The 72089-nt window shown below is 33.7% G+C and overlaps 4 protein-coding genes across 6 annotated transcripts in view; 3 read left to right on the forward strand and 1 right to left on the reverse strand.

Annotated features, from left to right (window-relative positions):
* The first annotated feature begins 11030 nt into the window (after window positions 1-11030).
* Window positions 11031-18786, forward strand: LOC136226437 (uncharacterized). The gene is made up of 6 exons (XM_066014917.1): window positions 11031-12152; window positions 13602-13657; window positions 13751-13981; window positions 15341-15632; window positions 16820-17016; window positions 17895-18786. Exons 1-6 carry the CDS (start codon window positions 11172-11174, stop codon window positions 18046-18048), a joined length of 1911 nt encoding a protein of 636 aa, XP_065870989.1. The 5' UTR covers window positions 11031-11171; the 3' UTR covers window positions 18049-18786.
* A 982-nt stretch (window positions 18787-19768) lies between these two features.
* On the reverse strand, window positions 19769-26057 carry LOC136226721 (uncharacterized). The gene is made up of 5 exons (XM_066015362.1): window positions 25660-26057; window positions 24257-24379; window positions 23642-23741; window positions 22222-22337; window positions 19769-20176 (listed from the first exon to the last, which is right to left on the reverse strand). The coding sequence occupies exons 1-5, from the start codon at window positions 25981-25983 to the stop codon at window positions 19922-19924; spliced, it is 918 nt and encodes a 305-aa protein (XP_065871434.1). The 5' UTR covers window positions 25984-26057; the 3' UTR covers window positions 19769-19921.
* Window positions 26058-30901: 4844 nt separating this feature from the next.
* On the forward strand, window positions 30902-41011 carry LOC136227428 (inactive leucine-rich repeat receptor-like serine/threonine-protein kinase At1g60630). Its single transcript, XM_066016090.1, has 2 exons — window positions 30902-33191; window positions 40167-41011. Exons 1-2 carry the CDS (start codon window positions 31838-31840, stop codon window positions 40832-40834), a joined length of 2022 nt encoding a protein of 673 aa, XP_065872162.1. The 5' UTR covers window positions 30902-31837; the 3' UTR covers window positions 40835-41011.
* Window positions 41012-65691: 24680 nt separating this feature from the next.
* LOC136225873 (uncharacterized) overlaps window positions 65692-72089 on the forward strand; it is a 10305-nt gene continuing 3907 nt past the window's right edge. The window contains exons 1-9 of one of the 3 annotated variants that reach the window (XM_066014011.1): window positions 65692-65959; window positions 66111-66230; window positions 66391-66510; window positions 66674-66793; window positions 66955-67126; window positions 67335-67801; window positions 68519-68618; window positions 68844-68900; window positions 70187-70304. In XM_066014011.1, coding sequence (XP_065870083.1) covers window positions 67455-67801; window positions 68519-68618; window positions 68844-68900; window positions 70187-70304 — 622 coding nt within the window. In that variant the 5' untranslated portion in view covers window positions 65692-65959; window positions 66111-66230; window positions 66391-66510; ... (1 more) ...; window positions 66955-67126; window positions 67335-67454. The remainder of the gene's footprint in view (window positions 65960-66110; window positions 66231-66390; window positions 66511-66673; window positions 66794-66954; window positions 67127-67334; window positions 67802-68518; window positions 68619-68843; window positions 68901-70186; window positions 70305-72089) is intronic. The other 2 variants (XM_066014012.1, XM_066014013.1) reach the window with 2 other exon arrangements.

Here is a 72089-nt window from a genome sequence, read left to right on the forward strand (position 1 = left end):
TCTCGAAATCTCTTTTGAGATTCAAGAATTGCATCCTCCTTGTTCTTTCATTGTCTTGATAAAGTTCTTTCAACCTATCCCAAGCCATGGGCTGTTTCACAAATCGTGATTCTTGTGAAAATTGATTCTGAGATGGCAACATGAATTATTGATAAAACTCTTGAGAGCCTTTGTTGATTCATCTTCATGAGCTCTAATTTGATTTAGGGTTGGATTGTTTCCAAGAGGTGGTATTTTCTTTCAGATTCAACCCACTGTCATAAACCCAAACCTCTTAGATGAGCTTTCATTTTAACAGCCCAAATTTGGTAATTTTCACCATTAAAAATTGGAGAAAGAATTGATGAATGGTTGGAAGCCATTGTTGAGTTTTCTTTCAAATACTCACAGATCCCTTAAAGATCAATGAAGCTCTGATACCAATTGTTTGGATTTTTATGAAAAGTATAAAAGAAATTAATAACAAAAAATTGTGTTAAGGATTTTATTGAATCTGTCACTATTATGCATACTTGAAAAGGTACAGATTGATAACCTTTTTAAAGACTTATAATGCAACAAAAAATGAGATTTTAAATGAAACAATAAAATCTCCACTACTTATCCTACTAACAAAATAAAGAGCCAGTAAAACTAGACTGAGTAAGAAAACAACTTTAAATCAGAAAATCAAAATCTCAACAGTACTAACATATAATCTAGCCAACAAACTTTACATGGGTGAGATTGTGGAGAGTGATTGCATTAGTAGCAACTCTTTGTCTTTTCCTGATCATTTGTAACTGCTTCAAATGCCTCTGATCTCAATAAAAAAATGATACATTTTTAATCTTAATCTATTCATTATCATACATTTGATCCGAGCTATTTTATTTGAGGATTTAGTAAAAAAATTGTTTCAGACTTATTTCGTCGGGATAATCCCAACACCGTGTTGGCGCTGTTTTCCAACTTTTTGAATTCGAATTTCTATGTAATTTTAATTACCATTTCTACCACTGTGGCTTGTAATTTTCTTTTTAAAGACCCTAAATGTCCATTTTATAGGCATTCATTTTTTTAGCAATTTATGTTACATTTACCCTCTCAAAGAAAGCTCGGCCTTCCAATCCTCGATTCTCACTGTCATTGAAGAAGCTTCGTTATACCATTGATCATCGAGCTTGAGAGTCCTTTTCTAAGTCAAATGGGACAATTTGACTCCGGATTAGTTAGTCTAAAAAGGGTTGATTCTTCTTCACTTTTACATATTTCTAATTTAGTTGTGATCTTTCTATGAATTTGGCTTGGTTGTAACCATTGAACTAATTTTCATAGCTTATATTTATGAAATTTGAGGTTTCTTTTTACAATGAGTTTGCTTACTATTATTCTTATGTTGATTGAAATTTGGCTATTACAATTCTGAAAGCCTTTAGTTATTGACAATATAGGTGCAGTTCCACCAGACTTGACACTCCGAAAATCATAAATATTGACAATACCACGAGTTACGGGTCCTAGTTTCTGAACCATATTGAGTTAGTCTTGCCTGTAATTAGGGAATCTGATGTTAAGCACTTCACAGGATTGATAGGTTACTTTTGACCATCCTTGCATGTTTAGTTGTTTCTTACTTAATCGGTTGAATTGATATGTTTCATAAAGTAAGCTTATCATCGCCATCTCCTCCCATAAGGAATAATTTGGAAATTTTGTCTCACCCATTAGAACTAGGAGTAGTTTATACGTAACATCAAAATCCAAAAGTAATCATCGCTTAGATAACAACCTAAAACCGAGTAATTTGATATTAATAGTATAAATCTCGTGGATTCGACACATGGACTTACATCCAAATTATTACTTGATAATGATGGGGTACACTTATCCTTTAGTGAATCTTTAACGTTAGCTTTAAGCGCATCAAAAGGAAGGAACAGATTAAATAAAGACTCGTTCACAACAAAAGTGGAAAAAATAGGGATTTTGAGAAGGTTGTGAATATCAACACCTCAAACCTGTCACTCTACAAATTCATAGTATGGTGTATGAGCTGAATTTGAAATTCAAACAATTGTTGTGCCAAGATAGGGTCATTAATAAAAGTTGTAAAAGGCATTTTTATCTTTATTAAGGGGGGCTTCTAATAATAATAGAATAATATGTCTTTTGTGATGGCCTTGAGTTAAGGCCTATAAGGTGGCTCCTTGGAGAGCCGGTCGAATAACATGGTGAGAATTGAAGCTCACTCTTAGCCTAGGGAATAACAATTAAGAAAGGGATCTGATAGAAACTCAAAATAGTCATGTCTAGGGGTGCAAACGAGCTTTGGTAGTTCGCAAACTATTCGAGCTCGGCTCGGTGAAAGCTCGATCAAAGCTCGGCTCGATAGGGCTCGACTCGAGTTCGAGATTGGCTCGAGCACTAACGAGCTAAGTCCGAGCTTCCTCAGGTTCGGCTCGATAGCTCGCGAGAAGGCTCGATTATTTTTAATTACTATATATATTTCATTTTATATATATATATATATTTCATTGGTTATTATTAGTTTTCATCACAATTCACAACTCAAATAAGATTTAATCCATACAAAAAATGATACAAAAAAAAAAACTTAGACATTTGAGTCTTTAACGAGACAATTAGGTTTTGATAAGGAATATAATACATTACAAAGTTTAATATATATGTCATTGTTTGAAATTTTTCTCCGAGCTTGTGTTTTCTGATTAAAAGTATCATATACTGTTCTGGAATCTCGATAATAACATGATTGTTTTTCTTTATAAATATTTTAAACTCATATGGAGTATGTTATAAGGCTTTTCTATTTTTTATACTACTTATTCTATGCATATATAAAGAATTTGGTTAAAGCTCGTTGAAGCTCGATAAAAGCTCGGCTCGGTCAAAGCTCGGTCAGATTCGGTCAAAGCTCGTCAAAGCTCGATTCGAGAGGGCTCGACTCGAGATATTAACGAGCCAATACCGAACTTACCTAGGGTTCGGCTCGGTTCGGCTCGGTTGCACCCGTAGTCATGTCTCCTAACGTGAACGAAAGAATGAAGAACTTTCACGCATAATGACTTATTATTAGAAGTCAGAGATGTTCCACTAGGAGTTTGACACGTATGTTAACAGAAAACATATACAAGAAGCAAAACCACCTATATAACATAAGGTTTATGAAAATATTATAGTTATGCTAAAAAGTCTAGCCTCTACTCTTATTTTATTCTTTTTAAATTTGAGTATAATGCTACTTGAGCATCAGAGTAGTCACGCCAGTGAGCCGACAACTCTCTTATTTTGCAGTTTCTAACGAGCTTTGAGGCCAGGGGGAATCCAGTATGGGGGCACTTGGGGCAGTTGCCCCCACTGACATTTGTATTTTTTTTAAATCCATGTATTAATTTTGAAGTTTCAGAGCTTTGTCCCCCTTCATCAATGGAGGTTTAGGGTTTACTGGTTCTATAATTGAGGATAAAGAATAGTTTTAAATTTAATATTTTCTTTTTATTGTTTTTAATTCTGTTTTAAAATAAAACGACGTCGTTTTATTTAATTAGAACTACGTTGTTTTGTTTACAACAAAAATAAAAAAATAAAAAGTAAATATTTAAATGTAAAACTAAATAGGTCCTAAAACAAACCATCGGTCTCTCTTACTCTCTTTAATCTCTTTACTTCTTCGTCAATTCGTCTTTCTTCTTAAACCTAATTTGAAATCCTTAATCCTAACTAAGATCAAATCAAAATCGGCAGCCAATCTCTCCGTAGTCGGATTGTTGATCATTGGTCCGGCACTCCATCTTCGATCTTTGTCTCTCTGCTTTGGTATTTTTTTTACTCCTATTTGAATTTTGATTTTATATTTCTGCTACTATTTTACTTGAACTTGAGCTTTGATCTCTGGTTTTTATTAATTATTATTTTTTGGATAAAAATTATTTTAATTGTATTGTTTGCTTCCATGAGGGAGAAATCCTGGATTCGCCCTGATTGAGACTGTCCATTTTGATTCCTAATAAATTTAAAAATATATATAATGTCATTTTCCATATATTAAAAAAAAATCAACTTTAGAAAAATAAATTACAGTGAAAAAGAAATTGTTATGCCAAGTCAAATTGAATTGACACGAGACAAATGGCAATGACGGCAAATTACATGTGCACCCTACAATCGAAGGAGCCGTTTACAACGTATGGGTAGGGTTAGTGTAGTAATTGCACTTGTAATGCAAAATCGCTCCGTTAAATACGCCTAGACGGGACCCGTGATATTTCAATGTGGCCGGCTGTGAACATCACAAGGACGAGGCAGGCTCACCTCTAACCAATACCAATTTAATATTTTTTTTATATTATTATAAAAGGAGGGTTCTATTTTTTTTATGACGAAAAAAAAAAAAAAACAACTGAACTGAAAAATCCTTTAAAAATAACAATAATTAAAATAAAAATCTGATAAAAATAATAATGGTCATAATAATGATAATAATAACAATAATAAAAAAAATAATTATAATTATAATAAGTAATGATAAATTACTGAACTGAATGCTACTGAACTGAACTGTACTGATTGATACTAAAATTAAGTAAGGGTAAATTACACTCATGGCCACTGAACTTTACCCATTTAACATTATGGCCACCGAACTTCAATTCTTAACAGTATAGCTACTGAATTTTACACTTTTTAACACTGGTGGCCACTCAACATCTCAAAACGACCATTGACGGCCTAAAAATAAAAAATCCGAAGCGTTAATGATATTCTAAGGAACTTTAATTCTTGAAAATTTTCGTTTTGAGGTCATTTATGTATTGTTTTGTTAGGAGAGAGAGTGTGTGCATTTTTACAGAGAGAAAACTCCAAAAAATATGATTTTGGAAAATAAAAAAATGTGGTTTCATGGTAAATGTCATTCTGAACAACTTTAATTCTTGAATATTTTCATTTTGAGGCCATTAACGGTCATTTTGAGGAGTTAGTTAAAATTGAGTGGTAATCGATGTTAAAAAGTGTAAAGTTTAGAGGTCATACCGTTAAGAAATGAAGTTTAGTGACCATAAAATTAAAATGGGTAAAGTTCAATGGCCATGAGTGTAATTTACCCAATTAAGTAATAAAGAATAGAAAGTCCTGATGTTTTTTTTTCTAAATACAGATTTATCCATAATATATAAAATAAATTCAATTTTAACATTTTTAAAGTATATATTATCAAAAATTAGAAAAAATAGATTTTAATTTATCAAAAATAATAGATTTTTAAACATCAATTATGTTTAAAATATTTAATTTATTAATATTTATAAAAAAAACTTATTAAAATACTAACAATTAATCAAACTATCTAAAATATTTACCTTGTTATTAATATAGCTACAAATCCAACTAAAAATGTAAGACTGCTTCAGTTTATCGACAACCTTGTTTGGAATATCTGATGTGACAGTGAAATAACAGTCAATCCAGTTTTTTCAAATTTTCAATAACGTATGACTAAAATTTATCTTGCTTGTAAATATTAAGGTTAAATTTGCAACATTGCATATATTAGAGCTAAATCGTATTTTTCAAAATGTTAGGATCAAATTTGATATTTATCTCCGATATAAAATCTTAACCATTTTTTCAGCAATTCTAAATTCATTTCCAAATTAATATTTTTTTTTGATAAAAATGCGTACATCATTTTATAAATAAGAAAACAACAAGTACAATAAGAAAGTACAATAAGAAAAGTAAGGAATAAAACCTTACATAAGTCCTGGCTATGCCTAGTACAGAATCCACAAAGGTAAGAAAATGACTACAAAGAGCAAAATAAACCATTAAAGGTACAAATAAAATAAACAACAGATTGAACATATACTTCTTGAAACTCCAAATTTGTAGAGAAGCAGATGTAATCAAATTTTCAACATTTAAACCCTTATGAATCTTTGGATCTGGATCCTTTCTTTTGCAACCACGTAAATGTAGTGATCTACGAATAAGATCTACCATTTCTGCCCTTGCTAAATCAGAAAATGTTATAAATGAAAAGATAATAAATAACAAATGCAATTCAAAAGGAATAAGAGATTCGGTGAAATATATACAATCCAACTACAATTTATTGAACAAAGAAAAATAAAAATAAAACAACAGAATGATGTAAGGAGGAAAAAGGAAGACAGTCTTTCTTCTCCCTCCTCAAATAGAAGACTACAATCCGGAAAAGAAGAAAATCCAATTAACAGGAAGATGAATTGATGAAATTAGTGAAGAATTGATGAAAATTGAAGAGAAAATGAAGCAGTTTGAAATTTTGTTGGAGAGAGCATGACGGTTTCTAAGGACGGGAGAGTTACCACGACCATTTCCAAATTAATATTGAATCTGGATATTCAGAGTTAAATATAAATACAGTTATTCAATGATTGATTATATTTTAGTATGTTCATAAAATTTTAATAATTTTGTAAAATTATATGGGTAATTTTTTCAGCAATTTTCAAATTGATATAATTATTAGGATCATGACTACATTAAAATTTAAATTTTTAATTTGTTACTCTCTTCATTCTCTTATATAAGTCTAGCAAATTAGTTTTTTTTTTTCCAAATATAAGTCATTCTAATTTTCCACAAACTTTTAGTTTAGTTTTTTTGGTCCAAACATTAATTTTTTTTTTTTTTTTGTTTTAATTCATGTGTTTTTGAATATTTTAAGGCTTATTCCCCAACCATGACATGTGAAAGAAGTTATTTTTAATTAACTAATGTAAATTCATTAATTTGACACTATATTAATTATATTTCTTAATTTGTGTGAAATATACCGTAATGACTTAGCCCCTGTTTTTTGTCACTTAATTTTAGTAACAGTAATTTCAGTTCAGTAATTTTAAGTTCGGTTCAGTAATTTATCATCATTTATTATAATTAGGCTTAATACATCATTTGCCCCCTGAACTTGTCCAAAAAGCTTGATTGATCTCTTGAACTTTCAAAGTGTCTCAATAGTCCCTCGACTTGCATAAAAATTCAGTTAGCTCCCTCAACTCGCGCAAAATGTAATCAATTGATCACTCAATTGTAAAAAAAAGTAACTTAAATGCGGAAGATGTATTGCACACGTCTTAAAAAAAGTAAAATGACCAAGATCGAGGGTATGCGGTTCTAATATTAGAGAAGATAAGTTTCATAATTGAACAAGTAATAACTTCATTTTTAATCTATTTTTGAATTATGTAATAACATTTTAAGATGCGTGGAATACATCTTCCGCATTTAACTTACTTTTTTGCGACCGAGTGATTAATTGATTACATTTCACGCAAGTTCAGGGGGCTAACTGAACATTTTAAGGTCAAATACATGAATATCATAATTAGGTACAAAATTACAATTAAGTCATATCATCAAATTTAATTCTTAATATGTCATTATTTATATATATTATGATTTTACATCATAATTTAAAATTTCTAGACCCCAATTCATAAATTATAAACCCTAGAAAATATATTCTAGACTTCTAATTTATAAATTCTAATCCTTAAAATATATTAAAAGTACTGATTTTACTAATTTGATACAATCCAAAATTATGACTTGACATAGTTGTAAATAGTTTTTAAAATATGAATTTCTGTGTAATTTTCCCAACATTTTATATAAGTTGATGGGGCTATTGGGACACTTTGAAAATTCAGGGGGTCAATCAAGTTTTTTTGACAAGTTCAGGGGACAAATGTTGTATTTAGCCTTATTTATTATTATTAGTATTATTATTAGAACCATTATTATTTTTATAATATTTTTATTTTAATTACTTCTATTTTCAAAGTCTAATAATATAATTTCAGTTCAGTAGCATTCAGTTCAGTTCAGTTTGGTTCGGTTAATTTCAGTGAAAAAGAATAACCCCTTATACAAGGGAATGAAGGGAACGTAATTTTAAATAATTCATGTCTAATTACAACTATATATTGCCAATAAATTTTTAAAATTTTCGAGATTTACTAATTCAGTAGAAGGTTCTTTATAACTAATGTTGATTTGAGAAGTGCAAGGCTTTCTGGACATTCTTAATGCTGATTTGAAAAGTGCAAGGCCTAATTGACTCCGGTTTTTTCTGCTTTGTTTTGTCTTCTGTTGTTTTGTTTTCCCCGGAGTGATTAACCCTTCCTTATCTACCAAAAAAAACAAGGTTCTTGATAACTAATGTTGATTTGACATTAAATACATCGCTTTAGTTATAGATGTGATTTTATTGGAAAAGAAAATTATACCTAATTTTTTTAATCATTAAATTTAATTAACTGGTTCGAAATATAATTAAAGTAAAATATTGAACAATATTTGAATTACTATATTTTACATTTAACTCAAATTGATTTTTCTTCAAAAAAACTCAAATTGATTTAAAAAAAAAAAAAAACTCAAATTGTGATAAATTAATTGGACATGCCTAAGTTGAATTAATTCATTTCCATAAATGTAGATGTGAGATCATGAGTTTAATGCTCTCCTTTGATATTTATTAAATAAAAAAATCCAAGAGGCAACTTTGTTTTGAATATTTTTTAAAAGCAAATTTGATTTTAAGCCTATAAATTTATATAAATTTATCAACAAGTAAGAAGAATTTTACTTTTAATAAATGAAAATTTCTCTGAAAAAAAAAAACGGCCGCTCTCCTTGCTTTCTTCTCCCTTTTATGAATCTACATTAAGGAGGAAGAAGGAAGTCCCTTCTTCCTCCTCTCAACGGGTTAGGTTTATTATAAATTTTTTTATTGTATTTTTTTTCGGTCAGTGTTTATATATTTTATTGGATCTCTTTATCCGTTTGAATTGTATCTGTTCTCCATTATTCTACTGTTTATACCTTTTTCGGATTTAGCAAGAGCGGAAACGATTTATTTTATACGTGGATCAATATATCTATGTGGATGCAACAAACGAAAGGACTCAGATCCGAATGTTCGAAAGAGCCTAAATAATGAAGATTCGATTGCAGTTGCTTTTCTGCGGATTTGGATTTCAATGAAGTATATGTTTTTTTTTTGTTTTTTTGTTGGTTTTGTACCTTTTGTGGCTTTTTATGCTCTTTGTAGTCATTTTCGTCCCATTGTGGATTTTATAAGGTTTTTTACCTTTCTCGTTTCTTGTTGTACTTGTTATTTTCGTATCTAATGAAGAAATGCATTTCCATCAAAAAAAAAGAACAATTTTATTTTTATATTACTAAAAATTTAAAAATATTAAATTAATTATTATTTAACGGTCATATTATATGTTTCAAATATCAATTAGAATTAGGATAAACTACACCAATGGTACCTGAACTTTACATAGTTTACACTTTGGTACTTAAATTACATTTTGTCCTAAAAATATATCTGAACTAACAATGACCGGACAATTTAGTATATTTTACTGGTTAATGACTGGTCAACGCAAGTTTCATGAGTTAATTACATCAATGGTACCTGAACTTTACCATAATTCATACTTCGTTACCTGAATTTTATTTTATCCTAAAAACATAACACAAGTAAAGGTGACTAAAAAATTTAGTTCATTTGATCGGTTAGTGACCGGGTAACGTGAACTAAACATTGAGACTCATCATACACTTAATTAACATAAAATTACAATATTGTCACATATAAATGACAGTATTGTAATTTTATGTTAATTGAGTGCATGATGAGTCTCAATTTTTAATTTAAAATGACTGATCACTGATCGGCCAAATGTACTAAAATATTGAGTCATCTTTATTTGAGGTGTATTTAAAATGAAATCTAGGTACCAAAGTATGAATTAGGGTAAAATTCAGGTATCATCAGTGTAATTTACTCATCAAAATCGCATTGATCGGACATTGATCGGTAAAATATACTAAATTGTCCGGTCATCGTTACTTCAGATATATTTTTGAGACAAAATGTAATCTAGGTACCAAAGTGTGAATTGGATTAAAGTTCAAGTACCATTGGTGTAATTTACTCATTAGAATTAACATATTTAGTATGTTATTAGCATAATTTTAAACTAAATTGTTAAAATGTTAATAACTAAAGAAATGTCTTTCTTTAAAAAAAAAAGAAAAGTGTTTACACCAACTTTTCGAAACAGCTTTTAGTATTTCATTTCAAATGGCGTAAAATATTTTATCTGGTTAAGTTTATAAAATATTAGCTTTTAAGTTTTTTAATAAAAACAGTAGCATTTTAGAGTATTTTACGAAACGCTTATTTCTGAATATTTTTTTATGAAAAGCGCTTGTATTTATTTAATTTCATAAAATTGTTATTTTTATTTTCACAAAACATGTTTTTTTAACGTTGTCCTATCTATATACTGAAAGAACAAGATTTTGCTCTGTTTAATAAATTATTATTTTTAGTTATTTAAGTTATTTTTATTAATTAATATAATATCTATTTTATTTTATTATTATTTTAAAAAACATGTCTATATTAAATATTTTACATACTAACAACAACATCTTATTCTTAAAAAAATAACAACATTTTATCTTAATTTTACCAATCATTAATAATTAATAAGCTAATAATAAACAACTAACTTTAACAATAAACGGTTAATTATATCAGCAATCATTAACAACAACAGTTATGCGCTAACAAGTAAACGAAACCGACCTTAAGTCTACCATGTGCATTTCAAATCTTCGATCTTGATTGAAAATATTAGAAATCAATTTATGTATTTCTAGGATCGAGAAATTCTACTATAATCCCGATCCATTTGTCAATAAAAACACTACAACTGTGCATTTTCTTTCCTTGCATTAATCATCTTCCAATGAGGTAATATATTTCTCTCTTTCCATTGGTTGGATCCATAGTACACGGTAGAATTTCTCAATTCTACGGTTACATAACATTATCTCTAAAAAAAAATCTCAAATTCTGATTAAATAAAAGAAAAAGAAAATTTCGTATTGAATTTAAAATCTGAAGTGGCAATATTTAAATTACAACAAAAGAAATCAGATACGCAAAAGAGAGTTTCTGTCTCTGTATATTTGACTTCTTCTTCTTAATTCATTTTCCAAATTTTATAAATATATCTTCTTCAATTGTTCTCTCCAATCCAAACTCATTTTCTATCCCAAAATCCTAGTTTCTCTCCGCTGCTTTTTTGTCACTGATGGAAATATCTAACGGAGACCACAAAGCCACAGAGTTCGGAAATCCGCCGGAGGAGGATGCAGTTTCCGATGATGCTGAGTCGGAGCACATTCCGTCAAGTTTCAATTCCAATGGAAAACAGGATGACGCCGATTGCAAACCTAAGATTTGCAACTATATTCAAATGATCCAACCTCTGTCTCAACTTCCAAAACCAGAGGCGCCACCAGGGATTGCACCTTCGCCGCCGAAGCAGAACGGCGATGATTTTGTCCGATCGAAGTCGTTATCGGAGACTTTAACAGTTGATATGCCGTCTATAGGTAGATTTTTTAAACAGAGAAGCAGTAGTTTATCAGCTTCCATTACGAATCGATTATCGTCTCTGAAAATCAACAAGGATCAGCCTGCTATTGTGTTCGACAATGATGAGACTAAGATGAATTCCTTGCCCAAGCAGGTAACAGAGTTTAAAATTTCAGGGCTCAAAGTCACAGTGAGGGTAAAAAACGACGATCAACCTAAAGGACGGATAAGCTTCTTCTCGAGGTCGAATTGCAGAGATTGTACGGCTGTTCGGTCATTTTTCAGAGAGAAGGGATTGAAATTCGTAGAGATTAATATCGATGTGTTTCCACAGCGAGAAAAAGAGCTGATAGATAGAACAGGAAGTTCACAGGTGCCGCAGATATTTTTTAACGATAAGCTATTTGGGGGTTTAGTAGCGTTAAATTCGTTGAGAAACAGTGGAGGATTTGAGGATAGGTTGAAGGAGATGCTAGGAAGTAAATGCTCCGGTGAAGCGCCGGCAGCTCCGGTGTACGGATTTGATGATCCGGAGGAGGATAAAACGGACGACATGGTGGAAATAGTAAGAGTATTGAGACTAAAACTGCCAATTCAGGACCGTCTGATGAAGATGAAGATGGTGAAAAACTGCTTTGCTGGATCTCAGATGGTGGAGGTGCTGATTCACCACTTGGATTGCGGAAGAAAGAAGGTATACGTGGCTCCCTCTGTTAAGTCTTTTTCAATTTTGACTTGCTTTTTTTTATTATTATTATCCTGTGCTTGTTATTCTAATGTCTCAGGTATACTCCTGCTCTTACAACCGTTTGATTACTTGCTTATAAGTTATAACGGTTGACCTTTTCATTCTTTAATTCTATGATTAGCGGGTATTTTGCTTGATAAAAACTCGATCATTTTCGGCTTGATTTCTAAATAATATGAAAAACCTCTATTATAATGTTTATGAAAAACTTCTATTATAATGTTCGCTTATATTTTTAATTATAGTAATCCTATTATTCTAAAAAGAGAAAATGTAAACTCTTGTGAACTATTTACTAACAAAGATAATAAATAAAATTAACAAGCTAATTAACGAGCTGCTCTCAATAGTTACTGAGCTCGAACAGGATTTTGAGCTCGAAGAGAGCTTGAAACTCGGTTCGAGCTCATTAATTTTCTGCGGAAACAAAGCGTAGTCAAGTCAAAGCTTGACTCAGCTTGGTTACAGCTCTAGACTGATCCAGTACAAGTCCAAATGTAAATTATTAAACAGAATTAGGGGAAGTTGGGATTAGGGATTAAATAACTGCATAAAAAATGTGTGAAGATTTGGTTAGAAATGGAGAGAAAACATTAATGATGAAGAACACCAGCAAGGCATGATAACCACCTAGTTTGTTAATTATTACTCTTACTTATTGCATGCTTCTGAATTTAGGAAACAAAATGAACAGTTTAGAATAGTCATTTTAAGGCTTTTGCTTGATAAAACCTTTTGAGTTTGTGTAGAAAATGAACGTGCCTTCATGATTGATCAAAAAGTTGAAAAAAGAACAAACCTTTTGAATTGAAGAATATTAAATCATTTCTTTTCAAATGCTTAAAGGAATAGAAACCAAACGAATGTGAACATGGCATTTTAGGTACACATATTTCTTATCTGCTCGGACACTTCCCTTTACTAGTGTTTTCGCGTTTTGTGCTTATTTCGTGTCCGTTTTCATTTAGAAGGCTATTTTATATCCTTTTGACTTAAAAGGATATAAAATAATTTCTTTTCAAATGTTTAATGAAATCAAACAATGTGATCATGGCATTTTAGGTACAAGTACAATAATTAACATATTTTAGTACTTATTTGCACAGACACTTCTTTTTTTATAGTAGCATTCCCGCATTTCGTGTCCGTAACGTGTGCATTTCATGTCTGTGTCGGTTTTCATTTGAAAGCTGTTTTATGAAAGTTTTGTTTTAGAAATAATGTATTCCGTGTCCGTTTTTCGTGTCCATCTCTGCTTCCGTGTCCCTGTCCATACAACAGTATAAATTTGATAATGAATGACTTATTCATATCACAGTTCTTATTCATATTTCTTTGTTTAATTGTACACATATGTTAAGTCGATAACGGATTTGTTTTGCATAATGCAATTAGGCTGTTGAGATTGGTAAGCAACTGGCGAGGAAGCACTTCATTCATCATGTCTTTGGGTATGTAAAATTTGTTTGCTGATGAAAATACATAGACAAATCGTAAACAAATATTGTTTTTCCTGATAGATAAGATCATTTGATTTTGTGCAGGGAAAATGATTTTGAAGATGGAAACCACTTTTATCGTTTCCTCGAGCACCAACCGTTCATTCCTAAATGCTACAACTTTCGGGGATCTACAAACGACAGTGAACCAAAGTCCGTAATCAAGATTGGCCAAAGGCTCCATAAGATCATGTCTGCAATACTTGAATGTTATGCCTCTGATGACAGAAGCCATGTTGATTACATTGCCATCAGCAAAAGTGAAGAATTTCGAAGGTGTTGTTTCTGCTCGTTTATTTTTATGCTAATACTAAAAAAATTCTAAGCTGAGCTTGAATATGAGATGCCGCAACTAGTCTAGCTCCTTACTGTCAATGTTCTGTTTTCTCATGGAAACTTGAAATTTAGGGTAACATTATAATGATAGTAAGATAAGGAAAGAGAAGAAAAGATGAATATATGAGATATTTTATATTGAAGGAAAAAAGGAAATAATAAGGACACAAGATGCTAACTAGCACCTCCTCTCTCACTAGAAGCCAAAATAAAATAATCAATCCTCCCTTTCTCACCTGTTAGTTATATGTATTTATACAAGAGGTAAAAAAGCTAAACTAGAAAAGCTAATAAAAGCAAATACAATTACTCTTATTTGACCATTGACTATTGACTAAGACTATTGACCATTGACTACTTGTATCTATTCATAGAGTAACACCTAACTTATACCACCTCACCATTCTTGGATGCTCTCTAACTTCTAGAATAAACTTGAGAAATCTTAGACTTTGATCCCACTGTAGCACTTCTTTATCATACTAAAGTATGTCTTTGTCATAGTTGTTAAAGGCGTAAGGCACTGAAAGGTCCTAGAGCCTAGGCTCAAGGCACGCCTATTATTAGTTAAAGCTCAATATTTGATTATCAATATCAGTAATACTCTATTACTAGTTAAAGCATAAATAAAAAAAACACACCTATGACAATGGAAACAAGACAAAGCCACATAAAAACATAATACTAAATCTCAAAAACATCAAGTTAAGTTCATACTTTCATAGAGATATTAACATATACTTAACATCTTAGACTAAGTACCTAACTAATGCTACAATTCAAGGCTGCACTTTGCTGATTCTTCTGTGTGTCGCAGTTTCTTCTTTCTGTGTCGCAGTTTCTGTTTAAGTGGAGACTACTCTGCTCTTAATCCCTCTCTAGTCTTTTTATATTTATGTCTCTTGATATTCTTATTTAGATCAGGAGTTAAGATTAAAGTTGATTTAACCATTTGTTTACACAAAACAGTAAAAAAAAAAAAAAAAAAAAAAAGTGAAAACAAGACTCAGCCTTTGAAGCCCAGGCGAGGCGCACAAGGCAAGAGCCTTTCTTAAACTGCGCCTCGCCTTGTGCAATCAAGGCTCACTACCTTGAGCCTTGCGATCGCGCCTTTAACAACTATGGTCGTTGTTACATTCAAAATATCAAACAAGTTCCTGTTTTGCAATACTATAAGCATTAGTCAAGTCTTCTCATACTGAGAAACATTGTTGTGTTTGTTAACTCTTATTTAATTGTTTAAGTTCGGTTAATAACCTTCTCTAACTTCATCTTTTATATATCTGTGAATTAATTCAGATATGTAAATCTGGTGGAAGATCTTCATAGAGTGGATCTGCTAGAACTCTCAACAAATGAGAAATTGGCATTCTTTGTGAACTTGCACAATGCCATGGTCATTCATGCTATAATTAGAGTAGGATGTCCAGAAGGGATAATTGACAGAAGATCATTCTATTCCGACTTCCAATACATCGTCGGAGGGTATCCTTACTCGTTGAACACAATTAAGAACGGAATTCTCAGAAGTAATCGGAGATCTCCCTACTCGTTGGTCAAGCCCTTTGGTGTTGGAGACAAACGTTTGGAGGTATGTAAAATTCTAATTAAATCAAACTGAATATGTTGCACAGAAATGGAAACTGATACTAGGAAACATTATTTCGGAAAAAATATAGTTAGGAAACGGTATTGGAAACGAAAACGGACGCGAAACATGGAAGTGCTGGTGAAGAAGAGTTTCTCTGCAACATAGAATTGAACAATATTATGTCCTTTCCCTGATTCATAGTCTGAATTCAAAGTGCAGATTAGTTTTCCATCCCTCAAATGATGCTATTTTGAAGTTCATATTATAGGAAGCTATGGCTGTAAATGAGCCAAGCCGCTCGACATTTAGCTCGATAAAAGTTAGACCGTGGTCAGCTTGATTTGTACATGAGCCGAGCTTGAATATAACGAAAGCTTGCAATCAGGCTCGGTTATATGTTCATGAACAAGCTCGATTATAATATTCATGAATAGACTCATAAGCAAGCTTGGTTCAACTATTTTTCTAATAGTAGTATTTCTATAAAGGGGAAAATGTAAAACTACGTAGTTTTGTGTGAAACTTTTGTATTGCAGGTTTCAAAACTACGCAGTTTTGGTTAAAAAAAATTCAAATGAACATAATTAATGAAAATAACTAATGAGTTGTTCGCAAGCAAAGTTCGTGAATAAAATTAACGAGCTGCTCACGACTCGTGAACAAATAAATGAACAGCTCACGAGCAACTCACGAACCAGAATCGTCTATTTTCTGTCGAGCCAAACATGAGCAGACCAAAGCTCTGCTAGGTAATCAAGCTCTATAAGGAGCTGATATAATTAATATATATAAAAAAAAAAAAAAGGGCGGCCCGGTCGCATTACGCGTCCCCGCTGAGCGAGGGTCCGGGGAGGGGTCCCACCACAAGGGTGTATTGGGGGCAAGCCTTCCCTTGCCAATTTAATTGGCAAGAGGCCGCTCCTAAGACTCGAACCCGTGACCTCAGGTCACACGGCAACAACGTTTTACCGTTGCGCCAAGGCTCGCCCTCTAAAAGGGCGGCCCGGTCGCATTACGCGTCCCCGCTGAGCGAGGGTCCGGGGAGGGGTCCCACCACAAAGGTGTATTGGGGGCAAGCCTTCCCTTGCCAATTTAATTGGCAAGAGGCCGCTCCTTAGACTCGAACCCGTGACCTCAGGTCACATCTGAACAACTTACAAATGCATGATTGTTAAATTTTTTTGCAGATAGTTCTTCCAAAAGTGAACCCAATAATTCATTTCGGAACTTGCAATGGGACAAGATCAAGTCCTACAGTGAGGTTTTTCACAGCCCAAGGAGTTGAAGCTGAATTGAAATATGCAGCAAAGGAATTTTTCAAAAGAAGTGGAATGGAGGTGGACTTGGAAAAGAGAAGTGTTTATCTATCACGGATCATCAAATGGTTAGTGCTTGGTCTTTGAGATGAATAGTCAAAGTACGAGACTAGGGCTATAAATGAGCCGAGCCGTTCATGAGCGGTTCAGCATTCGATAAAAGATCGATCGTGTTTGGCTCGTTTTATAAACGAGCTGAACTTGAGTATGAAACGAGCTGAGTTTGAGTACGATGAAACTTGACTCGAAAGTTCACGAGCAGACCCGGTTCTAGATTCGCGAACAAACTTGATTGTTTAAACGGCTCGACGTTCAGCTCGATAAAAGCTCGATCGTGTTCGGCTCGATTTATAAACAAACCAAGTTTGAGCATGAAATGAGCCGAGCTTGAGTACGACGAAACATGACTCGAAACTTCAGGAACTGGTTTGGTTATAGATTCGTAAATAAGTTCATGAATAGTCTTGTGAGCAAGACTCGGTTTGATTATTTTTAATAATAGTATTTCTATAAACGGGAAATGTAAAACTATGTAGTTTTGTGTTGAAACTTTAGTTTTATAAGTTTCAAAACTACGTAGTTTTGTGTTATAGAAATATCAAATGAGATTCAAACCCTATCTTCAACTTAAATTCGCCATTTTAAACAGAATCAATGAGTTGTTCGTGATCCTTGCTTATAAACATAGTCAATGAGTTATTTGCAAGCAAAGTTCATGATCATAATTAACGTTTTGTTTGGGTACAAAGCTCATGAACAAATAAATGAGTTGAACAGCTCATGATGAGATAATTTTCTTAATTAATCAAGTTCAAATAGAATGTTGAGCTCGAGCTCAAACTCATCCATTTTCTGTGGAGCCGAGCACGAATATACCAAAGATATACTTGATGCAAAACTTCAACATGGCAAATATTTGTTTCATGATTTTTATGTTCTTCCACAGGTTTGATGCAGATTTTGGGAATGAAAAGGAGATTCTTAGGTGGATTATCAATTACTTGGATGCAACCAAAGCAGGTCTTCTCACACATCTTTTGGGAGATGGAGGTCCTGTGAATATTGTGTACCAAAACTATGATTGGTCTGTCAATTCTTGACTTGCATTTTGTTATTTATAGAGGGCTTAATACATCGAGAGCTTCCTGAACCTAGCCTAAAAAGCAGATTGATTCTCTAAACTTACAGAATGTCTCATTAGTCTTACGACTTGTTTAAAGTGACTAGTAATGTTCACATAGATTCTGATAACCAAATGAATTTGTTCAGTTACCGTAATCTAGACTCATTAGATCTAAACCATGAGGTAATCTTAATTTCGAACCTAAGATTCTAATAAATCTAGATTTAACGGTGAACAACTTTATTTGGTCAGGCAAGGTCTACATGAACACCACTGTTAAAGTGGATGATTAACTTTGTATGTCCATGTTGCAGAACAATAGTGGATTTTGACAAATCGAAAAATAACCATGCAAGTTCATGGGGCGATTTTATCAGTCTAAGCAATTTCTGGATGCCAAAATGTCATTTTAAACAAATATAGATGGTCAATAAGTTACTTTAAGCAAGTTCGGAAGGCGGAAATAATCTCTAAATTTAGAGAGCCATCTGCTTTTTGGGCTAATTGAAAGGGGTCCTATGTATTAAGCCTTCATGGTAGAAAAATTGCATCCGCCAAGGACATGTTGTACATAATGTCAACATTTCACCATTGGAAGCCCTTACTTGGCCGAGATCGGAGTGTTACTGAGATTTTTTCTATTTTTTTCTGTCTGATTTATACATCCAAGCAAACAATGATTGTGGTAATTTGAAAGAAATATAAAGTTGAGTTTTTTCTATGCTTCTTTTGATTTTGAAGCTTACCTCATTTTTGTTTGCATTACAGATTCTAATCTTTTGTTGCTTGTAAAAGAAAAATATTTAAGAAAATTTAAATTTAGGGTAAATTCCAAAAACAACCCCTATGGTTTCATGTATTTCACAAAAAAAACCCTTGTGGTTTGTTTTTACCAAAAAAGGACCGTGTTATACGTTTTTACCCGAAAAACGGAAAATGGCTTAACACCATTAAATTGGCTGACGTGGCAAAGGATAAAACCGATTTAACGGTGTTAAGCCATTTTCCATTTTTCGGGTAACGGCATATAACACGGTCCTTTTTTTTTTGGTAAAAACAAACCACGGAGGTTTTTTGTGAAATACATGAAACCACAGGAGTTGTTTTTGAAATTTACCCTTAAATTTATTTGCTTCAGTATATTATTCATGGATTGGGTCATCAGTTTAATGAGTTTTCTACTAAATTATTTTGTCTAAACTCAACACAATCCGCATTTTATTTATATCAAGCTCAAATCAGGCTGAGCCCAAGCAAGAAAACTGATTCGTATATTTATATTAAAAAAATAATTAAAACTAAAGTGTAAATATAAATAATAAAAATGAAACAAATAAAAATTTAGTTAATAATTCAATAAAATTCAACAAAAATAAATTTATATAACCAAAAACTATTTAACAAAGTAATAAATACATATATAATATAAGAATGGGCCAATCCAAGTTGGGTTCGGATTTTTGAGACAAATCTCAAGTTCAATCCATTCTATTTGCAGATTTGAGCAGGTTAGAACCAGACGAGCCAATCTAATTTTTAAATATATATGTTCTAGCCCAAAGAGATCCGTTTGGACGGGTTCGGCGGGCCAACAAACTCATGAATGAGCAGCAGACATGGAACAAAAGACACTATGGCAATAATTATTACTCATGAATGAAATGAGCAGCAGACATGGAACAAAAGACTATGGCAATAATTATTTGTTTGTGTTCGTCGTATTCCTCCCTATCACAAAATTCTCAGCAATGTCTAAGATCAACAATTTTACAACGGTAACTTAATCTGAGGTGTATTTTCAGGAATTACCTCTTTCAGCTACATTGTCTGCACAGCAGTAGTTTTAAATTTCACTGCAATGAGCGTGATCGAGCTGCAGCTCTTTCTAGTGCTTTCAGCCTGTTTGCTTCAATACGAGCTCTCTGTTCATCTGTAATCACAGCTTCATTGGACAAGCTAGGAACTGCAGCTTTTTCAAGTGCTTTCATCCTGTTACTTTCCATACGATCTCTTTGTTCATCTGTAATTACAACTTCACTCGGCAAGGTATCCATATTATTTTCAGTTGACTTCTCCATGCCATTGTGCAAGGTTTCTGATGGTTCCTGCAATTAAGATGGCCAACGAGTCAATTTTTAACATGTTTCTTAGTACTAGTGGTGATCAAAATAGACCAATAATCGATAATTGAGCCAAAAATGTAGTTTGGTTCGGTTTGGTTTTAAAAATGATGTATTTTTACTAATCCATTAAGTTATTCTAAAAAAATTCGGTATAACCTAAAGTGAAACCGAACCAAATTATGTATATGAAACAAACCATGGGCGTGTAAAATTTATTCTACAATTTTATAACTTTACATGGTTATTTAATATACTTAACTTCTATTTTTAGTTGTTTATTTTACATTTATTAGCTTTTTTTTTTACTTATTTAGTAAATTTTAACTGGTCATCAGTTAGCAATTGAACCGAACCGATAAAATTTGATTGGATTATTGAGTTTATTCAGATCGGGTTTGATTTTGAAGGAGATTTCGATTAGTAACTAAATAGTCGTTCACCCTACTTATCATCTTCCTAAATTTGTCCAAAAAGGTTGATTGGCCCTCTTAAACTTTCAAAGTGTCTTGATAGTCCTAACTTGCTTAAAATATAGTCAATTAATCTCTCGGTTGCAAAAAAAAGTACACTGCATGCGGAAAGATATATTACACGCGCCTTAAAAAAGTCAAACAAATTGACACATAAGCAACACACTGAACTTGGACAAACAAGTAGAAATCAAATATCATTTGTTACTTGAGCAAAAAGTTTGGCATTCAACTCTTTCTCTCAATGTAACAAACTATTAAAACACAAACCAAAGTGAATAATGTTATTACATAATTCACAATGGTAGGGCTTTCACGGTGGAAACCTCATTCTTTTTTCCTACATGTCAGTCTAAACCCGACGTGTCGTGTCGCTATTCATTTGACTTTTCTAAAACGCATGCAATACACGTTCGGCATGCAGCCAATTAATAATTGACTTTATTTCAAGTAAGTTGAGAGACTTGTCGAAACGCTTTACAAATTTAGGGGTCAATCAAGTTTTTTTGACTAGTTGATAGGATAATGATGTATAAAACGTGGTTTCGTATGAAAAAGTTTTTTAAAGAAACATTGGTCTTGAATCAAACCAAAAGCTAGCCAAATAAATATACATATCTACATCAAAATTAGTTGAATTAATTGACTTCTATCTTCTTTCAATACTGAGGTTCAACAAAATCCATTTCTTAAAAGTATCACAAATATATAGCTAAAATATAAATAGATAGCACCAAACATGTGACATTAGGAGGCTGATAAATCAAGCTCTTTTAGGGTTAAATTTGTTGATTGGATTTAGTTAGGAATATGCAGTTGGTTGTTTCTCACAATTATATGGAAGGAAAAAGAGTTGCAACTGCTTTAACACGCTTCAGGCAATAGAGTAGTTCTCTTCGTTGATGGATGGACCTTCCATCCAAATTTTTGCAATTCCTTTATTTCGTTTTTTTTTATGATGATTTGTTTTATTTATTCTTTTCTTTTTCTTTGTATCCCTTTTCATTATTTTAATGAAATTCGAACCTAGTTGTTTATAGTGTGTAAAGTGCTAACTTAGTTAGAATGACAATGACTCTTAGTACAAATATGAAATTAAAAACACGATATGCTATTTAACGCTACAAAGTCACTGTTAAATTATAGAAATATAAAATCACGATAGAAAGAAAAATTATAGAAATGAGAAGATAAAAATTTAAAGAAGTTTTAACTCATAAATAGCATAAAAAATATGCAATTTAACGCTATGAAGTCACTGTTTCTAACTACTCCCTCCGTTTCACAATACATGTCTTTTTAGAGAAGCTTTTTTGTTCCACAATACATGACATTTTGCTTCAATCTATGCACATTAATTTACTTTTACCAAATATATCCCTATTTAAGTTGACTTTTTATCTTGAAAATAGATAAAGTTACTAATTGATGCAATTAATACAAGGGCAACAAAGTCTTTTACTTAAAATTAATTGAATTTTTTAATTAGTGTGCATTAACCTTAAAAGACATGTATTGTGGAACACGCATTAAGATAAGTCATTTCGAAACACTTACTTGAGTGGCTGCATCAAATATATCATGAAGCATGTCTTCTTGCATGGCATCATCATTGCTCCATGATGGACCTCCCTCAACATGCAATCCAGAAGCTTCACCGGAAGCTAAATGGTCTACGATAATAAGACTAGTATCACTAACAATGAAATGACAAGAAACACGACAATTCGACTTTGTTTATTTGAAGTGCAAGAAATGTCACGATAACAAATCTGTCAGTGCTATCACCAATTAAACCATACTCTCTCTGTTACAAATGTCTTTTAAGTTAAAAGAACAAAAATTAAGTAATAAATTTTAACTAACATATTGATTGTATCAACTAATTAATTTTTATCTATTTCAAAATAAAAAGACAACTTAAATAAAAGTATAAAAAAAAAAAAAGCGGTCCGGTCGCACTACACGTCTCCACTGAGCGAGGGTCCGGGGAGGGGTCCCACCACAAAGGTGTACTGGGGGCAAGCCTTTCCCTGCCAATTTATTTGGCAAGAGGCCGCTCCTAAGACTCGAACCCGTGACCTTTTGGTCACACGACAACAACGTTTACCGTTGCGTCAAGGCTCGCCCTCTAACTTAAATAAGAGTATAAAAAGGACGGTCCGGTCGCACTACGCGTCCCCGCTGAGCGAGGGTCCGGGGAGGGGTCAACTTAAATAAAAGTATAAAAAAAAAGGGCGGCCGATCGCACTACGCGTCCCCGCTGAGCGAGGGTCCGGGGAGGGGTCCCACCACAAGGGTGTACTGGGGGCAAGCCTTCCCCTACCAATTTATTTGGCAAGAGGCCGCTCCTAAGACTCGAACCCGTGACTTCTTGGTCACACGACAACAACGTTTACCGTTGCGCCAAGGCTCGCTCTCTAACTTAAATAAAAGTATATTTGATAAAAACCAATTAATATGTAAGATTGAATCAAAACTTCATGTGTTATAAAACAAAAAAGATTCTCTAGAAATATGGAACAGAGTGAGTATAGAAAGTGAGTATAGAAGTAGAGATTACAGACAAAACAAAGAGATTTCTCATTCAACGAAATAGGGCTTACAACTTAACAAATATTTTGCAAGTGATTGAACCATATATATATATATATATATATATATATATATATATATGTCAACCAATCAAACCATATATAAGTAGAGATTACTAACAAAACAAAGTGGCTGAAAGTGCTTGAATCCTCTAATTTTTAAGACATTACGTATCCTTGTTATTTCGTTGAATGAGAAATATCTTTGTTTGTAATCAGAGGATTTCAAGCACTTTCAATCAATTTGTTTTGTTGGTAATCTCTTAAAAATCTGATTTTGAAATTATTTGCAACTGAACAAATCAAAAGCCTTGTTAAAATAGTACATAATGTCTAAATAAACAAGATGCATACGCCTGTTAACAGCAATATATCCAGCATACCTTCGTCAAGGATCGGATTAAGATGTTCAGTTGGTGATTCATGCAACTTCGTTGGATCCACTCCACTGGCAACTCTCTGTCTCAAATCTCCAAGACATGTCTGAGCAGGAAAAAGACAACATAAATAATGTGGATTTGAGGCAATTGTGTATGTTTGGAATGGATATATATTAATTATTATACTAGTGAGTACTGAGAACAGAAACGAACTAGGTAGAATGTTGACCAATGATGCATGCAGAAAAATATGGAAGAGACTGCCAAAAAATTTTATATTCAATTATCTCATGAAGTGTATATTTGAGCTCCCTCATAACACATTATATGATTGCAATCTAGCATATATAGTGCATACAGAGTCAGTATAATATTGTCTAGAAATTCTTTCTGCCTGATGTCACCCACATGTTTTTCAACTTCGCCCGACCATCAGTCAGTGACATGTAATTCATACAAACACAAGTAAAAGACTCCACTAATATCAGAATGCATAGTCCACGTTCAGCAGCTCTACAAAAGGAATTTGTTTGACCTCCCAAGCCAAGTATACAGCCATCGCATACTACTATGCAACTCACAACTAGCAAAAATTAATCACAAGTAACGTTATAATACCTTTACTCTTTTAGTAGCAGCAACTTGTTCCACCTTATGTACAAATTGATCGAACGAGTAATAAGGGAGCAAACGGGAGTGCCATTGAGTGTACAAGCGAATCAAATTCCCTAAGTCTGTCACCTACAAATGTAATTGACAGTACAATATTAGTAGCTTGAGATCATAATTTCAAATTTGTCACAATTTCAGTGCACTGCACCAAAACTAGAATCAAAGAATATATGTAATTGAGAGATGAAATGATAATATTCTCCTTCTGTTACTGAATGTGATGTCAAATATATATACATGTGAACCAAAACAGTTATAACTTCCCCTGACTAACTTCAATCATTAGCTACTATAACTCAGGCACCTCTACGTGAGTATTTACCTTGCACTCAGGGGCGGAGACAGGGGGCCCAGACCCTGCCGCCGGAATCACCCCTATAAGGAATGATTTAGACCTCTGTTTCCCGAAAATTAAGGTTTGGGGTGTCAAGATAGAGTTAAAAAAAATTACATAGGCATATGTGTAAAATTGGCCCCAACATAGCAGTCATGTATTAGCCACTATTGGCACTTGTTACATGAGCAAGCTAAGCTGGCTACTGGTATTACCAGCTTAACATGCTCTCATGTGCCACATTCACATGCTAAACCAATTTTAGTAGTTTGCAAAGCTTCTACGTTATTTATAATCAGTGCTTATAAAGGCTTTTTGCACCTTGTGCGTAGTTATCTGTGAAGCTTAATGTCTCTTTGACAATTACAACTGTTCTTTATTCTTTGAAGTATGATTTCTTATGAAGTACTTTATATTTTTCACCTAAAATCAGAAAATTAGGTTGGCAACAAAAATTGGATGAACAGTAAAGCAAGATATCGTCTTCCACCTTCATCTCAGCAGTTCATCAGGCACGGATAAGTTCAATGTCAAATCACTCCTATTAAGCTATTATTACTATAGTTTATGTTACCTAGTTGCAGAACTGCCAAAATCATGTTCAATTTATTGATAAATTAGATTCACAAACCTAGAAAAATTGAATGTTAGGTACAAAAAGAAAACAAAATAAAATAGCAGGACATTACAGGCATATACATAACAAAATCAATAGGTAATACAAATGTTTGCAAAATTCGGACGGTCATATATCTAATTTGGATAAGATTAGCCAAAGCAAGTAAATCGGATACAAGATCCACAAGCAAAATCACCTAATCGCCTTCAGCAAATATGTACAACTAGCATTAAAACTTATAATTTTCAAGTTGTTGTGATTACATTAAAACAATGTTTGCTGGTACTGAGTATTGGACCTTATTATACAAGAAAACAGTCCATCATTTTATCAATTCTCCCCCCTATGTTCTAACAGTTAAAATTGCAATAGAAAAGCCATGAAAATGAATAATACCTCGTGTCCGCGGCCACGATACTTGAAGTTGCCTGGAAAGTGACGAAGAACATAACCGAGACCATCATCTCCGAGAAGAACCTCAGGAGTGAGTTTGGGCCTAGTTCTCGGTATTTTCTTCGGCTTCTCAACTGCAGCTTTTGAATTTACATTATTAGGCTTAAATGGAGCAGATCTGGAAGAATTTAAATTGGTGTGATCATTAGATTCGAAATTGGAAGGAGGAGGGTTAGAGGAAGGATTCGAATCGGGACAGTCACGCGACCAGTGACCTGGACGGCCGCACTTGTAACAACCAGTCGGCGCTGCTTTCGCTGCCTCCATCGGAGAATTTCAGATCGACTTTGCGCACCCCTTCCTCTCCCTGAAGTTGCTAATCTACTTTTTCCTATTCAATTTTGGCGGGAATATAACAATAGATTTAGCATGGACCCCCGCCAATTTTCTCGATGCTTATAGGCCTGAGTAATTTCATATGGGCCGGGCAGTACAGTCTTAAAAACTTACGTGTACAAATAAATTCATATTTTACATTTTCAAAAAAAAAAAATTCATATTTTACCAAGAAGATCAATTCTCTCCTTAATATTAATAAATGTATAATTTTTATTTCTAAAATGTAAATAAAAGATAAGATAAAAATCTAAATTTTCTCTATCGTTTTCTTTAAAAGTGTATATTTATTTTTACATATGAAATAATAAAATAAAATATTTTATCACTAGCTATCAGAAAATTTGAATAAATTGGTTTACCATTTTTTGACCAATTGTATAAATGTAATATCGGATTTTTAAATATTAATTATATCTACAATGTTCAGTGTGTTAATAAAAAACTTATCTAAATATCAATAATTAAGTCTGTTACGTATAAGTTAATTACAAAAGAAAATGCCTAAAATATTTGATATGTTATTAATACAGTTGCAAACATGTCAAGATGCACGAAATTGATTTAGTTTATCGATAAATAAATTTATTTGGAATATTTGATATGACAATCAAATAATAGTCAAATCGTCTTGTTCAAATCTTCAATGAGATAAGAGCAAAATTTATTTTATTTTAAAATTTTAAAGATATAATTATACTATTTAATATGTTATTAGTAAATCGGCGTTTCATTAAAAACCATACGACAAATTTTATCACTAACTTGACCGTCGGAGTGTCATAAGAACCGTTCCCGACACAAATGGAGTATCAGCTGATATGACCATTCCGAAGTTCCCACAACCTTATTACAAAGTATCTTAAAACAAATTTGTTTTTAGTACACAACCCCAACATCTACGAACACTCTCTAAACTTTGAAGTACTCTCTCAATATTTCGACAACTAATAAGGCATCTTCATGAGACCGTCTTGGTAAGTTTTTTAAGGTTTCACATGTGAATTCAAAATTAGATTCATACAAGCGACTTTGGACCCGTTTGTTTTACCTACTGTTTACTGTTACGGTTTGCTATCTGTTGTTGCTGTTTACTGTTGCTGTTGCGGTTTGCTGTTGGAAAAAGTTACTTTTCCAAAAAGCAGAGATTCGCTTCTTTTGTAAAAGGCTGTTTTCGGGTGTAACAGACAGACATGAGGTCACTAACCAAACACCTAATGCTGTTTTTTTAGATGTAAAAGGCAAACAAAATGTCACTAACCAAACACCTAAAACTCTCACTTTTGAAGTGAAAAGGCAAATATGAGCATGAAAATGAGCAACCAAACACCTCATTTGTCTTCAAAAACCCTTTTTCGCTTTACGAATCTATCTTACTACAAACCTCCAACAATGACGTTTATGACTTCACTGGCTTCGCGTTCGGGCGAACATCTATCATGTTGTTCAGACACTTTCTTGAGATTCTTCAAGAATTTATGTAATTTACCATACTGTATCATTTTAGGGGAGAATGTACATTATTACTCGACATGAATTTATAATAACTTGCGTGATATCAACATGTTAAAATAATAAATTTTTCGATTTTGATAATAGCGACAATCACAAACATCGATTTTGAAAAAAATCACAAGTATCATTTATTTCATTTTTTTTCTAGTGGATTGTTCTTCACCGTCCATCTTCTACTTATCACTGCCCTCATTTGAAGTTTTTTCCCTTTTCATTTTATTTCAACCAAAACTTCTTATTCTCTATCTAATCTCTTCAAAAATCACAAACCCCTACACAAGAATCATGACAGGAAATTATGACAATTTTACTGGAAAGTTACATTTTTTTATTAAATTTTTATCGAAAATACGAGTTCTGTCTCCGGATTTGGAGACGGAACTCATCATCCACCTACTAGGCGGATGAATCTCCCACCGAGGCCAAATACAAGTATAATTTTTTTTCCTAAATCGTCCATTTTCGGAGTTCTCGGATCTATTTTTTACCTCGTCTTCGAAATCGTCAATTTCCCGAAGTGCTCGGATCCATTTTTTTAGAATTTCGGTTTTGCTCGTGAGAGAAAAGAAATTTTTAATTTTTGATCAAAATAAATGAGAAAGGCAAAATTGTCAAATAGAGGGCGCTGATAATTAAAACATGAGCGATAAATAGCAACACCCTTTTTAAAACATTAAATCACTTTTTTTTTAAAAAAAATTGCCCTACTTTTTCATTATAATTAATTGAAGTCTCAATATCTTAAATTGAAAAACTAGGCTTAATTAATGAAAATAATAATAATAATAATAGAAAAACATAGATTTGTTTGAAGCAAGAAATAGACCCAACACCAAACGAATCCATGATTTGTGTTGGTATATAGCCTAGATTTCCGGCTATGACGCCAGCCAAAGACCCGACCACCGGCAAGACGTGAGGACCAAATTTTCTCACCCAAATCTTTTGCTCTGTCCAACTAAATCAATATGACAGCTTTCCACATAAACCTTAACGTGAACTCAACCACATGCTATACCCGTTCCCCACTCCTGACTCCATACCTTTGTTTTTTGCATTTAATGTAAATTACACCTATGGCTCCTAAACTTGAAGTTACTTTTATTAATAAAACCTTTAAACTTTAAAACGGAACATTGTAGCTCCTAAATTGTATACTTTACTATAATGTTCATTTTTAATGTTGATCATTACCAATGCTGATCTCAAAATGAGAAAAAAATAAAGAATTAAAGTGGTTTAAAACCATATATTTAAAGATGACAATTATCGAGTTCTTATCATATCAATTTTGGGTTAGCGTCAAAATCTATAACGACCCAATTCGGAGTGAATGACGCCGGGGTAGAAGGTTTGAGTAAAGAGTGGCTCTAAAGAATGACGATAGAGACATGAATAAACTGAGTTCTACATCGGAAATGGAGGGAGAGAGTGACTGAAACTTATTAGTAAATTGTGAATCCAATACATGCAAACGCGTTTTTAAAGCCGTGGGGTCCAAGGTGTTGGATTTGGGCCAGAACGGACAATATCTACATGGTATTGGGCAGTGGCGAATACAGAATTGCTCGGCTGGGAGGGGGGGAATTTAACACCAAGCCGAGCCGCCCAAATACGGATGACTTGAGGCAGCCCAAAGTTGGGCGCCTCAAGTCTGCGGGTGCTAATTCAGCACCCCCAACCTTAAACAATGGAGACAGGGGAGCCGGAAACCACCCCTACTCAGGGTGGTTCCGGCGGCCGGAAGGGCCCGGGCACCCCAGGCCCCCTGTCTCCGCCCCTGGTATTGGGCATGGTGTTACAATTGGTATCAGAGCCGACTCTCCACGTATCATGTGTGGTTCAAGGATGAACTAGGCGGAAGCTGGTGGGCCTGTAATGACCTGATTTGGAGTGGGTAGCGTTGGGTAGAAGGTCTGAGCAAGGAGCGACCCTAAGAGATGGTGATGGGGACAAGAATGAACTGAATCCACATTGAAAATGGAGAGAGCGTGACTGAGGCTTATTAGTAAAGCATGAATCCAATACATGCGGACGCGTTTTGGGTCAGAGCGGATAATATCTACATGGTATTGGATAGTGTATTACAAAATCAGTCAATTCTAACCAAATCTAAAAACTTTCGTGTCATATTCTTGTTGACCTAATTGGATTAGTGTCGATTTCCTAACATGTTTTTGAGTAACATATAATTTTAGTATATACATATATTAATAGCCACGTTTAAAAATATATGATAATATGTTTTTTAATATTTTATGTTCTTTTTATTAATATGTTAACATTAACTATCCAATTCTTTTAATATCATGTTAGGATGTCACGTAACGTGTTATAACAATATAGGAAGTTCGAATCGCGTTTGCATGCAATAATTATAATTTTATTATATTTATTAGAAAAAGCGACATGTAAAATTATAAAATTATAACAATAATTTTAAATATCCGTATCATTTTGTGGTAACATATCAACCTTAATCTAATTCAAAAATTTATCATCAATTTCGTATCAACAAAAAAATGACACATTATCTAATAAGATGAATTCAAACACTAAATTTACGTGTTGATTTCGTATGTGTAATATGGTTGTATATACTTTTAGCACCTCTACATAATTTTCATGAACCACCGTCTTTTATTTTTCAAGAACAATTTTTGGATATTTTTATCTATTCTCAACCATTTTCTCTCTTCTAACAACATCTAAATAATTTTATAAAAAAAAAGAATTAAAATTACTGAAAATAACATTGAGAGTTATATGCTATCGGAATGATCATAAAAGAGCTACCACTATGTTCGTAAAAATGAAGTTCATGAGCATTAACATTTGGATTTGAAGTTAAAAGGATAAGGTACCAAAATATATCTATGGTTTTTAGGAAGTATCACTTTAGGCTCCACATATAAAATAACATTAATATAGGTTTAACGTATAAAAAGTGGTACCAATTTAGGTATTGATAACGCAATGTGACACGTTATTCATATTACTACGTTAAGTTCTGTCAATTAAACGTGAAGAAAAAAATCAGAACTTAACAAAGTAATATGAATGATGTGTGTCATTTTATTATCAGAGCCTAAATTGGTACTATTTTTTAAACATTGATGTTATTTTACACGTGAAGTCCATATTGATATTTTTCCAAAAATCTTAGACCTATTTTTGTACCTTATCCCGAAGTTAAAGGCCATAGCGAAAGTAAATGTAAAGTTTGGGGGTCATAAGTGTAATTTACCCTTCATTTAATGCTGCCACGTTTCAGGTTACCTCAATGCTTAACTCCATAAATTAAAACAAGAAAAAGAAGACCCAATTTATTACACTATGCATTCGCTTTCAATTTCTTCACCCATTTCCCTGACTCACTCTTACATTCATGTGTTAATGTTTCCTTATTTCTCCTATCTTCTTTCTCTAAATTCATAATTCATGGTCTGCCATTGTTGAATCTTCAGTTTCAGGAAGGAAAGTTGCAGAACGGACCTCCTTTGACTAGCATTTTGTTAGCAGCTCTTCTATATGTGGAAGTGGAAGTCGGAACTTTGGTTGAAGCTTTTAAAAAAGTGGAAATTGAGCAGCCCAAGACATACAATCAGTATAATAAAAACAAAGATACAAAATAGTAATTTATTCCTTTCTCAAGAAAAATTATTGAGGAATATAGAAATCATTGAGAGGAGAAAAGAAATATTATTCTGCTCTCTGCAAGTTCTGTGATCAGTGAGTTCACGTGAATGCTATGCTGGTATGTCCGTGAGTTTTGCGCGCAAAGTGTTGGAGACTCTGAGAATTTCTAGGGTTTGCTAACCTCCATGTGTGTGAATGAGTGAGTGAGTGAGTGAGTTTTGGAGGCCATTCTTTTTCAGTCTGAAATTGAGTGAAAATGACTGGAATTAGCGCCATCGGTTTACAGGTTTGTTCATCCTGTTGCGTTTATGAAATGGCAGATCTGGTGATCTTTGGTTGTTAAATAAAAGAAAGCAAATTGGATTGGCACGAGCATAATAGTGACGGTAGTAAAAGGTTTTGGCCTTTTGCGCTTTTGAATTGGAAGATGATTGCAATGCCGCTCTTTTTGGAAGCAATGGATCAAAGATGAGTCCATGATGATCTGAGAGTTTCCGATTCGACTTCTATTCAACATTCACCGGAGACTCTGGAGATTGATTTCAGAAGTCGATAATCTGAGTGATTCCGATTCCGATTCGGACTGCTATTCAACATTCACAGGAGACTCTGGAGATTGATTTCAGAAGTCATGGAATCTCAACTTTCAAGGTACTGTTGTCTTTATTTGCTGTTATTTTCTGTGATTTCGATTGTTTCTCCGGCTACATCAGGCGATAGTGAAGCGCTTTTGGCGCTTAAATCATCAATTGATCCTTCAAACTCACTTCCATGGCCGCAAGGAAATGATGTCTGCAAATGGCAGGGGATCAAAGAGTGCATGAATGGAAGAGTGACTAAGCTTGTTCTTGAGTATCTAAACCTCACTGGTACTCTAGATGGAAAGACTTTGAATCAATTAGATCAACTCCGCGTTTTAAGTTTCAAAGGAAACTCAATCTCCGGCCAAATCCCCAATCTCTCCGCCTTAGTTAATCTCAAATCCCTCTTCCTCAATGACAATAATTTCTCCGGTGAGTTTCCCGACTCCATTACTAGTCTACACCGTCTCAAAGTCGTAGTTCTAGCTGAAAACCAAATCTCCGGTCCGATCCCACAGTCAGTCCTCAGACTCACCCGATTATACGTTCTTCATTTGCAAAACAATAAATTCACCGGAGAAATCCCTCCTTTGAGCCAAACAAGTCTCAGATTCTTCAACGTATCAAACAATAAGCTCTCAGGTCAGATTCCGGTAACTCCAGCGTTGATTCGGTTCAATACCTCATCGTTTTCCGGTAATGTCGATCTCTGCGGCGAACAGATTAAAAATCCATGTAACAATTCCGATTTTAGCCCCTCAGCTAGTCCTTCATCGCCACGGCGACCAAGTTCAAAGCATTCATCGAACTCCAAGCGCAGTAGACTCATCAAGATCATCACCGCAAGTGTTGGTGGCTTTTTGTTGCTGTGTGTAGTTTGTTTACTCGCGATATATTTGATTCGTAAAAGTTGCAACACACAATTGCGGTCGCGGTCTATAGGGGAGCGCGGAATCAAAGGCAAAGGGGTGGCCGGAGGTGGAGATAGTGGCGGCGGTGGGAGCGGCGGTGATGGGAGTGGCATGGGTGGTAATAATGGAAGAACACAGGGTGGATTTTCATGGGAAAGAGAGGGGTTAGGTACTTTGGTGTTCCTGGGTGCAGGTGATCAGCAGATGAGTTATAGTTTGGAGGATTTGTTGAAAGCATCAGCAGAAACATTGGGGAGGGGTACTATCGGAAGTACGTACAAAGCTGTGATGGAATCTGGATTCATCGTGACCGTTAAAAGGTTAAAAGAGGCAAGATATCCAAGGGTGGAGGAATTTCGAAGACACATGGAACTTCTTGGTAGACTTAGACATCCTCATCTGGTCCCACTCAGGGCTTATTTCCAAGCTAAGGAGGAACGTCTACTTGTATATGATTATTTTCCCAACGGCAGCCTTTTTTCTCTCCTCCACGGTACGTCTAAATTTCTGCTTATCTTTTTTCCTTTTTGATGATTTTGCTAGAATTTTTTCTTTTATTTTTTTTGCCTTCTTAGTTGCATAATTGTGTATATTATTCACTTAACTGCCATTTATAGATGATAAATGACTATTTAATTCATAATACCCAAACAAAGAAACATTTATACTCCATGCATGAAAAGCTTCTTACTAAATTTCTACTTCTTTTTGTCATATATGAAACTAAAGTAACGATTTAATATAGCAAGAAAAATAAAGGAATAAGATGTAAAAATACTTCTAACATTTACGATCAGAAGCAATTTTATCTTTAACATTTAAAATGGTACAATTTTAATTCTAATGTTAGCTGCCAAGATTAATTTTACACCTAACATTGGGTCAATTTTAGAAATAACTCACGAAACTATCTTGTCGGTCATGAATTTTATCATTTATATTTTACACTTGTGTCACTTTATCAGTAATTAGTAACAGATCACAAATACATGATTAGACGTAATTCTTTTAAAATTAAAAAAAAAAAATTATTGTGTTTTGTACGAGTTTGACAAAAGAAAAACAAATATTTCATCTGATTAAAAAATGTTAATATCGAATTCTATTATTAAATCACAATAAATAATTTTTTCAAGAACCAATCGATATGTAATTGATGCAGAATAAAGAATAAAATATATGTGTTTCACAATGATGTTTGAAATTGACTAAACCTACCAACGTTATGAGTAAAATTACATTGTTTTGGTGTCAGGAGTAAAATTGCTCATAGCTCTAAACGTTACGGACATTTTTACAACGTGTCTAAATAAAAAATCAATCATTTCATTCATCAAAAAGTGAAAAACAATGACTTCATGATGAATTTTTTTTTTGAAAAAAATGTACATAGATTTTCAGATTTGAAAATTTATTTACAACTATATCAAATACTAATTTAAAAAATATCAAACTAATTGTTTTATATATATATTTTTTTGAATCAATATATTTTAAAAACTATGTTTTATAAATTAGGGATCTAAGATATATTTTGTTAGGTTTAGGATTTATAAATTGAGTTGTAGAACATAAAATTATATATTATTTATGATATATAAAAAATAATGACATATTGAGAATTGAATTTTATAATATGATTTCATTATAATTTTATAATTAGATATGAATTTAACGTAAATAGTACAATTTTTTTTTTGGCTATGCTATATGCTTCCAACATTTGAAATAAAAATGGGGAAGTCATGGATATATATTTGACCGAGTGAATTTGTAGTTTACATATGAGTCAACTATCTTTTAAGTTTAGTGTATATTAGAGTCAACTAATTTAGGGTAAAATACATTAATATTATAATTAAGTAAAAGATTATAATTAAGTTATATCATCAAACTTAATTCTTAATATATCATTATTCTGTATATATTATGATTTTACACTATAATTTAAAAAATTTAGACTTCAATTCATAAATTTTAAAAAATATATTCTAGATTTCTAATTTATAAATTCTAATCCTTAAAATATATTAAAAATACTGATTTTACTAGTTTGATATAATCCAAAATTATAACTTGATGAATTTCCCTGCAATTTTCCCACTAATTTTAATACGAGGCCATTCTTTTTGGGCTTTACCCGTTTTTGTGTAACAAAAAAGAGTCCATTAAGTTAATACTAGGGCACCCTACCCTTTTTTTTTTTTTTTTTTTTTTGATGAAGTCACCCTACTCATTTTTATAAATTCAATCATTCATGTGCAGAGTACATGTTTTTTTTTTTTAACTATAATGCTATTAACATTGTAATCTTTTTTTTTAATCCTTAAAATTTATTTATCTTTACATTTTTTAATATTAAATTCAAATGAACAAACATGTGAGAAAATATTAACAAAATAATAATTTGAAAAAGTTTGATTTTATCATTATTTTTTAAAATATATCACCATAAATTATAATAAAAAATTTATTCATCATTATAATTTCATTAATTAGAGTACATAAAGATTAAATATTTTTATGTCAAAAATTAAAAAAAAAATAAAGTTCAGAGAATATTACATAAGGTATCTTCTATGTTACTTTATTTTTGATAAAGTACCATTAGTGTATTTTTACAATTGAATGATGGAATATAAAATTAATCCAATAATAAAAACAAAGTAAGCATACCCTTTACCTCTTACATAAATATTATTTACCCATGCATTCATTGGCACGAGGGGTCCGCTAAACATATGTCAAACTGGATATTAAGATACCACACTTAATTAAACAATCTTACCTGATTAGAATATCGGATTTGGATCATCTAAAATTGGAATTTAACTGATATTGAATATATTCGATCATTAATTACAAAATTACACTCAATCATCAATTTGAGATGATCTCAATCCATAAATTTTAAAAGCAAGCAGACAGTTAGTTTTGTTACTACTCAAAGTTACATTTAAAGCATGAAAAAGACATAATTAAGACCAACTATAAAATATAATGGTATGCTTTAAGGAACCGTTTGATTTATTTACTGTTTGTCGAGGTAAATTATATACGTGTGTACAATCTTTGTCCTATTTCACACTTTGAGTGACCTCCCACTAAAGTATAGTGAAAAAAATTTGTTGTCACTATTTCATTGTCTCCTACTTTCCTCTCATAAAAAGTGGTTCCTTTTTAATGTGTGGCTCCTTCTAATTTGCAAAATATATTATTTTAATTAAGTGGGATCACTTTTTGTTAGAGGGACATAGAAATAGACACTGAAATGGCGACAATATTTTCTTCCAAGGTATACATCTGATAATTATGACCTGTTAACAAGAAGTCAATGCATCATATTAGCAATTTGACATCTTTAAAAGTCAAAAGTTGATTGGTAAACACAAAGTCAAAGTGCCACGTTAGGAATTTGACTTTTATGAAGGTTAAATTACTGATGTGTCATGTTGATTTCGCGTTGACCGGCTATAACTAATGGGTAAACACTTTTGTGGGAGGTCACCAAAAGGTTACACAGTTTTATGTGAAAAATTGAAGATGATACATCAAAATGTGAAAAATGACAAAAGTTGCATACCACGTATGTAATTTACCCGGTTGGTTGCTACGTTTTGGAGAACGGTGCTTTAAAAAGCAGAGATTCTTTGTAAAAAACTATTTTTTCAGGTATAAAAGACAAATAAAAAATTTCTAACCAAACACATCTAAAACTCTTCATCTCTTCATTTTAAAGTGAAAATGCAAATAGGAGGAGAGAAGTAAACGAACACCCCTAATATTAATTACCACATATCCCTCTTCCAGAAATAGGAAATTTTTAGTAAAATATTTGTATTCATTAGAAAGTTGGGGGAGCAAAAGAGAACAAGCAAAGCAAATGGGGTATTGGTGGTCCCTTTTATCCCAATCTTAGATATCAGACCATGTGCGCTTTGAAGGTGCTTATGTCACCAGCTTCCCCCATTTGGCCTTACTTAGTACTATTGTAGTGTACAACCATTTCGTATTAGCCTGGTCAAGAAGGCCAAAATAGTAAATAGTACTTATTACCATACCGGGGTATGTCTCAAATCCAATTTGGCCTTTAGTTTGAATATTGTTTTACATTGGATTTTTCCAATCATGCTATGCTTTTTATCCATTAAGTAAACCGGGTAGTAGTTCGAAACACAGGCCCAGGGCAGGGGTGACCCATAAACATGAAGGTAAGTGACCTTGACCTGATGGGGACAAAGACATGGGTAGTTGTTGTACTATGCTATTACTTGGTCACTATTTATATATATAAATAAAGGGTTAAGCAAAAAAAAAAAAAAAAAAACTAAAGGGAATTATTCCCAATCTAGTAATTGTTGGGAAATAATTCCAGCTTGGACTCGGCGTAAGAAACACTATAGGGGGACAGAGTCTCTGGCGTCGGATCTTCATCAACCCCTGGTCCAGTTGTCAGGACTAGTTTAAGTGATCCATCCTAATCCGCTAGGGATTAGGAGAGTCGGGCATTCGGTCTTTGAAAAGGAAGGCGGATGTCTCCGTTGGGTGGAATCCCATCGGACATTTTGAATGGGCCCAAAGTGCGGATCCTTTCTATATTGAGGTTTAATCACGGGAATCCCCTCCGGGATGGAATATGGACGAATTGATGGGACCCTTGAGACTAAAAGGGGATAGACCCCCTTTCGATGGTGTTGGCTGGCCGAGGATTTGGAGAGTTCTCGGTGCCACACGGGGCTTTGGTCCAGGCTCGGATCTGGCCCCGTGACAAGTGGTAACGGCTCCTTCAAATGCCCTTTTGAGTGTTTAACACTATATATAAAATTATGCATAATACATCTCCAATTTTTCAAAAACTGTAACTGATTTTTGAACTTTAAAACGTTATAACTAACTCTCTCAATTTGCTTATTTGGAACAAATAATCCTTCAAATGCCACATGACATCACATGATTGGAACTTCAAAACGTTGCAATTAACCCCTTACTATTACGTGCTGCCACATGGCATATGAAAGCTTATTTGTTCTAAATAAGAAAGTTGGAAGAGTTAATTGCAATATTATGAAGTTCAAGAGTAAGCTATAGTAATACGACAATTTGAGGGATGTATTAGGCCATAAAATTATAAACAAATAAAAACATAAATGATGAATTCTACCTCATTTACTCTTCAATGAACAAATAGGATTAGGCTATGCTTATTTTGTTTTTGACAAAGTACTTCATTATTGAATGATGATAATTCATTATTTCATGGACATTATTTAAAAAACAGTTTATTTAAAGTGTTGCAATACACATAAATTCCTCTTAAATCATTTTATATTTTAGTAGTTTTATTTATTTTTCATTTTTAAAAAAAATAAAAAACCGAGGTCATCTTGTTCTCAATTGGACCGCCGGATCTTTGGCCGACTCCAGTTCAAGCTGGGTCATGGAAGATTTATAAAACCATGAAGACCCAGACCGAAACCTGGCCGGTTCTCACAACATTACTTATTACTTGGGTTATGTTAATGTCTCAAATTCAAATTCGCCTTTAGTTTGAATATTGTTTTAGATTAGGTTTTTCCAATCATGCTATGCTTTTCTTCCATCAAGTAAACCGGCCCCGGCAGGGGGAGTCGTTGGGAACACAGGGCCAGGCCAGGCCAGGGGTGACCCTTAAACATGAAGGTATAGTGACCTTGACCCTGATGGGGACAAAGACATGGGCGTATGGGTAGTTGTTGTACTGATGCTATTATTTAGTCACTATTATTCTAATGATTTTAGGTAAATAGCGACAGTACGTGGTGATGGCTACGATGTTTAATAATAATGTCCCTTTTTTTAACTCAATCCCCAAGAACCTTCCTTTTTCCTTTTTTCGTTTGACAACTCATTTTGTTTCTCTGACGGCCGCATGTTAGTGTAGTCTTATTCAGCCACTGTCACTGTGTCATTGATCAAGACCTAGATGGTTTACAGGCTACTGAATTAAATTGAATTGGACTATTTGAAGAGAAATTTCTAGAATGGTCATTTGAATTAGTTTAGTAATATTAATAGTTTGATTTGTTATACAAAAAAAAAAAAAAAAAGTTTGATTTGAGATTTTTTAAAACTTGTTTATAATTTTAATTTTAATAACCCATCCACCCTCTCTCTATCTGACACGATTTGATTTCACCGTTTTATATGATAGTTCATTTAGCCGATTCCGAATTATTTTGTGACTAAGACTTTATTATTGTTGTTGTGTCTTAGTCCTTCCATAGGCCCAACATCTCCTAGATCCTAATTGCTTTCTTGAAGAAATTTGAAAAACTCCATTTTCTGCCTTCTTTGCTATTGTAAGACTATGATTTTTTTTACAATGGGATGGAACTAGAGTGGGTCCCGTCTACTTAGATTATACGGTCTAAGGTCTCTGTAAAAAATTCTAAGATTTTTCTCATATATTGTTACTTAGCTTGTGTTAGTGTTACTCGGGGGTAAATTACAGAGCTGAATTATTCATTTTCACAGTATAACTATTAAACTTTAAAACGTAACATAAAAGTTAGTTAATTTTACATTTCTAATACTATGACTACTAATTTTAATTAACACCTCAAAATTACTGTTGACGTCCTCAAATTAAAGCTTTTACAACCACATTTACCATAGATCCAAACAACACCTAAATGACATCAAAATAAAAAAAAAATGAAGAATTAAAGTTGCTTAAAATATCAACGATTCTTAGAATTTTCAATATTTAGGTAATCAATTGTCATTTAAGGCGTCAATTGAAATTTAGTGGCCATAATATTACAAAGTGTAAAATCAAATGACTTTTATGTTAGTTTTGAAGTTTAGTATTTGTATCGTTGAAAATGAGCATAGTGGTCATGAGTGTAATTTATTCATCTCTTTTAAAATGGTGTCCATGTTGCTAAAATTGGAAAGCGATATGGCTATTTAAATATATGAGATCCTTCTCTAAAGTATAATTTGGGATGAGTTAACCTTTTGTTTACATATTATTAGAGTTACGGTTGAATGTTCATGAATTTGTATCTTGTATAGAATGGAGATCCTAAATATAAGTTAGGCCTTGTTATTTGTTACTTAATTCCAATATTATTAATTTCAGTTCAGTTCACTGATCGTTACTTATTATAATTATTTATTTTAATTTTTATTATTATTATTATTAAAACTATTATTATTTTTATAAACTTTTTATTTTAATCATTACTATTTTTAACGGATTATATTATTATTTCAGTTTGAATTCAGTTCACTTTCCTTAATTTCAGTAAAAAAAAAACAAAGTCTTTAGAGTTCCAATGTTTTTCCTTAATTTCAGTAAAAAAACAGTCTTAGAGTTCCAATGTTTTCCGACTCTTGTATGAATATACATTGTCTGTGCTTACAAAATAGTAATTCTTTCAAACCATGCCTGTTAATTTGTTGCTCATCTTGGTAACTTTTACAGGAACAAGGACTTCTGGTGGTGGAAAGCCACTTCACTGGACATCTTGCCTCAAAATAGCTGAAGACTTAGCCACTGGACTATTATACATCCACCAAAACCCAGGCTTAACTCATGGAAACTTAAAGTCCTCCAATGTCCTATTAGGACCTGAATTTGAATCCTGCCTTACAGATTACGGTCTAACAATATTCAGAGACCCAGATTTAGTAGAGGAACCAAGTGCTACTTGTCTTTTCTACCGGGCTCCCGAAAACCGGGACAACCGAAAGCCCTCTACTCAACAAGCTGATGTTTACAGCTTTGGTGTTCTCCTATTAGAATTACTAACAGGGAAAACTCCGTTCCAGGATCTTGTTCAAGAACACGGGTCAGATATTCCTCGATGGGTTCGGTCAGTACGAGAGGAAGAGACGGAATCCGGAGACGAACCTGCTTCATTATCAGGTAATGAAGCAGCAGCTGAGGATAAACTTGCGGCTCTTGTAAATGTTGCAATGGCTTGTGTGTCTATTGTGCCTGATAACAGGCCTTCAATGAGAGATGTTTTGAAAATGATTAGAGATTCTAGAGGGGATGTTCAAGTTTCATCTAATAGCAGTGATCATTCACCTGGAAGATGGTCTGATACTGTCCAGAGCTTGCCTAGAGAAGAACATTTGAGTATTTAAATTAGTTAGTGTCAATTTTATGTATTCTGATTTGGTTTCATTTTTAAACTAGGCATTAATTTTATGTAAAGTTTCCACGCTCTATTTTAGGCCATTCATTCAAGTTTGAGTTGCTCAAATATGAAACTGTCACGTCCATAGGTCCTTGATTTTGGTGTATGTTTGCAACTCCTGTGTTCAACTGAGCAGCACGGGTGGACTAAGGGGCTTTAGAATCTTATGATTCGTGATTCGAATCGTACAGTTCAATTTGATTCGGTCCAATTCTATTTCGAGCAAGATCTATAAAGTGAATCTAATTATAACATGGTATGGTATGCCCGGTGCATTACGCGTCCCCGCTAAGCGAGGGTCCGGGGATGGGTCCCACCATAAGGGTGTACTGGCGGCAAGCCTTCCCTTGCCATTTGCTATAACATAATCCTACAATTATAACATAATCCTACAATTTGCTATTCAAATAAGCTCTATTTGAAGTAGGATATATATATAGGGCGAATCTAAATTATAATAGAATCAAGTGTGAATAATCAGCTGAATCAGTCGAGCTAGTCGAACCGATTCAGGAAATATTCCTACAAAATTGTGATAATAACTAATGGAGATGTGAGATTTCTGGCCAGTGTTCTTTCGTTGGTCTCCTCCTACTTTGAAATCAGTCCTCTGAAAGCATTGTACTTTGGAATCCATCCTCTGAAAGCATTCTTATTATCAAGTTAGTACCATACACAGATAGCAAATGACTAATAATGACTAGTGAGAGTAAGAGTAAGAGAGAGAGAGAGAGTTCCAAGAGTCATTTACCATAAATAAGGTTTTACTATTTGTAAGGGTTGAACATTTGGATTAATGTCCATAATACCTTTGGACTATTACCAAGTGGGCCTATTTTCTGATAGGTTTGCCATTTGGACGGATGAAGAGGGATGAAATTGGTTGATTTGACCTATATCCTTTATCATTTAATCCCTCAACATGTGGCGTTCGAATCATTTGATCTGAGGTCCAAAGAGGTAGATAACGTCGCTAACACAGGTGCACCCATTGTTGTGCCTGATTATGAGTAACATATGTGAGTGCCACATGTCGCTTTGAATGCTAACATTCATCATTACCTGGTGATGAGGCGTGCTTTGTAAAATACATACTTTATTAAGAGGCAAAAATTGACTGTTATGTTAGAGTGACACGTGGGTCGAGTTTACTGTAAGTGGTAATAAGGAGTGTCTCTTCATCTCGCCCTTTTTCCTATAAAAAGGGGAGAACTTGTCTCGCAACAAATTTTTGCCTATTTTCAATTTTCTTTGAGAGCTAGAAGAAATAGTAGTGCTTAGCAGAGAGATCATATCGTCGTTCTTGGTAAAAAGGGTTGTCAGTTAGGAGTGTAATGGTGATTCTTAAGTTCAAGCCAGTAACTGCTAGGAGAGTGAGGCCAGTCCCTTCTCACTGACCCTGTTTAAAATTTTTGGTCTTTTTTGTACCTGCTTTCAGGTGGTTGCAGTTTGTTGGCTTGTTGAGTATGCCAAGTGAAGCAAGTGGGAAAAGCGTGAGATTTTTGGGTGTCGTTCTCAGGGATTCGGCCCTTATAGACACTGGTCGGGTGAGATAGAGGACAAAGAAAAAGGTTGCGTCGGAGGGTGACCAGCCGATGGAAGGGAAGAAAAGAAAAATGATGGTAGGGAACCGCGAGTGAGAAAACCACTAGTGGTGAAAAGGACGCCTTTCCTACCGTGATCGGCGTACGGCCGAATAAGGTGAAAGTTGAGGCAATCGTTCCTGAAAAATGTGATTAAACATGGTCAGATGTTGTTGAGTCTGTACGAGGATATTTAGAGAGCTCTCGATTCCAAAAGGTTTGAGGATGCATTGAGCATCATCATTCGAAAGGATTTGGGGGCGCTCTCCACGGCATAACGTATTAGAAGGCCATATGAGGTGTCCACTCTTCCTCTGGCTGCCCGAGCTAATGACATGGTGAAACAGAATGAAATGATCATTACGAGGAGCACTTTGAGGTTGGAATAAGTATGCATCGCTCCTTTCTTCGTTGAAGTTCTGAGGAATTCAACATCGGCCTCGGCCATTCAAACAGGTGGAGGATGATGGTGGGATTTTCTCACTCTATCAGGAAGCATATTTGTGGGCGACTGACCTAGTGTTCCAAAAATTCTTCAAGGGAGACAAGTCTCAGCATGCGACCTTCGCATATCCCAAGTTCAATGTTATTGGGGCTTATCGAATAAACTACAAGAGTAGAGACATCGGGTTTTCAAACTTTCTCTTACAGACTTGGAGTTTCCACATGCGGTAAACTAGAATTACTTGGTGACCGACCTTGGAAACTGGTTAGTGGATATGCCTGTGACATCGAATGAATTGAAGGTAGTTGCCTACCTATACGAGATTTCTTCGATCCAAAGAAGGATGTGGCTGATCTTGAATCAATGACGAGTTGCCTATCTAGATAGATGGAAGGCAGCGAGTTTGGAGAAGTGGATGAAGGCTCACAACTTTACTGCTGGCGATTTAATGGAGCTAGAATCGATTATGGTGACTATAGCCCGCTGAGCTGCCCAAAAGTAGGCCTTGCCCGACTGTATATATGATATAATGAAATGTGTTGTGGAGTACTAAATTTTATCATGTGTTCTTTTACAACATAGATGAGTTCAAAAGAGTACTCTCTCAACTTTGACGATGTGGAGTTTGGTTTTTACCTAGTACTTCTGAGTCAAGCATTCGACGGGGTGCCAATTGATCTTCCCAAGTTCGATCCGTTTTCCAAAAAGAATCAGGTGGTGCAGTACATTGCCGAAGTATCGACTTTTATTGGGGAGAAATGAGTAGTTGATGGGTCGATAGAGCAAAAGGTTGAACGAGAAATTGGAATGTCCCTTAGCTGTATGGAATAAAACGAGGAAGTGGAGAGAGAGGTGGTCCAGAAAAGTGGTGGGAGGATCATGTCCTAAAATCGGAAACCAAAAAAGGCCAAAGTGTATATCAATTTGGATTTCGAGGACAAAGAGGTTGCCGAGGAGAATGAGACCCTGGATAATGAAGATCAAGTGAGGACCATCAGCGATGTGGAAATAGAGACTGGAGATGGGAAAAACAAAAGGCGGTGGGTTGATGATGCAGAGGTTTTTGGTGGGAACGGATCCGTTGAAATCAGATTGCCTCTAGTTATGCTGAGCCAACTGAGTGCTCCACACCGCGGAACGTTGCGTTTATTAATGATATGGAGGAGAAGCTCTGCCCGCAGAGCAGAAAGGGCAGGTATTTTCGGGAAAGAGGTCATTGCTTGTCGGTTGGTTCTTTGCTTATCTAAGGTTGGTTCTTTTTATGGCACTCTAAACTCTCTTTGCGAGAGAGAAAGTGTAACTACCGAAGCTCTTTCAACTTGTCTTTTCATTCCCGAGTGGACGAGAATCTGTCAAAACTTTGATCCTGACATGAACAGCCAACCTTAAGAGATTGAACCATAAGAACCGAGTCGTTTCATAGTAATATTTAAAAGTCCCTGATGTAAGTTGTTGTTTTCTCCATCAATGAAGGAAGGGCATCGTACTGGCTCAAGTAAATCGCTGTTCCCTGGATCTGATTCTCACACCTCCCCATTAGATTGATGAATTGGAAGCGAAATGCTCAGATGAGACCTAGTAAGGACATGGCAAACTCCTTTCTTGCAATTGTCATCTCTTATCTCTATTCCTGGGTAGCAGAAGAGGCGAAAGATGTTGTCTGACGAGGGCTATTTGAAGTGGGCCATGGCGTCCCATGGAGTGGTAAGCTTTTCTTTTTCCTCGCTGAATTAGAGTTCTATTGTATTTGTTGAAGTGTTAGCTAGCTTTGGAAATTTGACAAGGTCTTGTGAACGGCAAGGAAGTGTACATAAAGTACCATCATAAGGAAGACGAGCTGGAGCGGAGTGAGCTGCCTTGACAAAGTGGGAAAATGTGGTACATAGATTGCGCCAGTTGCATGAGAAGTTGACGTCTGAGGTCAATCTTTTGGAGGCATTGACCATGCTTCGAGCATATTTAGGTAGGGGTGTATAAAAATTAATCAACCGATTAAATATAATCAACCCAACCCAATCCAATACATATATTTTTATTCTAATGGTTTTATTCATAGATTGAATTGAACCCAACCTATATAAGAAATTGATTGATTGAATTGAGTTGAGTTGGATTGGTTTTTAATTCAAATATTTGCATATGAATTTAATGGGTGGTTAGTATTAACCTTTCTTAGTTAATTCACTCATTCATTAAACTACAATCTTTTGTTTACCCTAAAACTTTTTTTTTTTTTTTGTAAAATGGAGGGGTTATACACCACGGAACAATAGAAAAGAAACTTAAGCAATTAGGTCTGAATCATCCGAGGACGGCATGAACCACAAGTGTCAGCAAACATAATATTTTGGATGTTTGCAGAAGACTCATCACACTCGTGAAGACTCAGAGAAAATCGTCCTACATAGTTAAACTTTAAAACTTCTTAATATACTAACAGGGTTATGTAGTATAAAGTTTAAAAATTAATCAATTAAAACAATGAATTCCTATCACTAATTCCACCACAAGTGTCAGCAAACATAATATTTTGGATGTTCACAGAAGGCTCATCACACTAGTGAAGTCTCAAAGAAAATCATCCTCCGTCATTAAACCTTAAAACTTCTTAATATACTAACAGGGTTATGTAGTATAAAGTTTAAAAATTAATCAATTAAAACAGTGAATGTCTACCACTAATTCCACTAAGTTTGAATCTTATTGACCCTCGTTCAGTGACAAACACGACTTAGACTGTCAACATACAATGCATGTCTCCACAAATCTTAGGGTTTGTAACACCCCTAACTAGCCTAAATACGTTATAAATAAAATAAGACAAGCTTCAAGGTACACATCCAATCATTAGCTTATTTCTCATAGTTATCTTGATCACTATCTTGTTCATCTTCTTCATATCTCTGAAAATATACATAGGCATTGGAGCTAGTTCGTTAGTCTATGGCCTCTCCTTTAATCCTTTTCTATCTTATTTCAGGCCTTGGCATGTGATCATTGTCACTCACTGGTTCCACACCGAATTATCTTGTCTAATTCCATCGTCGTCTTATCGATCACTTTGATATAAAGATCTTCGTTTGCTCAGGGATCGATTTACATGATTCAACCACATAAAGAAGTAAATTATCTTCATCACCGTTCATCAACCTTCGACAACACTAACTACAAAACACAGTCTTATCTAGTCCAATTGTTATTTATCAAGTTATCAGCTCAAGCTAGTTCCATTCCATCATTATCAAATTAATAACAAAGTAAAACAATAGAGTCAGAGATTCAAACTCTCTGTCAACAGTAAGTTATTAAACATAGACTGATTTGTGAATCATTTTTATTAGGATTGCATTTGCATTATCTTTGAATTTTAAGTATTTGGTTGATATTATTTCTTTTTTTACAATAAAATTGCATTTCTAAACTAATATTTGATTATCGATAAAAAAAAACTAATATTTGATAATATTTTAAGTTCAAACATAGTAAATATTTTATTTTTTACAATATTATGAATTTGAACGGAATCTTACGATTCGATTCACAAAGAATTTCGATTCATGAATCGAATCTGGATTTGATAACTATGAGGTGATAATAATAAAAGTTGTTATTGGACCTACCATTTGAAATTTTATCAATAATTGAGAGTGAACGTGTACAACACGGACTTATCTAACCATTTGAAATTTATCAATAAACGAGTTTGCCAGAATTCGAACCCTCAATGATTTAGTCTAAGAGGCTCTGACACTGTGTCAAAGAACCAATAAAAAAAGGTTAAGGTGATAAGTTGCCCAACAATAACTTTTATTATGATCTAATCGTATCAAGTTTGTGTCGTATTAATTATCGGGTTAGGCCAAGGAGTCAACTCTAAATCAACTCAAAAAAACTATGTGTTATAATTGTATCAACCTAATTAAATTAGTGATTTCGTTTTATATTGTTGGGTCACATGTAATTTCACTATAACTACATATATATTAATGATGACATTTAAAGATACATAAAATATAGTAAAACTTCTAAATATTTTATATCATTTTTGGATCACCACCATCAAAAGTTTGTTAATTTATCATGTTTTGTTTATGTAATGTATTTACAAGTGTCGTACAAAAATATGGAAGGTTTGAACCGTGTTTCCAATTAATAATTGTAATTTATTACATTTACTAATTAAATTTATACATAAACACATGAGAGAATATGATATGATAATAATTTTAAATAATCATGTACGTAGGTCAAGCCTAATCCAACCCAAAAATTTGCGTCTCAATTTTGTGTTAATGGAAAACAACTCATTACCTACTAAACCAAATCCAAACACTATAATTAGGTGTTGATTTCATGTCATACAATCGGTCATCTATAAATTAGTTATCCCTACACTGTTGTGAGTAAAATGAAATCTAGAGGAATGTAGGGGTGATAATTTCTGTTACGAAAACACGATTTACATAAACAATCCGACTGACACGACACGAAAATCATTTTTCTTGCATTTATATCATATATAACCATATGAAACATATATATGAAATAACCCGATTTTGACACGAAATCTCAAATTATCACCTCTAGAGAAATGATAAGTAGAATTAGAGTGTAAAAATGAACTTCTAATATATTTTTTTTAAGTGAATCGCTAATAAAATAACGTTATTGTATTAAGTTGAATCCCGACTCATCCGGGGTTTACTCCTCACTTAATTAAACTAGAATGGGATCCTTACTTTGGGATATAGCATATTCCGAAAGATTCAAGTGAAGACATCAATATACTATTGACTAAAAGTTAATCATGATTATTCATCGTATAACATTCATTTTAACTCCTAAACTAACACTTCAAAATCAATTAGAACCTTAAATTATTAAAATCATCAATTAAGTTCATGAACTGAGCAAAAATCATCAATTGAGTCCTTATGTTATTCTAAAATTAGAAAATGTGACTATTCGACATGGACTGTAATGATTTCTATGTTGGCTCAAAATGGATTTGGAGAACAGAGTCTGAAACTGTTCAATCGAATGATTTTCGATAAGGACTCAATTAATGATTTTTGCTTAGAATGAGGACTCAATTAATGATTTTTGCTTAGAATGGGGACTCATTAGAAAATGTGACTATTTGACATGGATTGTAGTGATTTATGTGTTGGCTCAAAACGGATTTTGGGAAGAGAGCCTGAAACTGTTCAACGGAATGATTTTCGATGAGGGCTCAATTAATGATTTTTGCTTAGATTGAGAACTCAATTGATGATTTTTACTTAATTTAGAGATCCGATTGATGATTTTGATAGTTTAAGGTACGAATTAATTTTTGGGTTAAGGTGCAAAAATACCCCTAACGTTTTGGGTCATGAGCAATTTTACCCCTAACGTCTAAAATGGTGCAATTTTACCCCTAATGTTTGTAGCAAAGAGCAATTTTACCCCTAACGTTGATAAATTAGATCAATTTCAGACACTATTATAAAATACAGTCATTTTTTTCTTTATTTTGCACCAATTGCATATCAATTTCTTCTAAAAAAAAATGATATAATGTTTTTTGTAATTTAATAATAAAATTAGAGATTAATATTTATAAATTTGGTGAATTTTTTGAATTTTTTTTGTCTAATTCGTACAAAATACAGTATATTTTTAATATTTTTTTCACATCCCAACATATGTTTGTGATTTGTTACTGATAAAATAACGCATGTGTGAAGTGTAGATGGCAAGATTCATGACCAAGAAAACAGTTTGATGAATTATTTCTCAAATTGACCCATATTTATCAACGTTAGGGGTAAAATTGTTCTTGGCTTCCAACATTAGGGGTAAAATTACACAATTTTAGACGTTAGAAGTAAAATTGCTCCTGTCCCAAAACGTTAGGGGTATTTTTGTACCTTAACCCTTAATTTTTAAACTTTAATTTGAGAACCAAATGAGTATTATGCCATCATTCTTTTTTTTTTAACAGTAATCAGATATATTTCATGACAAAACGAGAACCAAAAACGACGATTACACAGAAAGGTTCCCACAAGAGAGGAACCATGCAGTAAGAGCAGAGTCATTTACACAAAAAGAGACCGATGACCGGGCTTTTGTAGCTAAACTATGAGCTGCCCAATTACAAGTTCTACCAGTAAAATTAAATAAAGTAGAATGAAAGGATCCAATGAGAGCCAGAATATCAGAAATGATTACGCTAATCTCAGCAATACAGTTAAGACTAGGATTATTTATAGCATTAATAACTTCCACAGAATCACCCTCAAAAATCACCCGTTGAAAGCCTTTTTCAATACCAAAGATTACACCATCACGCATTGCAAGAGCTTCAGCCATCAGACTCGACTGAAGGGAAGGATAACGCTTGCAACGACAGCCAAGAACGTTTTCGGAATGGTCACGGGCAATAATGCCACCACTACCGAGCAAGGATTGCAAAATAAAACTCCCATCCACATTTATCTTAATCCAACCAGAGCATGGTTTGTACCAGGAGAGAAATTGTTGAGAAGAAGAGCGGAGAGTAGGAGGCGAACTGGCTGGCCTAGAGGCGGACAGCGAGTCATTCCATTCCGAACACAGAGACACAGCTTTAGAAACAATTTCTGTCGTGTTCCAAGGATGATGATTGAAAAAATAATCATTTCGGGCTTTCCAGAGTTGCCATAAAATAAAACAAGCAAGAGAAACCGCATTACTTTTGTATTAGAAGTACTGTAAGGGCTAATTAAAAGTTTACTTATACTACTAAATAAACGCTTGGCAAGAACATAAATACTACTCATTTTTTTTTGAAAGAAAGAGTCACTTTATTGAACCAAATCAGACAAAAGAATGGTAGAAATAAAGGGAGGAGCACAGGACCACTCCTCACGAACAGACTCAGAATTGACTGCTCTAGCTAAGCTATGAGCCGCACAATTCGCTGAACGTTTAACAAATGAGATAGATACATTTTCTAGCTCATGTAATAAACTAATACACAAAGAAGTAACATCCGCAATGTAAGATAAAGATAGAGTTTGCTTATTTATGGCCTGTACTGCAGAGAGACAATCAGAGCGAATCTCCACATTGGTCAGATTGTGTGCCTTAATCCAAGAAAGAGCTTCTTTGATTGCCATTGTTTCGGCAATAATGGGCTCGTACAAGCCCTCAAACGCTGCGTGCTTCGCAAACCTGCAGCTGCCCTCGTGGTCTCTAATGACAAAGCCATAAGAGCTATATCCTGCTTCTTGAAAGATCCCGGCATCGACGTTGCAGGCTAGATGCCCATCCGTTGGTCTCTTCCATTTTGTCATATAAGTAGCTTGAGGAGTAGTACTTAAAATCCGATTCTCCTTAGCCCAAGACCAATCTGCTTGTTCCTGCAAAGCTCGAGTCAGTAATTCATCTGGGTTTAGTTTGGTGTTGTTCCACACTAAGTTGTTCCGATCCTTCCAGATCCACCATAATATGTGCGTAATTTTTGAGGTTTGCAAGGACTCAGGACAATCGATTATCGTAGATAGCCAGAGATCGATGTTTGCAATTGAGATCATTCTATAATCCCCAAAGAATTTGAGCCACAGAAGTTGCGTTGCTGGACAATGAATAAACACATGGTTCTCATCTTCGATTGAGGATTTGCATACAGGGCAAAGAGGAGAAAGATTACTGTGCCTGATCACAAGGTTCTGCATAACCGGTAAGCAACCTGATAGAATTCTCCATATGAAATTCTTTATCTTCGGTGTAGCTTCAATCCTCTAAATAACGTTCCAATCTCTGTGCTGGCCTTCATTATGAGAATGTTTGTTTGATGTTAGAGTCTGATAACCGGATTTAACTGTATATTGAGCTGATTTATCCAATCCCCAGTACCATGAATCCGTGAGCATCAAAGTTGTTCGTGGGATTGATAGAATAAGTTTCTGATCTCTAGCATTGAAGTAGTTCTGTAGCATATTGCGGTTCCAGCGACCATCCTCCGATAAGAGATCATTGACATTTCCAGTTGGTAACGCAAGAGATTCTGGGCTAGTAATTGTTGGTTCCTCGTAAGTAGGCAGCCAGGGATCTCCCCAGATCCAAGTTTGAGAACCGTTACCCACTTTTCTTCTGAGACCTTTTAACAGTAAAGTTTTACATGTTAGAATACTTCGCCAGACAAAGGATGGGTTATGTCCCGTACCTGCATTAAGAAAATCCGAGGTTGGATAATACCTGGCTTTTAGCATGCGGCTTGTGAGTGACTGCGGATTTTGGAGGATTCGCCATGCTTGTTTCGTGAGAAGTGCTATGTTGAACTCATGCAAATGTCGAAAGCCAAGGCCTCCAAGTTTTTTAGGGGCACAAAGTTTGTCATAGCTCATCCAGTGCAACCCGTTGCTTGCTGTACTATCATTTTGCCACCAAAATCGGTTCAGAAGTCTTTCAATCTCATTACAGAATTGATTCGGAAGCAAAAAGATGCTCATGATGTATGTCGGAATGGCTTGGAGGACAGATTTCTCCTTCCAGTTAGATAATCTAGCTTGTATCCGGTCTTTGAGAAAACCAAAGGTATGCATCTTATTTCGTCCGACATCAGCTGGGGCGCCAAGGTAAAAACCAAGTTCTTGAACTTCATGGATGCCAGGTAATAGGTTGCAAGATTCTTTGGCTTGTGTTGCTGTATTAGAACTATAGAAAAGAGCTGACTTTTCGAAATCAATGCTTTGTCCGGATGCTTGCTCGTATTCAGTAAGGCAATGATGGATAGTCTCAGCTTCATCAGTGTTTGCTTGAAAGAACAAGTAGCTATCGTCGGCGAAGAACATATGAGATATGCGCGGAGCATGTCTTGCCACTTGGTAGCCATGAATGGCTCCGGAAGCTTCCTTAGCCCATAAGAGTGCAGAGAGTCCCTCAGCACACACTAGAAACAGAAAAGGGCTAAGTGGGTCACCTTGTCTTATGCCCCGTGATGGTTTAATGGGTCCGATTTCCCGACCTTCTTGTATGATCTTATAGCTAACCGTTTCAACACACATTTTCATCCACTGAATCCAAATAACATTGAAACTCATTCGTGCTAGCATATCCCAAAGGAACTTCCATTCAACGCGATCATATGCCTTGCTCATATCGAGTTTTAGGGCAGCAGCGCCTTTTTTACCTTGCCTCTTATTCTTCATATGGTGGATAACTTCATAAGCTGCAATAATATTGTCTGATATTAGGCGGTCTTTTAGGAAAGCACTCTGGTTGTCTGAGATTACTGATGGTAGTACAGCCTTGAATCTTTGTGCAAGCATTTTGGAGATGATTTTGAAAATTACATTGCAAAGAGAAATTGGTCTGAGGTCGGTGACTTTCTCCACATTCGCTTTTTTGGGAATGAGTACTATGAGCGTGTCATTACAATTTGGTGGAAGATGGCCACAAAGAAGAGTTTGGAGGCAAAACGAACTAACATCATGTCCGATAATAGGCCAGAACCTTTGAAAGAAAGCCGGATTAAGGCCGTCGGGGCCTGGACTTTTATTGGGGCTCATGGCAAAACAAGCTTCTTTAACATCATCCGCTTCGAAAGGTTTGCTTAGATACATGTTCTGTTCATTAGATATTTGCTTGCTGATATAGGTAAGGATATTGTTATTTGTGCTTCCGGAGCTAGTAAAGATCTGCTGAAAATAATCGTGAATGATGTTCTCAAGGCCGCAATCCCAATCGCACATCTGCCCATCGTTATTACGCAGCTCTTTTATTGAGTTGTTTTTCTTCCGCGCAGAGGCATACAGGTGAAAATACTTGGAATTATTATCCTCGTCCTGGAGCCAGTGAAGCTTCGCTCTTTGCTTCCAATAATCATCTTGTTGCTGAAGCGTTTTGATATAGTCAGTTCTGGTTGCCTTGAACAATTCGATTCCCAACTGATCTGTTCGTTGTTATAGAAGTTCAGATCGTCTACGAAGGGTGTTGATTCTGTTTTTGAAATTACCTTCCAGAGACTTGCTCCATTCTTGCAAAGCATCAGTGCAGGCTGCGATTCTTGTTGCAATTAGAGACCCTATATTGATCTCCCATGAAGTTTGAATGACTACTGCACAAGTATTCTCCCTGAGCCATTGGTTCTCAAATCTGAAGCGTTTTACTTTCGGAGCCACTACCCAGGTTTTGAGACGGAAAAATAGCGCTGAATGATCAGAACAGACTGCAGTGAGATTGAAAAGCTCCGATGAGTTAAAAGTCTCATTCCATTCCTGGTTAACAACCACACGATCCAGTTTTTCTTCAATCCAACGATCAGAACCCCTTCCTCGTTCCCAAGTGAATTGGTACCTTTCATGGGTACAGTAGTTAAGCCGCAGTCCTCCAGAGCCATTTGGAAGCCGTCAATTAGCCAGTACGGTCTAGTAGAACCTCCTCTCTTATCCGAAAGATAAGCAATATCATTGAAGTCGCCTGCACAGCACCACGGCATTGTGTTAGTTGAGATGAGGGATCGCAGAAAATTCCAAGATTCTCTGCGCCGACTTCTTTCAGGAAAGCCATAGAAGCCTGTCAGTCTCCATTGATTTATTCCTGGAACGGATACTAGTGAATCAATATGATTTAGTGAGGTTGACTGAATATCAATATGAATACTATCTTTCCAGAAGAGGGCCAGCCCACCCCCATGTCCGATACCGTTGATGATATAATGTTTCGTAAATCCTAATTTTTTACAAACTTTTAACACTTTGGCCTCTTTGATCATAGTTTCCATGAGAAAAACGATCAAAGGCCTGTGGGAAAGAACTAGGTCCCTTAGGACATTGACTGTTCGAGGATTGCCCAATCCTCGACAGTTCCAGCTTAGTAGACTCATGCTTCCGGGCGGACCTGGCCTCCAGGTCTCGCCTCTTCACCGTGTTTCTGTTGTTCGGTCCAACTTTGTTCGAATTCCATATGATCCTCATTAATTCGCTGACGTTTTGGTTCAACGACAAGCCCTTCAGTGATTAAGTCGGCCAGCTGAGGTTGTGTAGTTGCGGGTCCTCGAGAATTGTTATTGTGAGGTGTTTGTGTGTTCAGATTCCCATTTGCATTTGATACTTTTGTATTGCCTTGAGCGTTGTTGTTTAAATGCGTATGTGATTGAGCATCAAACCTGGCTGTATCAGATTCTTCTGAGGGATCATGGAGCCATTCCTTACCCCGTTGAATACCAGTTTTCCTCACAGATGCGCGAAGCCAGCTACCAAATTTCCTCTCACTGGTTGTTTCCTTACAATCAAATAGTTGAGAACAGAACTTGTCCATATGGCCTATAATCCCACAAAAAAAACAGAGCTGGGGGAGTCTTTCATATCGGATATTCACCCACAACCAATCACCTCCACTTCTTTTAATTTTTTGACCTGTCTTAATTGGTTTCCTGATATCAATGGTAATCTTGACACGCAGATAGCTTCGCCGTAGCCCGGTAAAGTTCTTGGGGTCAGATTCTACATAGTTTCCAACATGATTGCCGATAGCTCTACACACAGCTTCCGTTTGAAAACCCACAGGAAGATCAGATATTTGTATCCAGATTATCAGGTCATTGAGGGTAGGGTGCAATGGCTGCTCAGAAACTTCTAGTTGTTTCACAATTAACAAGTTTTGATTGAAAGTCCAGGGTCCGTCGTTCAACACTCGTTTCATGTCCAATTCATGGTAAAACTGGAAGAGATATCTCCCCTCCATGTCAGTTTCCGTGATTGTAACACCTTTCACTGGTTGCCAGATAGCTGCAAGGGTAGTTTTCATTGATTCAAAATGTGTCATTTTGATCGCAAGAAATTGACCGACTATAAAAAAGTGTTGATTGTTGATATTTAATTGCAGCAGGTCATCGACGATCTCCAACCCGTCGTCGTTGCTGTCAAGACATAATTGGGCATATTCCGCCACTCGCCCTTTGTTCTTCTCCATCCTTGAATGAATTGGATTACTTTGTGATAGGTACAGGAGAGGACAGCGATGGATATTGCGATGGGGGAAGAAGATTATTAGGAGGGCGATTGGGAGATTAACGGTAAAGTAGAGATAATTTTGCGATTAGGTCTTAGGCTGGGTTTATGATCAGCGTTTCTAGGTATGGAGGTGATGATCAGAAATTTAGGTTAAGGAAAAAACTTCTCAATAGAGAAGACGTTAGACACTCCAAAGGGAGAGACAATTCTTGAGGATGGATTAGTGGGTACATAAATACTACTCATAGATCAACCAACAAAAAGTTAATATGAAAAAAGTGGACCTATGGAAATGAATTGCACGGCAGCAATAAAGTTCTACAGTTAATTAAAATGATTTTTGTAAAAAAATGTTGTAAATTTAATCACAACGTTTCTAAGCGATATCAATTTTAATTTTATATTGCCGAAAATTTGAAAAGTTGGCTTAACTGTTATATCGAACCTTTTAAACATCAATTATGTCTAAGATATTTAATGTGTCACTAAAACAGTTAAAAGAAAAACTAAGCAAAAATAGACAAAACTGTTTTAGTTTATTAGCAAACTTGTTTGAAATGTTTTAGGGTTAATACACATATTTGTCCTTGTGTTTTCTCGGAAAAACAGACTTGCCCTTAAATCAAATAAGCCCACAAAACTATCCCTGAATTTTCCATAAACCTGCAATTATACCCTAATCTGACGGAGCTGCTAAACGGCGATGACATCAAACCTTCTTATCTCCAGAAAAACTTCAGAAAAGAACAACCAATCACAAACAGAAAAAATATGCACATTCAATTTCGATTAAAAGCAAGTTAGAAGAACTGATTGGTCAAAATTCATTTTCATAAAAGCTCAATCAACCTAATAAAATGGCGTCTAAACCTCCTAATTAATCCAAAAGCAATAGCAATAGAAAAAAATAAGAAACCAAATGAATTTTGATTGTCGTCATCCAATTTTTTTGGAGACAATAATGTTTGATGTCATCGTCGTTTAGCAGCTCCGTCAGATTATGGTATAATTACAGGTTTATGGAAAATTTAGGGATAGTTTTGTGGGTTTATTTGATTTAAGGGTAAATCTGTTTTTCCGCGAAAATACAGGGGCAAATATGTGTATTAACCCAAATGTTTTATGTGACAGTTAAATAACAGTCAAACTAGTCTTTTCAATTTTCAGCAACGTATGGCTAAAATTGATCTTGCTGGTAACATTAGGATTAAATTTGGATCATTTCGTACGTTGCGATTAAATCTGCACTTCACCGAAAATGGGATAAATTACATATGTGGTGTATAACATTTGACATATTTCACACTTTGGTGTACAACCTTCAATTTTATATACAAAAGTGTACAACATTTTGGTGACTTTCCACTAATGTATAGAGCCGGTAATTGCGACCGATCAACCCAAAATTAACATGCCACATCATCATTTTTTTATTCTACCAATTTATAAAAGTGGGATCCACTTCTTATATAATCACTAAAATACCATTATCCTTATATAAATTACTAAATTGCCATTATCCCTTTCATTCCTTCATTTTTCATTTTTTCTGGAACTTCTTTCTCTCTCTATCTCTTCCTTTCTCTCTCTAAGCGTTTTCTCTATCTTTCCCTCTCTCTCTAAGTCCTTTACCCAGTCAATCCCAAACCAGATGATGAATTTGCAATATCTACACCTCAAGTCCAATTCCCCCAAAATTAGAACGAATATATACTGTCTATCTGCAACAGTAAACAACAAACATGAACAACCGAAATAAACGGCCCCTTAAAGCTCGTTTGGTTTACCTTTTGTTTGCTGTTGGAAAAGACTATTTTCCAAAAAAAGCATAGAATTTATAAAAAAAACTATTTTTCATCTATAAAAAGCAACACATGATGTGTTTAATCAAACACTTAAAACTCTCATTTTAAATATGAAAAGACAAACACTAGGAGAAGAAAGAGTAACCAAACACATTCTTATTATGCACTAGTTACGTAATGGTTAGTTTCTAAAAAAGGTGTTCACATTTTTTTTTTGTAATTTAGTAATAAAATTGGAGATTAATATTTTTAACTTCGACAACATATTTAAATTATCTTGTTCAACTCGTATAAAATACAACATAATTTTTTGATTTTTGATTTTATTTTTTATTTTTTTCAAGTCTATTTATGTGTTTGTGATCTGTTACGAGTAATATAACGACACACATGTAAATTGTAGATGATAAAATTTGTGACTGAGAAAACAGTTTGATGTATTATTTCTCAAATTGATCTAATTTGACAACGTTGAAAGTAAAATTGCTTTTGATTACTAATGTTAGGTGTAAAGAAAAAAAAAACACATGAAGTATCTCTTAAGCAAAAAAAAAAAAATATTAACTTTAAAGTTTTTAATGAAGTGCCAATTTACCCAATTTAGAAACTAACATTGTTTTACTCTCAATGTTTATAAAATGATGCAATTATAGTCATAGATAACGGAATTGATGCATCAACGTTTGTGAAATGATACTAATTTAGCTCCAAGTTCCGTTACTTATAATTATAATTGAACAATTTCACAAACATTAAAATTAAAATGATACCCTCCATTCCCTTATATAAGTCATTCTAGGGTATTTCATACAAATTAAAAAAAAATATTGGTTAACTAAATTTTTTTCTCTCTCATGTCATTATTGGAGAATAAGTATTGGAATATTAAAAAACGCATGTACCAATACAAAAAATTTAATATTTAGACAAAAAAACTAAATTCAAAGTTCTTAAAATCTTAGAATGACTTATATTTAGAAAGAAAAAAACCCCAATTTGTTAGAATGACCGATATAAGAAGTGGAGGGAATAACATTTTATACGTCTGGGCTAAATTAATTTATACATTCTAAAATTTGTTGAGTATATTTTGTAACCTTATCCTTCCAAAAAAAAAGGATAATTCTACTAAAATCTAAAAACAACTAAAAAACAACAAAATATATACCACAAGCTCAGCCGCGGCCGGTGGCCGGCCGACCCCCCTCCCCTCCCGTCCTCCTCTTATTTTCTATTGTCTTCTTTTCCTCAGGCACGCGATTGCAATCAGTAATAAAAGTAAGAGTAAATTTCAAATAAAACTCATGTGGTTTCACTAATTTTTAGATAAAGGACTGTGATTTACTTTTTTTCAAAGTAAGGACTGAGGTTTTTAACTTTAGCAAACTAATAACATTTTTTATTGATACTATTAAAATCACCATTGATGACTTTAAAAATGGCATATTTTAAGAATTATTAATATTCTAAGTAACTTTAATTCTTCAACTTTTTTATTTTGAGATTATTTAGATAATATTTGGTAAAGAGAGAGAAAGTTAATGTTTAGAGAAAGAAAATTCTAAAAAAGATGATTTTTCGAAAATCGAAATGTAGTTCCATCGAAAATATGACATTGAACAACTTTAATTCTTGAAAATTTTCATTTTCAGGTCGTTAAAATGGTTTTAGTAGCATTAATCCAAAAAATCCTTGTTTTATTAAAAGTGTAAAACCTTAATCCTCGTTTTGACAAAAAGTAAACCACAGTCCTTTATCTGAAAATTAGTGAAACCACAAGGGTTTTATTTGAAATTTACCTTAAAAGTAATTAGATCTACTCGGAAAGGATGGAGAGGGAATATTTTCTTCCTTCTTCCTCCTCTCATTTATGTTTTATGTCCACATTTTTAGTATTTTTTTCTTTTTTGGTTTTCTCATTTAAATTGAAATCCATACTTTCCATCGGTTTTTTCCGTTGGATTTGCATGTGTCACCTATAACTATTTTATTTGCATTTTTTTCGGGTTTAACAAATGCGGAAACCTTTTATCTTATACGTAGATCCATGTATTAACGAGATTACACCAATAGAAAAGACTAAAATCCAATTAATCGGAAGAAACTAAATGATCACGATTGGCCTGCAACTACTTTCATACGGATTTGGATTTGAGAGATGAGATTTATCGTCTTTTTATTTTAATTGTACTTTTTATGACTCTTTTTTTTTTTTTTGCTATTTGTAGCCATTTTCTTTCCACCGCGGATCTTGTAGTAGGTTTTAGCATATATTTATGTTAAGATTTTGTTCCTTATTATTTTTATGCTGATGTAAGCTTTTTTATAAAAAAAAACAAGGTGCAAAAATACCTCTAATATGGACAATCAGAAGCAATTTTATCTTTAATGTTTAAAATGATGCAATTTTACCCCTAGCGTTGACAACTAATAACAATTTTATCCATAACGTTAGTAAATTGGATTAATTTCAGATATATCATTATAAAATACAGATGTTTTGCTACTTATTATGCACTAGTTACATAACGGTTAGTTCTAAAAAAAAGTTTTCACATTTTTTTTATAATTTAGTAATAGAATTGAAGATTAATATTTTAAATTCGACGAAATATTTAAATTATTCTGTCCAACTTATACAAAATACAATATTTTTTTGATTTTTTTTAACGTCTATTTATGTGTTTATGATATGTTAATAATAAGTAGTAAAACAACGCAAACATAAAGCGTAGATGCTAAAATTTGTGACGGTGAAGACAGTTTGATGTATTATTTCTCAATTGACCTTATTTGCTAACGTTAAGAATAAAATTGCTCTTAATTATTAATATTAGAGGGTAAAATTGCACCATTTTAGACGTTAGGATAAAATTATTTCTAGCTATCAACGTTAAGGGTATTTTTACACGTTATCTAAAAAAAACTAAAAAAAAAGGTTGATGTATTATTTCTCAAATTGACCCAATTTGTCAATAGAATAAAATTATTCCTAACTGTGAACGTTAAGTTATTATACCTTATAAAGGGCGGCCCAGTGCATTACACATCTCTGCTTAAGCGAGGGTCCGAGGAGGGGTCCCACCACAAGGATGTACTGGGGGCAAGTCTTCCCTTGCCAAATTTTTAGCAAGAGACCGCTCCTAAAACTCGAACCCGTAACCTTCCAATCACATGACAACAGCGTTTACAGTTGCGTCAAGGCTCGCCCTCAAGTTATTATACCTTATCTCAAAAGAAAAACTAAAAAAAATAATGTTATTTCTATGAATAGTGCAGATAATGCATAATGTTGAGAGAGTCAAAATGGAAAAATAAAAGCAAAGATAAAATCTACTTATATTAAAAAGAAAAAGCAAAGGTGGAGAGTCCACAATAATTGGCATCAAATGCTTATAGGGATTCGCACTGTTGCTGAATTCCAAGATCTGGAAACATCAATTATTTAATCCTTTTTCTCTTTTATTATTATTATTTTTTTTCTCTTTTATAAATAATTTTGTTGTTATATTGAGTACTTTTGTTTCTAAAAAAAATAGAAGGATAAACGTCAAATTCGACTCTAATGTCAACGTTTTTAAGCGAGATCAATTTTACCATCATGTTATTGAAAGTTTATCTAACCTACGATCCCTCGAAGCGGAAGATTAGGTAGGTAGTATGAGAACTCTGACGTCTGGTTATATGATATGCGGTTCTCGCGCAGCGAACGAGAGGAAACTTGGCGATCTTTTGAAAAATGATGGTTTGGTCATGGCAGAAAGAAGCGGGTTTGCTCCTCATAATGAGATTTAGAGCCCGTTTGTTTTATTTATTGTTTGTTGTTTCCTATTACGGTTTATTGTTTGTAGTTTGAAAATTGCTACTTTTCCAAAAAGCAGCGATTCCCTGCTTTTATAAAAACTATTTTTCAACTACAAAAGATAAACAAGAGGTGTTTAATTAAAGACCTAAAACTCTTCTTTTCAAAGCGAAAAGACAAACATGAGATCAAAAAGCAGCAACCAAACACGCTCAGTCGCTCGAATACTATACTAGTCTTTGGAAATGGAATCATGGATGGAGAGGGGACAAGAGACCTCTTTTTATAGCTTAACGAGACTAATTCACCCTGAAGAATTGGATCGAATCTTCCCGAAACGTCGTTTTTAGGATAGGGGGCACTTGGCTGATCAACGCAAGCTTTTCCGTATTGGAGCACGAACCAAGACCCAACATCACATTAGATATTTCTGACATTAATTATATCTAAAATATTTAGTGTTTTGCTAACAAAATTATAAAAAATATTTTAAAATGCTAAGAACTAAATTTTTCATATATAAGTTAATAATTTTTTTTTCAAAGTGTCTAAAATGTTTAATATGTTATTAATTATAGTTACAAATAAAACAAAAATTGTACAAAACTATTTCAATTTATCGAAAAACTTGTTTGAAATGTATGATATGATAGTCAAACTGTTTTGTTCAATTTTTTCATTACATATGTGCACAATTGACTCGGCTTAGAAATGTTAAGAGTAAATTTATACTATTTCGTACCATAAAATTAAATATACACTTCTCCCAAAATGTCAAAATCAAATTTGGCACTTATCCCAAAATAAATAGATAAGGTGCAAAAATATATATAATATTGACCGTCAAGAGTAATTTTACTCATAAAGTTAAGGCTTAATACTTCTCCAGCCCCCTTAACTTGTCCAAATTGGTCATTTTACCCTTCCAACTTATCGAATGTCCTATTTACACCCTCAACTTCATAAAAAATGGTATTTCTCACCCCCTTAACTTGTTCAAATTTGTCATTTTACCTCTTCTCAACTTATCGAATATCCTATTTACCCCCTTAACTCCATAAAAGTGGTATTTCTCACCACTTATGATCTTATTTACCCTCTTAACTCTATAAAAATGGTATTTCTTATCCATTTATAGTAGTCAAAAAAGTTGAAAAGAGAAAGAACGAATAAAAAATACAAATAACAAGAACATTAATATAAACAAGCTAAATACATTATATGTAGAGATAATGTACCAAAATAGGCCTATGATTTTTAGGAAAGTATCAATTTAGGTTCCACTTACAAAATAACATAAATATAGGTTTAACGTTTAAAAAAAGCTATCAATTTAGGCTTCGATAACGGATTGTAAAGGGTAAAAAATACCACTTTTATGGAGTTAAGGGGGTAAATATAACATTCTATAAGTTGGGGGATAAATGGACAAGTTGAGGGGATGAGAAATACCACTTTTATGGAGTTAAGGAGGTAAATAGGTCATTCGATGAGTTGAGGGGGTAAAATAACTAATTTGGACAAGTTAAGGGGGTTGGGGAAGCATTAGGCCTAAAGTTAATATGCAACTGATGCATAACACGATAAATATATATATATTTTTAAGTTATTGTTCTAGAATCCTAACCTCGAGTGCACGAGTTTAGGGCTTGTTGTGTTAATCTTAGGAGCGAACGGTAGTTGAGATTGCTCCTATGTCGGAAAAATTGCTTTCAATAAAGTGACCCGTCCACAGGTCCCGATGCAACAATTTTTTCGGTAAACTTTTATTATTTTGTTATTTATTTACAAAAGCAATCAAGAACTGTTTTACACCTCATGTTAAGTTGAATCAATTTGAGAAATAATTCATTAGGCTGTCTTCTGAGTCATGGATATTGTCATCTCCACCGTATTCGTACGTCATTTTATCACTCATCCGGTCACAAACATATGTATACACGCGAAAAAATTAAAAAAGTATATTGTGTTATGTACGAGTTGGACACAAAAAATCAAATATCTCTTCGAATTTAAAAACATTAATCTCCAATTCTATTATAACTTACAAAAACGTAAAAAAAATTAGAACCAATTAATATGCAAAATCTGACAAAATATCTGTCTTTTTTTAATGATGTCCAAAGTAAAATTACATAATTTTAGAGATTAGGGTCTCAATTATTTGTTGGAAAATACTATACACGAAAATATTTCCCTAATTTTTCGATGCTTATTTGGTTAAAAAATAAGTCGATGGAATTTTTTAGCTTCATACAAAGAAAATTATACAAAAAAAAAAGTGAGTAAAATATTGTACATTTTTAAAAGTAAAAGGCTTAATATATCATTTGCCCTCTGAACTTGTCCAAAAAGCTTGATTGGCCCCCTGAATTTTCAAAGTGTTCCGTTATCCCCTGAACTTGCAAAAAATGTTCCGTTAGCCTCCTGAACTTGCGTAAAACGTAATCAATTGATCACTCGATCGTAAAAAAGTAAGTTAAATGCGGAAGATGTATTCCACGAGTCTTATAAAAAGTAAAACAACCAAAATCGGAATATACGATTCTAATATTGGAGAAGACAAGTTGTATAGTTGAGGAAGCAATAACTTCATTTTTAATCTATTTTTTAATTATGCAATAACATTTTAAGATACGTGGAATACATCTTCCGCATTTAACTTACTTTTTTTACGACCGAGTGATCAATTGATTAAGTTTTATGCAAGTTCAGGGGGCTAACTGAACATTTTTTACAAGTTTAGGAGGCTATCGGAACACTTTAAAAGTTCAGAGGGCCAATCAAGCTTTTTGAACAAGATCAGAAGGCAAATGATGTATTAAGCCAAAGTAAAATATTTTTCTATGAGCATCTCCAAAATAAAAGTAAATTCAAAAATTGTCAAAACTAATACCTCATCTAAAAATATAGGCCTAATATATAAATAATCCTCTGAACTTGTCCAAATGTTGCAACTGTTTCCTTGAACTTTCAATTGTAACAACTTACCTCTCAAACTTGTCCAATTGTAAAACATAACCCTAAATTGCTGACATGGACTGCAATTGAAGAAACACGTTGCGTGATACGAATTCGGAGAAACGTTTTTACGGTTACTTCAAGTACGTGGTAAAAAAATTCTCAATTTGGGGTTATGTTTTACAATTGGACAAGTTTAAGGGGTAAGTTGTTACAATTAAAAGTTGGAGGAGGCAGTTGCAACATTTAGACAAGTTTAGGGGGTTATTTGTATATTAGACCAAAAATATATGATAATTTACTTTCTCTCTCTAATCCATATCACTTTTGACAACTTTTTTAACAAAAGTTTTTAAAACCCAAACAACTCCAAAAATTATCACTATAATTCTACAAATTATTATTTTATGTATTATTTATTTTAATTATAAATATTACCATAACATTGGACCAATAGTAATAGTAAGTAATTAAATCTTTTTTTATATTAAAAAATATAAGAGTATCAAAGGTACCAAAATTGGTAACATTATCATAAAAAATTAAGCAACTCTTACTCTAAGAGCATCTCTAATGGAAATCACTATAATAATTACAAAAATTAACATATCATACTAAAATATAATATTTTATTTTATAACTCATCCATGTCATTTTTAACAATTTTTATTAAAAAAGACTTAATATATCATTTGCCCTATGAACTTGTCTAAAAAGTTTGACTGACCCCCTAAACTTTCAAAGTGTTCCGATAGCCCTATCAACTTGCATAAAATGTTCAATTAGCTCCATGAACTTGCACAAAATATAATCAATTGATTACTCGGTTGCAAAAAAAGTAAGATAAATACAAAAAATGTATTGCACACGTCTTAAAAAAAAGTAAAACGACTAAAATCGGGGTATGCAATTCTAATATTAGAGTTGACAAGTTTTATAGTTGAGCAAGTCATAACTTCATTTCTAATCTATTTTTGAATTATATAGTAACATTCTAAGATGCGTGGAATACATCTTCCGTATCTAACTTACTTTTTTTTTGCAAATGATTACATTTTAGGCAAGTTCAGAGGGCTAATTGAATATTTTATGCAAGTTAAGGGGGTTACTAGGAAACTTTGAAAATTCAGAGGACCAATCAAGTTTTTTTGGAGAAGTTGAGAGGGCAAATGATGTATTAAGCCTATTAAAAAACACTCCAATAGTAAACAACTTTAAAAGTTGTCACCATGGCTCCACAAACCATTACTTTATATATAATTTATTTTCATCATAAATGTTGTCATACAAATGAACCAATAATAGATAACTAAATCATTTTTTTTATATTAAAAAAAGACGAACACCCTTATTAGAAGGTTGTCAAAAAGTGGCAATCTTGCTTGAAAATTTCAAACAGTCGCTATCACTCCAATAGATGACACTCTTCAAAAGTTGGAAAAACCATTGTCATATCACTAAGCACTTTTTCAAGCTCCATTTATTAGAGATACTCTTCCAGCAACCCCATCTCATCAAACACCATTTCAAGCACCCTGTTGTAATATTCTTAGAAGCTTATTACATTCAGTCATATTATTTCTAAAACAATAGTAACTCGTAGTTTTTTCCCCCATTTTTTAGTATTATAATTAAATACCAAAAAATATATATTTTTGGAATAATTTTTTTTAAGGGTTAATTTCAAATAAATGCCATTTGGTTTTACGTTTTTTTTGCAGATCAGTACTTATGTTTTTTTTTTGTTATAAACCGAACTGTATGGTTTGTAAATTTCTTATTTTTATTGACTTTGTCAAATTTAGATGATAACGACCTCAAAATGAATTTTTTTATTTTGATATTGTTATCGATCAAATTTGATAAAATCAACAAAATGTAATTTTTTTCAAACTACATAAGTTAGGTAAAAAAATCCAAAAATTTTCGGGACGGGGTTTTACAGATCACCTACTAACGAGGGCTAAATTTTGACGGAGTGGACTATCGAACCTCAAACCTGTTAAGCAGAGGTTCAACACCTTACCACTTAGACTAAACCTCATTTTTTATTTATTTAATGTAAATGAGTTGCACCCAACTTAAAAAAAATATTTTTCCACGAATAAACCGGAAAAAGAATTAAATTACTCTTAACTAAATATATTTATTCAGTTTATCTCAAGATAAAAGAAAAATCAAGCTGAAAAACCTTTTTGTTTTGCTGCTTTACTATTCGCTGAGACCCCCCTCTCTCTCTACGCGGACAGAGACAGGGACAGACAGGGTGTGAAAGGGAAGAGAGAGAAAGAAAGAAAGGCCCCAATAACTCTCTCTCTATCTCTTTCTCTCTCATCACTACCAGAAAAATTAAAAGCAAAGACTACTAGTGTCACTATGTATGTAATATGTTTGCACTTGCAGGTGTAAGTGTTTTAGTGATTGATAAAGCCAAATCCAATTGCTCCAACTAGCCAATTAGGGCGTCGTCGGAAAAGTTGCCCTCTAAAAAGGTATTCTCTGCTCTCTCCACCACCACACGTCATTTCTTCTTCTTTTTCTGTTCATGTTTTTCGCCTTCTCCCTCAGGTTTCATGCTGTTGCTTTGCTTTAGTTACTGATTCTTTGATTTTTGCTTTAATCATGTTTGTTTTGGTGTTTTAGGGTTCTGTGCTCAATTTTAGGCTAGGTTTCTGTTTTTCTCCGATTCCATTACGTGAAGCCAAATCCAATTACTCCAACTAGCCAATTAGTGCTTCGTCGGAAAAGTTGCCCTCTAAAAAGGTATTCTCTGCTCTCTCCACCACCACACGTCCATTCTTCTTTTTCTGTTCATGTTTTTCGTCTTCTTCCTCAGTTTTCACTTCAGGTTTCATGCTGTTGCTTTGCTTTAGTTACTGATTCTTCGATTTTTACTTTAATCATGTTTGTTTTGGTGTTTTAGGGTTCTGTGCTCAATTTTAGGTTAGGTTTCTGTTTTTCTCCGATTCCATTACGTGAAGCCAAATCCAATTACTCCAACTAGCCAATTAGGGCTTTGTCGGAAAAGTTGCCCTGTAAAAAGGTATCATCCTCTGCTCTCTCCATCACCACACGTCCTTTCTTCTTCTTCTGTTCATGTTTTTCGTCTTCTTCCTCAGTTTTCCCTTCAGGTTTCATGCTGTTGTTTTGCTTTAGTTACTGATTCTTCGATTTTTACTTTAATCATGTTTGTTTTGGTGTTTTAGGGTTCTGTGCTCAATTTTAGGTTAGGTTTCTGTTTTTCTCCGATTCCATTACGTGAAGCCAAATCCAATTACTCCAACTAGCCAATTAGGGCTTTGTCGGAAAAGTTGCCCTGTAAAAAGGTATCATCCTGCTCTCTCCATCACCACACGTCCTTTCTTCTTCTTCTGTTCATGTTTTTCGTCTTCTTCCTCAGTTTTCCCTTCAGGTTTCATGCTGTTGTTTTGCTTTAGTTACTGATTCTTCGATTTTTGCTTTAATCATGTTTGTTTTGGTGTTTTAGGGTTCTGTGCTCAAATTTAGGTTAGCTTTCTGTTTTTCTCCGAGTCCATTTGAAGCAGAGGATATGAAGCTATTGAGATTATGTGAAGCTACTGATTGATAAAGCCAAAGCCAAATCCAATTACTCCAACTAGCCAATTAGGGCTTCGTCTGAAAAGTTGCCCTCTAAAAAGGTATCATCCTCTATTACTCTCTCCATCACCACCACGCGTGCTTTCTTCTTCTTCTTCTTCTTCTTCTTCTTCTACTGTCCATGTTTTTTGTCTTCTTCCATTTGTAATTTCTCTCCTTACTGATTCTCCCTCAGGTTTCATGCTGTTTCTTTGCTTTAGTTACTGATTCTTCGATTTTGCTTTAATCATGTTTGTTTTGGTGTTCTAGGGTTCTGAGCTCAAATTTAGGTTAGGTTTATGTTTTTCTCGGATTCCATTTGAAGCAGAGGATGTGAAGCTACTGAAATGATGGGATTATGGTTTGGTAAAAGTGATTTTTGAGGGAAAAATGTCTGCGGACTCAAACTCAGGGTTTCATCGAGAAGGAACCTTGGCTTCTGCGCTAAATCGGCATGCTATATCGTTTCAATCAGACATTATAAATAGTTCTCCAGACATGATTCAAATGGGTGGGAGTTACTTTGGGTTAAATACTGGTACTAGTACTGTAATTTTGCCTGGAAATTCTAGTATGGTTAACAGTAGTAGTGCTCCTGGAATGATTCATGTTCAACCTGTCAATTCTTCTGCTTCTTCTCTTCTTCTTGATTCTTCACCTGGTCTCAAACACGACACTGGCTTGGCTGTTGAGTGGTCTTATGATGAACAGTGCAAATTGGAAGAAGGCCTTGTCAAGTAAGTGCTCTTTTTCTTAAGTTTTTGTTTGTAAGTAAGTGCTCTTTTTCTTAAGTTTTTGTTTGTAATCTTCTCTTCTTTCACTCTTTAAGGTATATCTATGTTCTATTTCTTTGGTGCTTAAATGCTCTTTTCATTTTTGATGCTCTTTTTACTCTTCAACATAATCTAGGAGAGGCTTGACTTCAATTCTCTTGTTATTTATAATAATAATTTAATAAAGAATTAGTTAAATTTTAAATAATTAAAGAGTGTAAAAAATCAGGCTACAGAGCTGTATCCAGATATTTTATGCTTTTATAGTGTTTAAGATTACTTGGTTAACTTGTTTCCAAAGGACATGGTGTTTTAGTGTGAGAAACATATGCTGATGTTCTTTTACAATCAATAGATGATAGATGTTATTGATGATTATAGAGTTATTATATTTACACAGGAAATACGTTTGGCTTCTGGTTTTGCTTGTGCAACTGAACATGATATAATAAACTCACTCTTCCTTATATTATATAGCGCTTGTTTCTCAGTTTCATATGTTCTGCCTAAGAATATATATGTTGTTACATTCAGGTTCCAGTTATTACTTACCATAATTGCATCATATGGTCCGACTTACTTCCATCTTTGATTTCACTGTACCTACTTGTTTTCTTACCAAGAAAAATTTGCAATTGTATTTACATTTATATGCTGCTGAATATTTATTTAAATTTGTAGATACGCTGAGGAGCCAAGTATTATGAGATACATAAAGATTGCTGCCACTTTACGTGATAAAACTGTACGTGATGTTGCATTGAGGTGTAGATGGTTGACGGTATGCATTTTCTCCTTGTAACGAGTAATAGTATTTTTAGTGTCTTATTTACTAAGCTGATACTTTTCAAATTTTCTGTTGATTTTGTTGGTTTGAAAGTCAGAATCGTTTAGATTTCTTTGCATTATTATCCTTTTTGGTTTTATTACTTTTGTTTCAATTTTGGAATGCTATTCCATAGATTGTTTATTTAAGCCAAAAGTTACTGATGAAAGCCTTTCACAGAGGAAGCGAAGGAAAGGAGACGACTATAATTTGGGGAAGAAAGTCAATAATAGGAAGGTATCAAGTAGGAATTTAACTTTTCTTTTCTGTACAGTTTGATTTTTGCTTTGGGTAAAGTTTTGTGATTGAGCTTGTAGATTAAAACCATTTGTGTTCACTCTGCATACTGAACTTCTACTTGTCATGATAGCATAACAACAATATTGAATTAAAAATGAGAATGCTCTAATGCCTCGTTTACATTCTGTAGGCTAGAGACACCACAATGAATTCAACACTTATTTTCTTAAGGTCATATATAAAAAAATCATTTAATGTGAATATTCTAATAAACAATGTTATAAATGATTCCACACAAAGTAATCTTTTGAAAATTAATTAGTCTAATAAATCTGTTGGTGTAAATTTTTCCAAATAGACAAGAATAATTATATTGTTGTTGTTGTTGTAGACCAAGGCTTTGTTGTTGTAGAGTAGAATAATTATATATATTTTGATTTTTGGCAAGCTGGATGTCAAATTCTTTTTAAATTGTAAATATGCTCCAAGTAAAGAAATGTTCTCTTAGAAAATGGTAAATAATTTCAGACATAATTCAGAATAAAGTAAAATTGCTGTTGGTGATATATGTATATTTAAGAATCATACTTATTCCTTATTTTTCTATACCTTGATTTTTTTTTTCATTTATTGAGATATTTTTAATAACTGTAAAGAGTAATGGACATGAATACAAGCATTTTTTTTAAAAGTTGTTGAGTCGGGAAATAATTAAAATAATATTTTATATCATCTTAGTTTTATTTATGTCAAAAAGGGAAGGCGAACACTGAGAGAGACAAGTATGGATATGCCTACTAGGCAATCTCTTTTACATGCCACATCAGGTAAGTTTGAGATATTAAGGTTAATAAACTTTTGAACCTTCATTTGCTATCCATTGCAATATAGGATTAGTCTCCAACAATTACCCAATCTTAACTTGTGAGACTAATCTGCAACAAATTTACTCTCTTCTACTAGACAATCCCAAATTGCTTTACAACAGTTAATTGTTGGATGTTAAAAGTTACAGAACTGCTCCACTCTTAGTGTGTAGGGAACTTATTGCTGTCGTTAGATAAAATAGTTATATTTTCACTTTGTGCTGCTTGAATTCTGGTCTTAATTACTTTTCTTATTGAACAAGTATCAAAACTCACCTGAAGTAAACATAATGTAAAACATTTGCTGGTACTGTAACACGAACATCTGGTTCATGTTTTAATTTATTGAATGAATTAATGTCTTTAGGATATAATGTTGATTGAAGAACCAGTATTCTAAAGATCATGCTTCTTCAGGATAAGCTGGTGGAATCATCATCAAAGATGAATGTACCTTCTGCTATGCCTCAGAATTTGGCTGTGTATCCTCTGATGATGCAGCGAGCAGATCAGGGTGAACCATTTTGTTTTGAAGGTTAGTGTTTTGATTACCATTGGTAGAGTCTTAGGGTCTGTTTAGTTTCTGATTTGAGCTTGTTTCCAGAATTTGTTTTTAGGGAAATTGGAAAATTGGAGTTCGATTTTTTAGTATTTTCTAAACAGGAAAGTGGAAAACTGTTTTCCGTTCTCTCTAAATTTTAACTAGTGTTCGGAAACAACTAAAACATTTTTCTAAATCCTTTATCACAAGAACTCTCGCTTAGCGGGGCCGCGTAATGCACCGGGCCGCCCTTTATCATAAGAACTCTTCCATGTAAGACGAAGAGCGCTTGATGCGCCGGTTAGGAGGACTGAAGAGTGGCAAAGGGATGTAGTGGTGAGGGGTAGGGGAAGACCTAAGCAAACTTGGAGGAGGGTGATAGAGAGTGATATGAGTTTATTGGGGATTGAGGAAAATATGGTAGTGCATAGGAAAGAGTGGAGGGAGAGAATTTGTGTCGCTGACACGATTTGATTTCACGGTTTTATATGATGGTTCATGTTAGCCGACCCCGAATCATTTCGGGACTAAGGCTTTGTTGTTGTTGTTGTTTGGTAATGTGTATTTATTTTACACTTACACTATATGCAATGGTGCAACTGTATAGATTGTTGACATGCTAAGTAGTGTGCTGGGTTCAACTCCCAGCAACATCATCACCATCACATGATTTTTTTTTTCAATTGAAAATATATTATGTTTGTAACTATATATAAATAATTTTCATTTTTAACGTAATGATGCCTAATAAAAAAAACATAAATCTTAATTGAAAATATATTATGTTTAAATATTATGTTTGTAACTATATATAAATAATTTTTATTTTTAACGTAATGATGCCTAATAAAAAACATAAATCTTAATTGAAAATATACTATGTTTAAGCAAGCATGTTTTGCATTTTTTAAGTTTTCATTTGACAAATTGAAAAGTAGAAAATTTGAGAAAAGAGAAAGTAAATTGGAAAATAAAAATTGAAAATGTTTTCTGAAACTAAAGGAGGCTTTAAGTGTTATTTATCTTTCTTTAAGACTGTTAACAGGTTTTCTTTCTATTTCTTTTAAGCCTCCATTTTGGTGTCTCTATTACATTTGTGTTACTGTAAGTTGTAAAACCAGATACTTATCTCTTTCCTTCTTTATCCAAATGATTTAAAATTGTAAAACTTATTACGGTGTATGTTTTGTACGACATGTCATTATATGTCTTTCCACTTTTGATAGGATAAGTTGAGTTTTGAAGTCTTTATACTTCATTGATGCTGATTTTTGGATCTGAGCAATAAGGTCAACAAAATGCACCAGTATTAGGAGCTCAACAAGGTTTTTCTTCTTTGGGGCTCAAATATAGGTGGTTTTTTTAGCATTTCTTGCTACTGTGAAAAGTTCAAATTTTGTAGTGGATTTCATTTTTGGAGTCAAAGTCAAAGGAGAAATTAACTTCTCTGAGTGATAATTAAGGCATCAACTTTGTATTGATGAGGGAGAAGCTGAACGGATATGTAAATGGGGGAGGGATGGTATAACTCTATCAGATGGATTCAAATGTCAATCTGACTTGCAAAAATGGACTAGCTGTTGCAGAGTACAGATCACGTCTTGAAATGGACTAGCTGACAAATTGAAATTATGTGATAAAATGAGCTGCTTGCTTAGCATTACTTGCAATTGACAGAAAAAAATTTATGTGGCTTATAAGAAACGTCTTAAGGTTCATATTCTGGAACCGGAACAAGGTTGGACTACTAGAATCCCCCAAAAGATGTTAGGAACATTC

Source organism: Euphorbia lathyris, chromosome 4 (genome assembly GCF_963576675.1).
Source record: "Euphorbia lathyris chromosome 4, ddEupLath1.1, whole genome shotgun sequence".
Taxonomy (NCBI): Eukaryota; Viridiplantae; Streptophyta; class Magnoliopsida; order Malpighiales; family Euphorbiaceae; genus Euphorbia; species Euphorbia lathyris.

Bases quoted from the DNA above. Each gene is read 5' to 3' on its own strand.
- LOC136226437 (XM_066014917.1), top strand. From the start codon at position 11,172: ATGGAAATATCTAACGGAGACCACAAAGCCACAGAGTTCGGAAATCCG. The intron at 12,153-13,601 runs GTATACGTGGCT...TAATGCAATTAG, and splicing joins TGGATTGCGGAAGAAAGAAG to GCTGTTGAGATTGGTAAGCA. The intron at 13,658-13,750 runs GTATGTAAAATT...GATTTTGTGCAG, and splicing joins TTCATTCATCATGTCTTTGG to GGAAAATGATTTTGAAGATG.
- LOC136226721 (XM_066015362.1), bottom strand. From the start codon at position 25,983: ATGGAGGCAGCGAAAGCAGCGCCGACTGGTTGTTACAAGTGCGGCCGT. The intron at 23,742-24,256 runs GTATTATAACGT...TTTCCTGCTCAG, and splicing joins CTGCTACTAAAAGAGTAAAG to ACATGTCTTGGAGATTTGAG. The intron at 20,177-22,221 runs GTAAGTGTTTCG...TCTTAATTGCAG, and splicing joins TATTTGATGCAGCCACTCAA to GAACCATCAGAAACCTTGCA.
- LOC136227428 (XM_066016090.1), top strand. From the start codon at position 31,838: ATGGAATCTCAACTTTCAAGGTACTGTTGTCTTTATTTGCTGTTATTT. The intron at 33,192-40,166 runs GTACGTCTAAAT...TAACTTTTACAG, and splicing joins CCTTTTTTCTCTCCTCCACG to GAACAAGGACTTCTGGTGGT.